Source organism: Diabrotica virgifera, chromosome 4, assembly GCF_917563875.1.
Source record: "Diabrotica virgifera virgifera chromosome 4, PGI_DIABVI_V3a".
Taxonomy (NCBI): domain Eukaryota; kingdom Metazoa; phylum Arthropoda; class Insecta; order Coleoptera; family Chrysomelidae; genus Diabrotica; species Diabrotica virgifera.
In genome coordinates this window covers 128,480,379-128,552,467 of record NC_065446.1, presented here as the reverse complement: position 1 = coordinate 128,552,467, position 72,089 = coordinate 128,480,379, and the positions used below count along the sequence as shown (strand labels likewise).

Sequence of the window (72,089 nt, the reverse complement as noted above, 5' to 3'; positions counted from 1 at the left end):
AATAAAATACAACAAAAATTTTGACAGTTTTGTGGTTTGAAAGAAATTAGAATTTTTAAATGTCAAAGTTCTAAAAATTGTAGAATAGAAATGAATTCCAGTGACGAAGAGTTACAGTTTTTTTATTTGTTTATCGTAGATAAAATATTGTATGAAACTGTGCGTGCTCGCTCGTGTTCTAAACATTCCGTGCTTTTGCAAAAAGCATACTTCACGAACTGTTTCATAAATAACCATTTTACAATAAATAATGCAATTGCAAAAAACGGCCATTTTTGATTTTTCGCAGGCTGTTTTGCAACAACAAATTAACGAAATTAAACTTGTGATAGCTCAAATTATAGGTTTTTTAATTTACTACAATTTTCTATTTAAAAGTTTTTCTCTAAAATGAATCTTCTAAGCTGCAAAATTAAAAATATGTAAAAATTGCAAATTTAAAAAATGAAAAACGTCATCATAAATAAAAAAGCTCCTAAAATTTTTGGTTACATTTTAGTAGGAGTTATTCCTGGCATCGTTCTGTACAGCATTTGATAGGTTTCAAAAATTCCTGAATTATATCCTGAAATCGACCTATTTTTCACACACAGCTTGGACTACAGTGGTAGTTGCCAAACTCGTGCGATACGTCTAAAGGTGAGAAACAATCAATATAATCTAAGTTTATATATTAATATCGCTAAATTTTCTAGCTCGACTAGTTTCATTTCTTTTTATCTCACTGTTAGGCTGCCCACGCAACCTTTGTTCCGAAATGAATGAAACTGCTGACTAGTGGACTGTATTATATATTTTTATTACAATACTAAGACATGTGAACTCTTTGAAGACAATAAACGGACTGACGAGTGACGAGTGACGACTGACGACTAGTGACGAGTGACGACTGACTAAAAAATGAACCTGTCGCTAATAAGTAGTGTGACCAACTAGTCCGAGAAATCCAGGACAAGGCCCGAAATACAGTCGTGTCCCGGTGTCCCGGATAAGTCTTCCGGGCCATCCGAATTTTCATCGTTTTGGTAAAATCCTATTTTGAAATTTTGAATACGTTATTCTTCCAAAAATTCACATCTAATTGAATTGGTGGAACGAAAAAAAGTCGATAATTTCTATAGTGTAATACTAATACCACATCCAAAACGCATGCAATTTATATCGTGGTATAGTTCTACAAAAATTAAACCGTGGACTTTTTTTCGTTTTTGTATTTTAATTTAATTTTAATTTTTATCGAACGACGAAAAGCTAGACCTAGAAATTGCAAATAGGAGAAAGAAAACTACGAGAATATATTATTCGATTAATAATACGATACAATGTGATAAAATATATAATACAATCGAGAGATGGGTTACAAATAAAAGACATGAAATGCAGCAGAAATGAAGCAGCTGAGAAAAATAGCTGGACAGGAAAGAAAACTGAATTGATTTGGACATATAACTAGAATGAACAAGGACAGACTAGTAAAGAAGGTGAAAGATGATAAAAGACATGGGAGAAGAAGAAGAGGCAGACCTAGAAAGGGGTGGATGGAACAAATCCAGGAAATCGGGACCAAGAGAGGGAAAAAAGTGCTACAGATGAAGGAAATGGCAGGAGACCGGAAGGCGTGGAAGAAATGGTAAAAGATAGATAAGTGATAGCAAAGTCCGACGCTCTTATTGGGCATAAGGACAACGAGAAGAAGTATTTTAATTATCGTCTCCTGAAAAAAAAAACAATGGCCCGATTTTCATTGAAAAGTCCCGGATTTCAGATATTTTTTTCAGCCTTGTCCCGGATTCGATTGAATTGGAGTTGGTCACACTACTAATAAGCCATATTTACTCGCAGGCAGGGCCGTCTCAGGACATTTCATTAGATATTGCAGCGAACACTCACAAGTTAATACGTTTTCCATCTTTTGTGTTATTTTGCCGGTTATTAGAGCGCTCATCACTGAGTAGGTAGAGCAGTTTATGAAGCATAACTTTGTTTCGTAAAATTAATAAAAAAAATGGTTAGTTATCATAATTGAAATAAAATGATGATGGGTATCCGCAATTTGAGAAAAAATTTATTTTTTTTTTTCAATTAGAAGGATATAGTTGTATTTTAAAATATAGTTTTGAATTCCGAACAACTTTTTATAATAACAATTTTTGATATTCTGGAACGTAAAGCTGGACCTCCGAGGTATACTACACTATGTCATTTCGAGCAACTTTGTTTATCCTGTGTTTTCAACAAAGTTTAGAGCACTTATGATGTTAATAAAAATCTGATATATCCCATAATTGGTTGACAGACAATATTTTAATGATAATATATTACTAATTTGTATAATCCAACTAATAAAATAAGTGGATGATTAAAGGAACTTGTTCAAAATAACACCATTTCGACATAGTGCAGTTTATCTCCGAGGTCCAGAAAGGTACTTTACTCTTTAACGAAATTAATATTTTTGACATACCTCTAATAAAATTGATAAAATTTGATATCTGCTGATTGGGTTATAGATTTTAGACTATGCAGAGCATTTTATGAAGAATAATTTTTTTTCGTAAAATTGATAATAAAAAAGTTTCACATATGGGTCCTAGCTACGCAGACATACTGTATCAGAGCTTATGTATAAGAATTTTCAAATTGTAATGCCATATTCGGATTCAGCGTTATCAAAAACAAAATAGAAACATATTTGACCAAAGTAAAATGATGAATTCAACGATATTTTTAAAATTACTTATACCAAACAATTATTATTATTGGGAGGGGAGCAAAGTATGCTAAATTTGCAGTCACTCGAGCGTTATGGGGACCTCTTGGGTTGTGATTATTAGGTCCTAAAACCAAAAAAAGTTAAGTAAAATATTCCATTTTAGTGGAGATTTTCCATTCTTGAATATAATTTTCCATTTCCAACAACCGTTTTTTCCAATTATAGTAATTCGAAAAAATATCTCTAATAAAAGTTGCTTATTTTTACGTAAAGAATCCAAGGCTGCAATAAAAATTTGGGAGTCCCATTTAAGATTTTAAAGTAACTCCCACCCAACTCCGTGGGGGGTCGTGTTTAGTACCATTCAATAGATTTTTGAAAAATATTAAAGACGTATTTTTTAGTTTTTAGATCTGACGTTCATTTCGCGAAAGTTTCGCTTTTTTGTCTCTTTTTGACTCACCCATTTCCTTAGGACCCGCTCAAATCGCCAGTTTTTTTAAATATACACTGTTTTGCATATGTACTTAACTCACCTTATCTTACTCTGACAATTTCGAGTATTTTTAAGGATAGATTTTTTTTCGAGCCCCCCTTAACGAACTTCCCTCTATTAAGAGCCAATATATTATGGTAGAGATATATACATCTGCAGGGTACCAGGTTTCTTCACATATGATAATTTGATGCGCCCGAGTAACTGCAAAAATTCCCGCTCGGTCTCCCCTACCATATTGTTTAAACAATTAATAAACAAAGGCAAAGTTTTCAACCTAATATAAACATTATTGAAAAATATTAAAAATATTACGAAAAGATTTTTAATTGACAACTTATTGGTTATTAATAAGCGGCAAAATCTGCGAGTAGAACTTTTTACTTTAACATGTATATAAAAACATTTAAAAAGTTTGAATTTGTTTGTTTTTAATCATGTTTGAATTTTTCGGAATAAATGCATATTTTCGTTCTATTCACATATTGGCTCCCCTATACCACACCTATACCGTAGAATGTTAAATATACCGTTGACAGGGGCGCATATGAAATGCCTCCCAAAAAAGGGTTTCTTACCTGTCGCTAAAATGGTCACATACGAATTGCCTCCCAACCTCTAAATAAATTACATGCTTCTAATCTTTATGTGAAGGTGAGACGTTGCCACATCTTCGTCTCTTTGTAAATTTTTGTTAAAATTGGTATTTTGTTATTTAATTTATTTTATTTTCAACCTTTATGTATTAAACATTACCCACATAACAATTTCATGTTCTTAGTAGATTCATAGAACATACTTTTCAGAAAAAGTATATACTTAGAATATGCGTAATTACCATTGCGAATGTGCAGAGCATATACTGAGTATATACTACATTACAGTACTTAAACGTTCTATGTATATACTTAGAATGTACTACCGCACTTCTTTTCAGTATATACCAAGAACATACTTTTTAGAAGATTCTAAGGAGGTGCTATAAACCTTCTATTTATATACTTAGAATGTACTATCGCACATATTTTAGTATATGGGAAGAATATTCCAAGGAAGTGCTATATACCTTCTAGTTATATAGGTACTTAGAATGTACTATCGCACATATTTTTATTATATGGGAAGAATATTCCAAGGAAGTGCTATATACCTTCTATGTATATACTTAGAATGTACTATCGCACATATTTTTAGTATATGGGAAGAATATTCCAAGGATGTGCTGTATTTCTCAGAAGTATGTTTTCAACATCACCCAATCTCATCCTATAGGTTCTACCAAAGAATACTAACACACCCACAGGGTGTGTTAGTATTCTTTGGTTCTACTAATATATTATATTTACATATTCTAATTGCATATGAGAATGTAGTTATTACATTCTACAATATTACGTAAAAAGTAAGTATAAAATATATAAACTTTAGTTAGTTATATAGGTACCTATGTATAATAAATATTATATGGGTAAGTAGCCTATATATAAAATATAAGTAATATATTTAGTTATTATGTGCACATCAAAATAAAAATGCTGCTTATATAATTATATAATAGCCAAATATATTATAATATGTATGTAAATTACTAAAATTTATAGGTATCTATATACATTATACATACTTTTACTTACTAGGTATTTAGGAAATATTGAAGTACCAATATGAATTTATTATTTTCAAACTGCTTTTTATGTTCTTAAAAATGTTTTAGTCCTTGTAGCTAGAAATACTTGGTCCTACCTAACAGCGTAGACATAAATGCATAACTGTACTGGAAACTATTTTCATATTTTGCTCTTTTGTTACCTACCCCCTTCCCTTGTGCAGGTATAAAATGCAATGCAAGGGTCAGAATGACAATGAATGGCCGTTTCCGGATTCCCGAAAATTATTTTACTTATGGTATAAACTCAAATCAAAATGGTATATTCATTTCAACTGAAAACGAAACGAGAATTTCTCATTTTTCTTCACAATAGAATTAAGTTTTAAACTTTTTACCATACAATTAAAACGGTTTAAAAAAATGAATTAGATAGTTCAGTAGTACCTACTAAAATACATAAATTTTATTAATTATTCTTAACACGAAGTTGATAATCTATAGGCTCACATTATTCTTCTTCCTATAGGTACGTATTTACGTACATACAGTATATTATTTTTTAGATATTTTAAAAGTATATACAAGTAGGTATGTGTTAAGTATATACTTTTGCATATACTTACGCATATACTAAGAATATTCGATTAAGGTATATTCTAAGAATAAACTTTTACGAACATTCCGAGATACTACGTACCCGAATGTGCTCAGTATATTCGGTGCAAGAATATTCTTTGAGGCACATGCAAAGAACATGAAATTTAGAATGTTTTTTATGGTACATGCTATGCTTGTACTACGCATATACTAAAAAGGATATACTTCGACGAATGTTGGTAGGATATGCTTAGAACATGATGCGAACATCATTGTTATGTGGGTATTGACACTAGGCAGTATTTAAAAATTTTTAACTAACTTATACATATAAGTATAATTAGTTTTATAACCATTATAATATAATAATCATTATTTTTTGTTATTAATAATTTGACAAAAAATATGAAAAGTATTTTCTAGATTTATTAAAAATAACACCATAAAAAGATCCCTTCAGAATTCATCATGAAATAATCCCTTAAAAATACATTTTTTCGGAAATGGTAATTATCCTGTATTCAGATGTTTACCTTAACCACATTAAATAAAAATGGTCTTTTCAGAGAACTCGAACCCTGTGTCTTCTGTTAGGAAAGACCAGGAATAAAAAAATCCTGGTTTTTCGTCGTGATTTACTATGGAATCACTAACACGAGAATTGTACCGTCACCATTGTGTGTGGTTGTCTTTTTAAAGATGGATCACATGCTATGATTTTTTGTGACGGATATTCTTAAGTTAAAGTTGATTTCATGTAATCGAATGAAATATCTTTCAATAAAGTCGTCCCAGGAACGCAACTCATAAATATTCCCAATATCATTTTGAAGTCTTCTACTTTCTTCTTCTTTCTCATAATCCTTAGTGCCCTTCAGGGCGTCGGATGTCGGGTTCCGCCTTGATGTGGCCAGGTTCTTCATATCCCTCATACTGATGTGTCTTCTTTCACCTATATCCTGGATCTGGTCCGTCGATGTCTTCCTCGGCCTTCCCTTTTTTCTTTTGTTTCCCCATTTTGGCTTCATGTACCTTCTTTGTAAGTCTATTTTGCTCCATTCGTTGTATGTGTCCAAACCAGCTTAATTGTTTGTTTTCGATCTTCCTCATTATCGGTTCTTGTTCCAGCTCTCTTCTTATATCTTCATTTCTGAATCTATCAAACTTCGTAACTCCGGCTATTCTTCTCATGTATTTCATCTCGGTCGCGTTTACCATTGATTCATGTTTCTTTTGGACAATCCATGTTTCCGCCCCATATGTCATTATCGGATTTACTATGCTGTTATATACTCTGAGTTTAGTTTTGTTGCCTATTTCTGACTTTCCAAAAATTGTATTATTTAAAGAGTAATACACGCTAGTTGCATTCTTAAGTTTATTACGTCTTCTACTTAAAAATGTATAATATAAGTTGCCGATATGAATGAGTCAGATTAAATTAACTTATTATAGTCTGGGCTGATTATCGGAGAATAGGCCATTTTTGGGAAAAGTTATTTACCAGCAATTTTATTGCTGGAATCGAATCTTATGATGGTATGTATTAATAATATAGGTATGCAAAGTCCGCAGATAGTGTGCTACTTTTTTATAAACAAAATGGCGCCCGAAAATCGTGTTTTTTTCAATTTTTGCTTTATAACTCCAAAGATTTTAATTTTACACCAAAAACACCCAAATAAAAATTCACCGCAATTAAATTCTGCATAGAGATGTGTTTCTCCCGATTCACTTCGACGAAAACTTTCCCCGGAAAAAGCGGGTTTTTCCAACAAAATCTTTAATTTTCAACTAAAATTTTAGATAAGTAATTGTTAATCAATAATTAAATAACTTGGTAATGTAAAAGCCCTTTTTATATAGATTATAATTCCAGAAGCCGATGGAAATTAAGTGAACCGTTTAGCAACAATTGAATTGTTAATTAAAAATTTACGGTCACTATAATAACGACAATAATTATGGTGCATAAGAATAACTATGATTTTTTCATAAAAAGGCACTATACCTATCTAATGTACTTTACAGAATTGAAATTGGACTATTTAAGCGGCCTCAGGAATATTTTAAAATTATAAAGAATTTTTTGGCTTATAAACAAATAGAATATCTCGGGAAATATTAAACTAAATTAAATTGTAAAAACGGTATTCGAAAAACAGCGGCAGGTTGCTTCTTTTAAAAGAAAAAACGTTTAATTATGATGAGTAGTTCCTGAGATACAACCGGTCAAAGTTAACCAGAATTTACGACAAAGATATAAACAATAGGACGATAATTTTTAAACCATCACCTTTTTATTTTTGTCCTCTTTCTCCACACCAATTTTCATATTCTTAAAATACTTATAACATACATTATTATAATAAAAACTATCGATAATACCTGTGAAAATTGCCAAAAATAGCAAAATTTTAATCAAAAATTAGGTTGGAGAAAATGTAACACTCAAAGTTCAAAATCGGTATACGTTAAAAAAATGCATTTTCTCGGCTTCCCATGGAGCAATTTCCTTCATTCTTTTTTTTGTTCCCAAGTAACTCGAGTAGAGCCATCGAACTAACGCATTATTAAATGTCAAACTTGCTTTTGTTTTGTTATAATAAATTAATTTATTTATTATAACACAAAATTTTAATTTGTTTAAATAAAAATTGTTTAAATAATTACACAGCTTTCAAATGAGAATATTTATGTTTTTAACTTTAAAAGGTACACTTGTAGTAAGTTTATCTAAAAAAAGCCTACAACTGGAAAAAAATATGTAGTTTTCTGTTCTTATAAATAAATTAATCTATTATAACAAAACAAAAGCAAGTTTGACATTTAATAATACGTTAGTTCGATGGCTCTACTCGAGTTATTAGGGAACAAAAAAAGAATGAAGGAAATTGCTCCATGAAGAGCCAAGAAAATGCATTTTTTTAACGTATACCGATTTTGAACTTTGAGGGTTACATTTTCTCCAACCTAATTTTTGATTGGAATTTTGCTATTTTTGTCAATTTTCACACGTATTGTCGATAGTTTTTATTGTAATAATATATGTTATAAGTATTTTAAAGATATGAAAATTGGTGTGGAGAAAGAGGACAAAAATAAAAAGGTGATGGTTTGAAAATTATGATCCTATTGTTTATATCTTTGCCGTAAATTCCGGTCAATTTTGACCGGTTGTGTCTCAGGAACCACTTGTAATAATTAAACGTTTTTTCTTTTAAAAGAAGCGTCCTGCTGCTGATTTTCGAATACCGTTTGCATAATTTAATTTAGTTTAATATTTCCCGAGATATTCTATTTGTTTATAAGCCAAAAAATTGTTTATAATTTTAAATTATTCCTGAGGCCGCTTAAATATTCCAATTTTCCAATTTTAATTCTGTAAAGTACATTAGATATGTATAGTGTATTTTTATGAAAAAATCATAGTTATTCTTATGCACCATAATTATTGTCGTTATTATAGCGACCGTAAATTTTTAATTTACAATTCAATTGTTACTAATCGGTTCATTTAATTTCCATCGGCTTCTGGAATTACAATCTATACGAAAAGGGCTTTTACATTACCAAGTTATTTAATTATTGATTTACAATTACTTATCTAAAATTTTAGTTGAAAATTAAAGATTTTGTTGGAAAAACCCGCTTTTTCCGGGGAATGTTTTCGTGGAAATGAATCGGAAAAAACACGTCTCTATGCAGAATTTAATTGCGGTGAATTTTTATTTGGGGGTTTTTGGTGTAAAATTAAAATCTTTGGAGTTATAGAGCAAAAATTGAAAAAAACACGATTTTCGGGCGCCATTTTGTTTATAAAAAAAGTAGCACACTATCTGCGGACTTTGCATACCTATATTATTAATACATACAATAATAAGATTCGATTCCAGCAATAAAATTGCTGGTAAATAACTTTTCCTTGTATTTTGCTAATTAGCCCAGAGTATTAGAATTTTTTTACTAAGCAACAACATTTTTGTTTAATTTATTAATATTTTGTATTTTGACAACGACGTCCGAAGTGGAAGTCGAAACGTTAATAAAATCATTTTTTAAAGTTAAATTGTGGCTTATCTCCCAATTAGAATAGTGATTTAAAATAAATGGTACTCCGTTCAAAGGTAAAACTTTTTATTGGGGCTGTTTTAGTCGGGGCTGTCTTGATCGGGGCTATTTTGTGTGCGATCTATTTTGTCGGGGCTATTTTGTCGAGGCTATTTTGTATCCGGGCTATTTTGACGGGGCTTTTTTGACTGGGCTGTTTTGATCGGGCCATTTTGACGGGTCACGATTTATTTCACATTCTTTTAATTCTAAAATTTTTTCATTTAGAAAATTTATTTTTGCTGTTCTTATCGCAACAATTTTTTTTTGGTGTCGAGACAGAATTCATTTTAATGTAGGTATTTATTTGCAATTGTAAAATTATTTCAATAAAATTATTAATGTTAGGTTTACGGCACTAGAAAGAAGAATTATACTTGGAATGAAAACTTTCGCATGGGTTTGTGGTTCTTTGTAAGGATAAAGAGTGCTCAGCCCAAAGATGTGGAGGAAATGTCGAATTTTCAGATATGTAATTATCAACAAGATAATCACAAACCTGGGTGACTCTTTCATCGACTGGTATAATTTCTGCCAAATCTATAGCAAAAAAATCGCTCACATCTTCAGGATGTAAGAATGAAAGACAAAAAATATAAATAAAAAAATTCGCAATTTCAGTTAAGTCACCTTTTTTTTGGTATTCTGGAGGTAAGCCCAGTGCTTGAACCTTTCTATACCATGCCTGACCCAAATGAAAACGACATCCACGAAGATCTGCTTCAGGATATGCCATACGGATACTATTATGAATGGAAATTTCAAAGTCTGAAGATATTACTTTAGGTGATACAGGACAATTAATTTTAAAACATTCTTCTATGATATATTTAAAAGCGAGATATATGACTTTTTATCTTGAAGTAAACAAAAGACAAGAGGAATATAATGTTCATTTTTTATAAATTATAAATCAAAATACATAGATTTAGTTTAGATAGTACCTATTTAAATTATGATTTGGCAACATTTTCTCATTATACAGAGATTAAATAGACAAAATATCAGCCTAAATGATTAACGAAACGGAGGCATTTCGATAACGCCGGTTGACAGCACGTCGCACAAAAAATTGAATAATAGGAAAACATAACAACTTGACTTTACTTCATCACAATTATCAACCTAAATATATGAACTTATTTCGGACATGTAACTAGAAGAAGAAAGTTATAACAAGGTATCAGATAAAAAATAAAAATATCGAACAAGTGGATAAAATGAAATACTTAGAAGTCTGGATTACGAAGGATAAAATCCGAAATCAGAAATTCGATCAAGAATTGAGCAATCAAGAGCAGTCTTTTTGAAGATGAGAAAATTTCTGAGTAACCAAAGACTCAGTGTGAAAATTCGATATCGGATGGTGAAATGTTATATGTATGAAGATGAAAAGATAAAGAACTTTTGACCAACATTAAAAGGAGAAAGACGTCATAATTGGGGTACATAATTAGACATGATAAGTGCGAGTTGTTGCAGCTAATTGTGAAAAAAAAAAACGAAAAAAAGGGGTCCAGCAGTGGGAGCACGCAAAATAGAATTCTATTTTAGTGACGTCACGTTACCTAGCAAACGTCGATTCTCCCATTATGAAATTCTATTTTGTGACGTCAGCAAAATAGAATTCTATTTTGCGTGCTCTGGGCTTTGGTAGACGACAAATATCGTGGCTGAAAAACAATCGCAACTTGACCGAATTAAACATACAGACGCTTTGAAGAAAAGCAGAAGATAGAGACGAATTTGCAATGGTTACAGCCAACCTTCATTCGTAAAAGAAGAAGAGAAAGTCGGTTATAGCCAACCTTCATTACTAGAAGAAAAATAAAAACTAGAAGATAAGAAAATATTGAACAAATAATAGTTGAAGACAATGTAGCGGGCAAAAGATCAAGAGGAAAATCTCCAGCACGACGGTCTGGACCTACAGAACTTTTTAGAGCAGGTCAATAAAGTTAGAATAGTCACAATGGTAGTCAACGTATGTAACGAATAGGCATTACAAAAAGAAAAAAATTAGAAAAATAAAAATGTATACCATCTTTATTCAGTTGCAATGCGAAGGCAAAACTGTCTTAATATTCACTTAGTTCAGAGAGCGCAAACCAGCACTCTAAATCGATGATTTTCGCCTCTTATTAGAGGCATCATCAGAGAGGCATAGGTTTGCTATCTCTACCCCAAGTGACGATCTCCGAGAGCTAGTACTCGCACTGCAACTGACGTTATGGAGTAGGTGCCTAGCGACATCTGCTAAAAAAAGTCAAAGTTTTTCAACCTAACAAAAATTGACATTACATTACATAGTTTCCCACCTTTAGACGTCTGTAACAGGAGTATTTTATAAAAATCTCCTGTCACAGTGACAATTATCATACTCCTCCGATACGTCTAAAGATGGGAAACTTTATACGTCTATATCGATAATTTCACATCTAATAGTTTCATCTCTTTTTACTTCACAATGTATTGTGTTTCCCATCTTTTGCGTTTTTTGCCGATTATTAGCGCGCTCATCACTGTATTGGGACCATGCAAGTTCGGAAGAGCGACACCTAGTGTCATAAATCAGCAACATGTTTAGCATTTTTAATTATATTGGCCAATTATATTTGTTCTGGTTAAAAGAACGAAAGAAGAAAGTAGTCAGTTAAAAAGGGGTCTGAGTTAACCAACGGTTTAGAAGTTTTCTAAGCGTAAGTAACATGGATATAGTTAGTTATTTAGCTTATTTATAGGACGTTTTATAGCATTTTAACCATTGTTTTTGTCTCTCAGATAATAACTTATTTAGTTGTTTTATGTTTTTGTCTCTCAGACGATAATTTATTTAGTTGTTTTACGCTTAAAATATAGTACTGATGGTAACCGATAAAACTAAACTTTATCATACATCAAAAATGAATAACCATTTTCAATTTCGTTGCAAGACAAAACTACAGCCGCATTATATTCTAGTCCAATCAGAGAGTGCAGCAAGTACCTCTACCGGTTTCGAAACTTATTAGTCTCTCATTAGAAAGCACATATGCTGCTCTCTCTGACCCAACCAGAACAAACACCGGTTTGCAGAATCATGGATTACAACGAACTAAATGACAGGGATTCCCTAGCGGCAACTGCTAGCAAATGACAAAGTTTTCGATCTAATAGCACATAAAACAACTTTAAAAATATTACTCTACATCCCACCAGATTGAAAACCTTCACTGGTTACACCTGCGAGGCTTCTAAAATTTGTTTTTTTTTAATGTTGTTTTATGTCCTATTAGATTGAAAACTTAGTATTTTGCTAGCAGTTGCCGCTAGGGCATCCCTGCCATTTCGTTCGTTGCAATATGTGCCTCCTGATGAGAGACTACGTTTCGAAACCGGTAGAGGTGCTTGTTGCACTCTCTGATTGGACTAGAATATAATGCAGCTGTAGTTTCGTGTTGCAACGAAATTGAAAATGGTTATTCATTTTTGATTTACATGTTTACTCTGATTGGAGTACGAAGGGGAATTCTCGTCAAACTTTGCCACGCCGAGCAGATGGGACGTGAATTATAAATTGTAAAATTCCCTCATCTTCTTTAGTCTCAGCATCCGTTATGGCTTGCAAATTTTAGAAGCCTCGGAGCTGTAACCAGAGAAGGTTCCCATTGTTTTCAATCTGGTGGGATGTAGAGAAATAATTTTAATGTTGTTTTATGTGCTATTAGATTGAAAACTGCCTTTTATCATAAATACTTCGTATTTTACACTTCAAAACACAAAAGAAATGAGGAATATTATCTTTCCAGATTAATTCTCTTAGCAAGAATGTTAAATTAATCCTTGGACAAAACAATATTAAAGAGAAACGCAACTAAAATGATCTAAAACACATTAATAACTGATAGAATAACATTTATGTTTGCCTCCCCGCTGTCAGATTGATCTAATTTTGACAGAATATTGGAATGGTATATTTAAGAAATATGCTAAGAAAGCTACAAGATTTCTCCGCTACCCGCGCATGATCGTGTCTCGTATCCCCTCCAAGTACTTGCACACAGCGAATAAGAAATATAAAGGTATTTTATGTATCCACACGTTGGTGGTCCGTGCTCCACATAGTGGATACGTTGGTGCTCGCCGCTCGGGGCTCACCCTCTTCGATTCAACCGGTTTGCGGTTTGTCCCAAGTTGATATTGTGGGAAACACAATCACCAATGTAAAGGAGACTTTCAACAAATTGGAGGTAGAGCCAAAGAAAACTGGTTTAAGGGAAAATGAACAGGAAACCAAATACATGTGCATCAACAGACAAAAGAGACGAGATAGAATCATAGAATAGGGTAAATGTTATAATAGACCCATATTAATTTGAAAGAGTGGAGAGTTTTAAATACCTCGAAGTAACAATCACTAAGATAACGATATTACTGAAGAGATTAAAGGGAGAATTCAGGCAGCAAACAGATGTATGTATAGCCTCCACAATACTATTCGATCTAAGGGCTTAATACGAGCATCAAAGATCAGAATAAATATATAAAACTGTGATTAGACCGGTGTTCATGTATGAGTGTGAGATGTGGACTCTGACCAAAGCAATTGAAAGAAAACTTAGATGTTTTGAGAGAAAAATCCTCAGAGGAACCTTTGGACTTTATCACGACCCTAATAGGAACCAATACCAAAAGAGAACAAATGCTGAGGTCATGCAGATGTATAGTCAAAGAAATTAAGTCTCGGCGTCTAAGATGGGCTGTCCATGTCCATAGACTCCCTAATAACCCCGTGTTGTAGTGCTACCAGAAGAACAAGAAGAATACATTGGGATACAATAATTTTTATTAAGTTCTATTCATTTTATTGCGAAATTTTGTTTTTTTAATATTTTTATTTGTTGTTTGTTTTTTTTTTGACTTGCAATGTAATTTATTAACATGTCGCAATGCTGCTTACAAAGTAATGATATTAGATTTTACATGGAAGTAGAATTCAAGAAATGATTTCGCAGATCCAGTCATGGGCAAGATACACGTTCTAAATAAAAACAATAGCGAAAATCTTTTACCAGTAATGTCAAAATTCCCCGAATTTTTTTTCCTCAAGATCTACAAACGATGCAAAATATCGATGATATTTGATACCTTGTTTACTATGAATTTTGACGTTTAGGATTTTCACTGACAGTGATATTAGCGCATTTGTTGTAGGTATTTACTGGTTTATTTGCACTGTTATTAGACAAGGCGGAAACGGCGGGTTCGTTGGGAAAAATATTCCCATGAGATATTTTTGTATAATCACATTCGTGAGACATCCCAGAATAAGATTCAAGAAGTCGCCCACGAGAAAAGTGGGCCAATTTTTTTTAACAATTTTTTTTTAATCAAATTGCAAAAATCAATATTTTGGCCCAGGCTATTTTTTTTTAGGTTTTTTGGACCATTCTGGACAAAAAAGGTCTCTTATAATTTGTCTCTAAAGTTGATCTTTTTCGAGTTATAAGCAAGTTAAAATTTGAAAAACGCGAAAATGGCCATTTTTAAGGCTTAATAACTCGGTCAAGAATTATTATTTTGAAAGTCAGAAAGTGACTAAATCAAAGTTTAAAGTCGCCGTTACATGATCCTGAAGAAATCTGTGTCATTAATTTACTACTAAGCTGTTATTTTTAATTAATAACAATGAGTGGTTGTATCGTATTGACCCTGCTGTAAATGTGAGTGCGAGTAAGATGCAAAATTGGACTGCTGGAATAGCTTCTCTCTCGCACTCAGCATTTACAGCCCCGCACACGTGCATGGCGCTTATTATTATTACTTAAAAATAACAGCTTAGTAATAAAATAATGACAAAAATTTCTTCAGGATCTTGTAGGGGAGGCTTTAAACTTTGATTTAGTCACTTTCTGACTTTCATAATAATAACTTTTAAACGAGTAATTAAGCCTTGAAAATCGCCATTTTTCGTTTTTTTCAATTTTAAATTGCTTATAAGTCGAAAACGATCAACTTTAGAGAAAAATTATAAGAGACCTTTTTTGTCCAGAATGGTCCAAAAAATTAAATAAAAAATTGTTCGGGCCAAAAATATTGATTCTTGCAATTTGATTAAAAAAAATTGTTAAAAAAAAATTGGCCCACTTTTCACTTGGGCGACTTCTTGAACCTTATTCTGGGATGTCTCACTAATGTGATTATGCAAAAAATCTCATGGGAATATTTTTCCCTTCGAACCCGCCGTTTTCGCCTTGTCTATATTGTTTATTTGCTTTTTCATATAATTTATACTTTAGTCATTGTAAATGTCATTGTAATTCTTATTTTCAAGCATAATTTTTAGAACGACTAACTGTTGCTCTCTTAATTTAATTACTTCTGAAATCTGATCCATCTGAAATTTATGCAAAATTTGAGATGTATCGGTCGAGTAGTTTTTGAGTTACGATGTCCACCGCCTTTTAGACAAGGTGAAAACGGCGGGTTCGAAGGGAAAAATATTCCAATGAGATTTTTTTGCATAATCACATTCGTGAGACATCCCAGAATAAGGTTCAAGAAGTCGCCCACGTGAAAAGTGGGCCAATTTTTTTTTAACAATTTTTTTTAATCAAATTGCAAGAATCACTATTTTTGGGCCGAACAATTTTTTCTTTAATTTTTTGGACCATTCTGAACAAAAAAGATCTCTTATAATTTTTCTCTAAAGTTGATCGTTTTCGACTTATAAGCAATTTAATATTGAAAAAAACGAAAAATGACGATTTTCAAGGCTTAATAACTCGGTTAAAAGTTATTATTATGAAAGTCAATATAATATGACTAAATCAAAGTTTAAAGCCCCCCCTACAAGATCCTGAAGAAATGTTTGTCATTATTTATTACTAAGCTGTTATTTTTAAATAAAAATAATAAGTGCCATGCATGTGTGCGGCCACTGTAAATGCTGAGTGCGAGAGAGAAGCCATTCCAGCAGTCCAATTGTGCATCTTGCTCGCACTCACATTTACAACCGCGTCAATACGATCTAACCGCTCATTGTTTTTAATTAAAAATAACAGCTTAGTAGTAAATTAATGACACAGATTTCTTCAGGATCATGTAGCGGAGACTTTAAACTTTGATTTAGTCGCTTTCTGACTTTCATAATAATAATTTTTAACCCGTGTTGAGCTGGCCCCCCCCACTTGCAAAAATTAAAAAACAAATAGCCTTGATTTATGAGCTATTTATGAGCTCTCATATTCCGCAAACTAAAAATTTTGAGCTCGTTCCACTGAGCAGGAATTTAATACCCTAGTGGGGGGGGCTGAGTCAGCCCCCCCCACTACTTAAAAATAGGAATATTGAATCGGTTTTTGCGGCAGAATTACGAGCTATTTATGAGCTCTTGAAATTATATAGTTTCGATTTTTGAGCTCATCCCCTTCACCCCCAAACAACCCTTTAATTGATTTAACTTAAGAGAAAGATGCTGAGAAAACTTAAAATATATCGTATTGCGGATATAATTCCTATAGCTTATATACTCTAAGAATAAACTATTAAATCAAGGGCATTTCGATTATTGAGCTGCAACCCCTTCGCAAGAAAACCACCCTATCTTCCCGGCTTAAGAGAAAGTTGTATTTAAAATGCGTTAAACTAATTATTTGGCGACTACATATCATTTAATAATTTATAAGCTTCCAAATTACGCGCATTTAGATCAGTAAATTGCAATTTATTTTGTATAGTGCAGTCACTGAAGGTAAAAATCAACGATTACCTTCAAGTTCGGTGAACCTTCATCGATTTTCACGAAAATTGGTCAGTGGTTAGAGGATACGTCAAGAAACAAAGGTGACATGGTACCACCTTGCGCCTTTACCCTGAGGGTGGATACCGCCCCTCCTCGGGGGTGAAAATTATTTTATAAAAAATAACTGCACAAATCAATAAATGAACAAATTAAAAGCAAAATTTATTATATAAAGTTAATAAAATAAGTCAATACTTTTTAAGTTATTAAAGATCAAAGATTTTAATTATTTGTGAAAAAAATGCATGTTTTGAAGAGGTTTTTTGTAAATCACTGAAAAACTGTAAGTTTTTACAAAAAAGTTAATAGTAGTTTAATTCGCATAGCTTATATTCTAAGAATAAACTCTTAAATCACGCACCTTTCGATTACATAGCTACAACCCCTTCGCAAGAAAACGACCCCATTTTCCCGGCTTAAGAGAGAGTTGTTCTTAAAATAATTTAAATTGATTATTTGGCGACTACATATCGTTTAATAATTTATTAGCTTGCAAAATATACGCATCTCAATTATTGAATTGCCATTTTCTTTCTATAGTGCAGTCACTGAAGGTAAAAATCAACTATTACCTTCGATTTCGGTAAATCTCCATTTATTTTCACGAATTGACAATAACAACTTGGGGTTTTAGCCTGGGGTATATGTCACCCCTTCTCGGGAGTGAAAATTACTTTATTAAAAATAACCCCACAAATCGAGAGAGGGACAAATTGTAAGCAAAATTTGTTATATAATGTGATTAAAATAAATCAATACTTTTTGAGTTATTAAAGATCAAATATTTTAATTTTTGGAAAGAAAATGCATGCTTTAGAGCGATTTTTCATAAATGACTCAAAAACTGTAAGTTTTTACAAAAAAGTTTTCATCACTAAAATTGAAGCTACTAAAGAATATAATAAATTGCTTACTTGAAAAACCTTTAATGTTAATTTAAAGTAAGTTATTGGTAATTAAATGTATATTTTTTTCCGCGACTGTTCAAATCTAAGGATTCAAGCTTAAATAATGGGAAAAAGATGCATTTTATAACACTTAGGTACTAAATACTTGTCAAAGTACTTAGAAATACCCATCAAAAATAAGATCCAGAAAAAGTTGATAGTATCAAAATCCGCTCACCAATTTTCGTGAAAATGAATGGAGATTTACCGAAATCGAAGGTAATAGTTGATTTTTACCTTCAGTGACTGCACTATAGAAAGAAAATGGCAATTCAATAATTGAGATGCGTATATTTTGCGAGCTCATAAATTATTAAACAATATATAGTCGACAAATAATTAATTTAAATTATTTTAAGTACAACCCTCTCTTAAGCCGGGAATAAGGGATGGTTTTCTTGCGAAGGGGTTGTAGTTCAATAATCGAAAGGCGCGTGATTTTAGAGTTTATTCTTAGAATATAAGCTATACGAATTAAACTACTATTAACTTTTTTGTAAAAACTTACAGTTTTTCAGTGATTTACAAAAAACCTCTTCAAAACATGCATTTTTTTCACAAATAATTAAAATCTTTGATCTTTCTTCTTCTTAAGGTGCCTATCCGTTCCGGATGTTGGCGACCAGCATGGCTATCCTAACTTTGCTTGCTGCTATTCTGAATAGTCCGGTTGTCGATGTATTAAACCACTTTCTCAGGTTTTGAAGCCAAGATATTCTTCTTCTCCCTGGTCCTCTCTTTCCAAATACCTTGCCTTGAAGAATGAGTTGCAACAAGCCATATCTCTGTTCATTCCTCATAACATGGCCAAGATATTCTAGTTTGCGCTCTTTGATTATGTTAATAATCTCGCATTCCTTGCCTATTCTACGTAGAACCTCAATATTAGTCACACGATCCACCCACGAAATTCTCAAAATGCGCCTGTAACACCACATCTCAAATGCCTCGAGTTTTCTCAAAGAAGCCTCGGAAAGTGTCCAGGCCTCTACTCCGTATAATAACGTAGAAAATACATAGCATCTGATGATAGAGATTTTGGTAGCAAGAGGTAAATCGTGGCTTCTGAAAAGAGACTTCATCATTATGAACGCTGATCTCGCTTTTCCTATGCGTTGTTTTATTTCACTTGAGTGGTCCCACTGGCTGTTTATGTTGGTACCAAGGTATGCGTAGCTGTCGACCCTGTCAATTAGTTGTTGGTTAACCAAAAGCTGTGTATTTAATATTTCGCGCTTACTGACTACCATCTTTGATCTTTAATAACTTAAAAAGTATTGACTTATTTTATTAACTTTGTATAATAAATTTTGCTTTTAATTTGTTCTTTTATTGATTTGTGCAGTTATTTTTTATAAAATAATTTTCACCCCCGAGAAGGGGCGGTATCCACCCTCAGGGTAAAGGCGCAAGGTGGTACCATGTCACCTTTGTTTCTTGACGTATCCTCTAACGACTGACCAATTTTCGTGAAAATCGATGAAGGTTCACCGAAATTGAAGGTAATCGTTGATTTTTACCTTCAGTGACTGCACTATACAAAACAAATTGCAATTTACTGATCTAAATGCGCGTAATTTGGAAGCTTATAAATTATTAAATGATATGTAGTCGCCAAATAATTAGTTTAACGCATTTTAAGTACAACTTTCTCTTAAGCCGGGAAGATAGGGTGGTTTTCTTGCGAAGGGGTTGTAGCTCAATAATCGAAATGCCCTTGATTTAATAGTTTATTCTTAGAGTATATAAGCTATAGGAATTATATCCGCAATACGATATATTTTAAGTTTTCTCAGCATCTTTCTCTTAAGTTAAATCAATTAAAGGGTTGTTTGGGGGTGAAGGGGATGAGCTCAAAAATCGAAACTATATAATTTCAAGAGCTCATAAATAGCTCGTAATTCTGCCGCAAAAACCGATTCAATATTCCTATTTTTAAGTAGTGGGGGGGGCTGACTCAGCCCCCCCCACTAGGGTATTAAATTCCTGCTCAGTGGAACGAGCTCAAAATTTTTAGTTTGCGGAATATGAGAGCTCATAAATAGCTCATAAATCAGGGGTATTTGTTTTTTAATTTTTGCAAGTGGGGGGGGCCAGCTCAACACGGGTTAATTTTTAACCGAGTTATTAAGTCTTAGAAATGACCATTTTCGCGTTTTTCAAATTTTAAATTGCTTATAACTCGAAAAAGATCAACTTTAGAGAAAAATTATAAGAGACCTTCTTTGTCCAGAATGACCCAAAAAACCTAAAAAAAATTAGTGCGGGCCAAAAATATAGATTTTTGCAATTTGATTAAAAAAAATTTTTAAAAAAAAATTGGCCCACTTTTCACGTGGGCGACTTCTCGAACCTTATTCTGGGACGTCTCACGAATGTGATTATGCAAAAATATCTCATGGGAATATTTTTCCCAACGAACCCGCCGTTTCCGCCCTGTCTATTTGAAAAATCAGTTTTGAGAAAAACGCGTTTAAAATTTTGACAACTTCATCTTCTTCTTCTTATTTGTCTGTCAAATCGTAAAGTGATGGACATCGGAATATGTTTTTAGAATCGAGGAGTAATTTATTAAAGAGAAGGCAAACAGTTGTTCAACGTTTCTCACTACGCTCATAGACCTGGATCCTGCGTACCAAAAAAAAGTTGATTAATAGCAACAAAAACTAACAGAATTATTTAAAAAACAGAGATATAGACAGACGAGATTTAAGAATTATCATCAATCTGTATTGGAATTAAAGTGCCAATATAAAGATAGAAGAACAAGAGTATGAGAATATTGATATAAAGAGAGGAGTAAGACAGGGTTGTGTTCTGTCGCCGCTAATGTTTAATGTGTAGAGTGAAGCCATATTTCAGGAAGCGATAGCGGAGGAAGAATAGTAAATAACATAATATTCGCTGATGACACCGTTATAACGGCACCCTGGAATCTCTACAAGAATTGTTAAATAGAATTTTGCGGTTACGTGGAAGAGCGCTTCTTAGCTGGTGTTTCTAGGAACATCATCTACGAGCGAACGTCGCCTTTTGCTTTATTATAATTATTACTGTTTGTCTAGTTTGTATTTTTTTTTGAAAAAAAAGCAATAAAGTCATTATTATTATTATTATCCAGATTTAGCCATACGGCTCACACTCCCTCTAAGGGGAAAATTGACTCATCCCAGATATCTACGGTATCAAAAGGATTGAGCTCTGGTGGGACTCTTTCCGTGTTATCGAGCCCTAGGTGACTTGGAATGCAGGTGTATCTCCTAGAAATTTTCGTACGCATCTGGCCGTCGCGAGTAGTACAGCTTTCTGCATGGTCTTATAAAGATGTTATTGATGTATTATTATTATTATTTTCCCAGATTTAGCCATACGGCTCACACTCCCTCTAAGGGGAAAATTGACTCATCCCAGATACCTACGGTATCAAAAGGATTGAGCTCTGGTGGGACTCTTTCCGTGTTATCGAGCCCTAGGTGACTTGGAATGCAGGTGTATCTCCCAGAAATTTTCGTACGCATCTGGCCGTCGCGAGCAGTACAGCTTTCTGCATGGTCTTATAAAGATGTTCATTCAGACCCAGCTTTTTTATGCTTTCGAGGAGGGTCTTCGGAATGACTCCAGTAGTAGACATAATAATCGGTATCATCTGGGTACTTTCCATTCTCCATTGCCTTCGTATTTGAATTTCTAGATCTCTGTACTTGGCGATCTTTTCAGTAAATTTACTACGTAGATTATTGTTGTTAGGTATCACCACATCAATTAGTGTTGTTTGTCTTGTTAATTTATTAACTAGTACGAGATCTGGTCTATTATGTGCCACTGTTTGGTCTGTGAGCACAGTGCGGTCCCAGTATAGCTTGTAGTTGCCATTCTCAAGCATACTCTCAGGGACGTATTGATAATACGGGAGATGGTCTGTTCGGAGAAGTCCCAGCTTGATAGCTATCTCTTGATGAAGGATTTTTCCCACTGCGTCATGCCGTTCCTTGTATTCAGTTGCAGCAAATGCCTGGCAGCCCCCTGTAAGATGTTGGATGGTTTCTTGGGCTTGACATCCATATCGGCATCTGTCGTTTTGAACCTGAGGGTCTTTGATGATATATTTCAGGTAATTTCTTGTTGGTATAACCTGATCCTGAATGGCCAGTAATGAATCCTCCGTCTCAGGGAACATCTTTCCTGATGTCAACCAGTAGTTCGACGCTATATTGTCGACATAATCTTGGCTGACCTCATTGGGATGTCGCCCGTGCAGAGGTTTACCCATCCAGGCGCGCACTTTTTCGTCCTTAGTAAGGTGGTTTATGCGTATTTCTGGTTCCCTCAGTTTGATCGGTGTTGTGTCATCTACTGCGCAGATAGCGCGATGTAGAGTAGATGTCTCAGCCTGCATCTGAAAATAAGTTCTTAAATTAGCAATTTGTTTATCTAATTGCTCACCTATATCCATAAGTCCTCTTCCTCCTAGATTCCGTGGTAATGTTGTTCTTTCTACTGCACTTTTCGGATGGTGTTTTTGTGCCTTTGTGAGGTGTGTTCGTACTTTTCGCTGAAGAGCTTCTATATCTGTTTTTGTCCACTTAACAATACCAAATGAGTAGCTAAGCGCGGAACATGCGTAGGTGTTTAGTGCCTTAAACAAATGTCTACTGTTAAGGTGTGAGCGAAGCAGCTGTTTTACCCTTCGTATAAACTCAGTAGTTATCTCTGTTTTCATTTGTTTATGGTCAATTTTCCGCGCTTGCTTTACTCCAAGATATTTATACATATCGTTTTCACCCATGGCGTCGATGTTCTGGCCATTTTGCATATCGAATCCTCCGGGCTGTACTTTTCCTCTGACTATATTTAAAATACGGCACTTATCTAGTCCGAAGTGCATACTAATATCATTAGAAAAAGTTTCTACAGTTTTTAGCATCTCGTCGAGTTGGTTTCGAGTGGAAGCCATTAATTTCAAATCATCCATGTACAATAAATGATTAAGCTTCGCCACCACATTGTTGTTATTTTTGATGCTAAAACCTGCATCTGTGGAGTTCAATAGCTGAGATAGTGGGTTCATAGCTAGACAGAACCACAGAGGACTCAACGAATCTCCTTGAAACAGGCCCCGGCTGATTACGATATTTTCAGTTTCGATGTTATTTTCACCAGGTATTTGAAGATGAATTCTAGTTTTCCACTCTGTCATTATATGTTGTAAAAAGGTCACTATATTATCATCGACTTTATATATTCTCAGTATATCTATAAGCCATTCATGCGGGACTGAATCAAAGGCCTTCTTGTAATCAATAAAAGCAGTAAATAGATTCCTCTTTTTGGAATATGCTTGATTAGAAATGACTGAGTCGATGATAAGTTGTTCTTTGCAACCCATGGAACCCTTAGCGCATCCTTTCTGTTGAGGCTTTATGATATTGTTCAGAGCACAGTGTTGGTAGATACGCCGGGCTACACAGGATGTGACCAATTTATACAAAGTTGGAAGACAAGTAATTGGGCGGTATTTTGCTGGATCTTGGGTGTTATTTTGATCCTTCGGTATTAAATAAGTGGTTCCCTGAGTTAGGAATGATGGTATATCCTGCGGATTAGGAATAACATGATTAATTAGTGTTGATAAGCATTCATGAGCACTCCAAAACTTCTTGAGCCAAAAGTTTTGAACTCCGTCTGGTCCAGGACTTATTATTATTATCCAGATTTAGCCATACGGCTCACACTCCCTCTAAGGGGAAAATTGACTCATCCCAGATACCTACGGTATCAAAAGGATTGAGCTCTGGTGGGACTCTTTCCGTGTTTTCGAGCCCTAGGTGACTTGGTATGCAGGTGTATCTCCCAAAAATTTTCGTACACATCTGGCCGTTGCGAGTAGTACAGCTTTCTGCATGGTCTTGTAAAGATGTTCATTTAGACCCAGCCTTTTTATGCTTTCGAGGAGGTTCTTCGGAATGACTCCAGTAGTAGATATAACAATAGGTATCGTCTGGGTACTTTGCATTCTCCATTGCCTTCGTATTTGAATTTCTAGATCTCTGTACTTGGCGATCTTTTCAGTAAATTTACTACGTAGATTATTGTTGTTAGGTATCACCACATCAATTAGTGTTGTTTGTCTTGTTAATTTATTAACTAGTACGAGATCTGGTCTATTATGTGCCACTGTTTGGTCTGTGAGCACAGTGCGGTCCCAGTATAGCTTGTAGTTGCCATTCTCAAGCATACTCTCAGGGACGTATTGATAATACGGGAGATGGTCTGTTCGGAGAAGTCCCAGCTTGATAGCTATCTCTTGATGAAGGATTTTTCCCACTGCGTCATGCCGTTCCTTGTATTCAGTTGCAGCAAATGCCTGGCAGCCCCCTGTAAGATGTTGGATGGTTTCTTGGGCTTGACATCCATATCGGCATCTGTCGTTTTGAACCTGAGGGTCTTTGATGATATATTTCAGGTAATTTCTTGTTGGTATAACCTGATCCTGAATGGCCAGTAATGAATCCTCCGTCTCAGGGAACATCTTTCCTGATGTCAACCAGTAGTTCGACGCTATATTGTCGACATAATCTTGGCTGACCTCATTGGGATGTCGCCCGTGCAGAGGTTTACCCATCCAGGCGCGCACTTTTTCGTCCTTAGTAAGGTGGTTTATGCGTATTTCTGGTTCCCTCAGTTTGATCGGTGTTGTGTCATCTACTGCGCAGATAGCGCGATGTAGAGTAGATGTCTCAGCCTGCATCTGAAAATAAGTTCTTAAATTAGCAATTTGTTTATCTAATTGCTCACCTATATCCATAAGTCCTCTTCCTCCTAGATTCCGTGGTAATGTTGTTCTTTCTACTGCACTTTTCGGATGGTGTTTTTGTGCCTTTGTGAGGTGTGTTCGTACTTTTCGCTGAAGAGCTTCTATATCTGTTTTTGTCCACTTAACAATACCAAATGAGTAGCTAAGCGCGGAACATGCGTAGGTGTTTAGTGCCTTAAACAAATGTCTACTGTTAAGGTGTGAGCGAAGCAGCTGTTTTACCCTTCGTATAAACTCAGTAGTTATCTCTGTTTTCATTTGTTTATGGTCAATTTTCCGCGCTTGCTTTACTCCAAGATATTTATACATATCGTTTTCACCCATGGCGTCGATGTTCTGGCCATTTTGCATATCGAATCCTCCGGGCTGTACTTTTCCTCTGACTATATTTAAAATACGGCACTTATCTAGTCCGAAGTGCATACTAATATCATTAGAAAAAGTTTCTACAGTTTTTAGCATCTCGTCGAGTTGGTTTCGAGTGGAAGCCATTAATTTCAAATCATCCATGTACAATAAATGATTAAGCTTCGCCACCACATTGTTGTTATTTTTGATGCTAAAACCTGCATCTGTGGAGTTCAATAGCTGAGATAGTGGGTTCATAGCTAGACAGAACCACAGAGGACTCAACGAATCTCCTTGAAACAGGCCCCGGCTGATTACGATATTTTCAGTTTCGATGTTATTTTCACCAGGTATTTGAAGATGAATTCTAGTTTTCCACTCTGTCATTATATGTTGTAAAAAGGTCACTATATTATCATCGACTTTATATATTCTCAGTATATCTATAAGCCATTCATGCGGGACTGAATCAAAGGCCTTCTTGTAATCAATAAAAGCAGTAAATAGATTCCTCTTTTTGGAATATGCTTGATTAGAAATGACTGAGTCGATGATAAGTTGTTCTTTGCAACCCATGGAACCCTTAGCGCATCCTTTCTGTTGAGGCTTTATGATATTGTTCAGAGCACAGTGTTGGTAGATACGCCGGGCTACACAGGATGTGACCAATTTATACAAAGTTGGAAGACAAGTAATTGGGCGGTATTTTGCTGGATCTTGGGTGTTATTTTGATCCTTCGGTATTAAATAAGTGGTTCCCTGAGTTAGGAATGATGGTATATCCTGCGGATTAGGAATAACATGATTAATTAGTGTTGATAAGCATTCATGAGCACTCCAAAACTTCTTGAGCCAAAAGTTTTGAACTCCGTCTGGTCCAGGACTTATTATTATTATCCAGATTTAGCCATACGGCTCACACTCCCTCTAAGGGGAAAATTGACTCATCCCAGATACCTACGGTATCAAAAGGATTGAGCTCTGGTGGGACTCTTTCCGTGTTTTCGAGCCCTAGGTGACTTGGTATGCAGGTGTATCTCCCAAAAATTTTCGTACACATCTGGCCGTTGCGAGTAGTACAGCTTTCTGCATGGTCTTGTAAAGATGTTCATTTAGACCCAGCCTTTTTATGCTTTCGAGGAGGTTCTTCGGAATGACTCCAGTAGTAGATATAACAATAGGTATCGTCTGGGTACTTTGCATTCTCCATTGCCTTCGTATTTGAATTTCTAGATCTCTGTACTTGGCGATCTTTTCAGTGAATTTACTACGTAGATTATTGTTGTTAGGTATCGCCACATCCATTAGTGTTGTTTGTCTTGTTAATTTATTAACTAGTACGAGATCTGGTCTATTATGTGCCACTGTTTGATCTGTGAGCACAGTGCGGTCCCAGTATAGCTTGTAGTTGCCATCCTCAAGCATACTCTCAGGGACGTATTGATAATACGGGAGATGGTCCGTTTGGAGAAGTCCCAGCTTGATAGCTATCTCTTGATGAAGGATTTTTCCCACTGCGTCATGCCGTTCCTTGTATTCAGTTGCAGCAAATGCCTGGCAGCCCCCTGTAAGATGTTGGATGGTTTCTTGGGCTTGACATCCATATCGGCATCTGTCGTTTTGAACCTGAGGGTCTTTGATGATATATTTCAGGTAGTTTCTGGTTGGTATAACCTGATCCTGAATGGCCAGTAATGAACCCTCCGTTTCAGGGAACATCTTTCCTGATGTCAACCAGTAGTTCGACGCTATCTTGTCGACATAATCTTGGCTGACCTCATTGGGATGTCGCCCGTGCAAAGGTTTACCCATCCAGGCGCGCACTTTTTCGTCCTTAGTAAGGTAGTTTATGCGCAGTTCTGCTTCCCTCAGTTTGATCGGTGTTGTGTCATCTACTGCGCAGATAGCGCGATGTAGAGTAGATGTCTCAGCCTGCATCTGAAAATAAGTTCTTAAATTAGCAATTTGTTTATCTAATTGCTCACCTATATCCATAAGTCCTCTTCCTCCCAAATACCGGGGTAATGTCGTTCGTTCTACTGCACTTTTAGGGTGGTGTTTTTGTGCCTTTGTGAGGTGTGTTCGTACTTTTCGCTGAAGATTTTCTATATCCGTTTTTGTCCACTTAACAATACCAAATGAATAGCTAAGCGCGGAACAAGCGTAGGTGTTTAGTGCCTTAAACAAATTTTTACTGTTAAGCTGTGAACGAAGCAGCTGTTTTACCCTTCTTATAAACTCAGTAGTTATCTCAGTTTTCATTTGCTTATGGTCAATTTTCCGCGCCTGCTTTACTCCAAGATATTTGTACATATCGTTGTCGCCCATGGCCTCGATGTTCTGGCCATTTTGCATATCGAATCCACCGGGCTGTACCTTTCCTCTGACTATATTCAAAACACGGCACTTGTCTAGACCGAACTGCATACTAATATCATTAGAAAATGTTTCTACAGTTTTTAGCATCTCTTCTAGGTGTTCTCGAGTGGAAGCCATTAATTTCAAATCATCCATATACAACAGATGATTGAGCTTCGCTACCACAGTATTATTGCTTTTAATGCTAAAACCTGAGTCAGTGGAGTTTAATAGCTGGGAAAGGGGGTTCAAAGCTAAACAGAACCACAATGGACTTAAAGAGTCTCCTTGAAATAGGCCCCGGTTGATTGCGATATTTTCGGTTTCGATATTGTTTTCACCAGGTATTTGGAGGTGAATTTTAGTCTTCCAATCTCTCATTATATGCCTTAAAAAGGTCACTATGTTATCATCTACTTTGTATATTTTCAATATATCTATTAGCCATTCATGCGGTACTGAATCAAAGGCCTTTTTATAGTCAATAAATGCAGTAAAAAGGTTCCTTTTTTTAGTGAATGCCTGGTTAGAAATGACTGAGTCGATGATAAGCTGTTCTTTGCAACCCATGGAACCCTTAGCGCATCCTTTCTGTTGAGGCTCTATGATATTGTTTAGAGCACAGTGTTGGTAGATACGCCGGGTTACACAGGATGTGACCAATTTATACAAAGTTGGAAGACAAGTAATTGGGCGGTACTTGGATGGATCTTGGGTGTTATTTTGATCCTTGGGTATTAAATAAGTAGTTCCCTGAGTTAGAAATGATGGTAATTCCTGCGGATTAGAAATAACATGATTAATTAATGTTGATAAGCACTCATGAATACTCCAAAACTTTTTAAGCCAGAAGTTCTGAACTCCGTCTGGTCCAGGAGATTTCCAGTTATGAAGCTCTTTGATGACATTTGAGACTTCTTCAGTCGTGAATGGTTCGTAGTTAGGAGTGACGTAGTGGTGACAGTTGCGCGTCGTATCTTCTATCCAGCCAGCATTGTTGTTAAAAGCAGCTGGTGTGGAAAGTTGATTTCCCCAAAACTCATGAATTTCTTCTTGGCTTGGGTAAGACTTGTCGACACTTTCTATGGTGGAATTGAGTTTTCGGTAGAACGCCTTCTCAGAGTTCTCAAAAAGTGCATTGTCACATTTTCGGTTGTTACTAACTTTATACCTTCTTAATCGTCCTGAATAGACGGAGAGTTTTTGTTTTAATGTATCCAGACACTGTTGGGCTGTGTTATTTTCTGGATCATATCTCGAGTGTCTTGCAGTGCTCCGCATTATTTCTTCAGCTCTTTTAATGACTTTTCTACTTGTAACACCTCTTATATATTCTGTGACTTGACCAATATCCCTACGCAGTAATTCAATTTTTCCGAGAAGTCTTTTTTCCCAGGGTGCAATTCTGTTACCAGTCCTTCCGTTATTAGTACCCCGTCGTGTTCTGATCTTAACGCCCATTACATTGGAAATTGCTGTAGCTGCACAGTAGATTAGCATATGCAGATATTCCAATGTGTGGGCTTCTACGACATAATTGGGTAGGACTTCAGTATTCACAATTTGTAACAGGGCACCTAGTTTCTTACAAGAGTTTATTCGTGGTAGCGGTGGTCTGCTAAGTGGATTTGTTCCATTAAACTCTTGTACGGCACGAGCCATTTCGTTCTCTAGACTATCGCGCAACTCGTTGTTTTCCTGCTGTGCATTGTCAGGTTGAGTTTCTGGTATGGGAATCTCAGGAATCTGCTCATCAAGGATTTCATTAGGGACTTGATCTAAAACTAGCTCTTGGTTATTAATCTCCCGTTCGACTTCGCTTTTGATCGTATTGCGTCTAGTCTCTGGGATAAGGTTGTTTCTTACGATTACCCGGTATTGATCTGATACTCTTTGCTCCGATACTTGAATATCTGGGTACTCCCTGCAAAATTCGGCATACAGCTGTTGTCTGTAGCCGATCGTTTCTTGACCGAGGTTTGTCACCTTATAATAGAGGCGCAAAATGCTTTCGTTAATGGACACAGTCCATTTCATGCGCTGCCTCGGTCGTCCCGCTTGAGTGAGCGCCGGCTGATGTTCCGGCGCAGCACCTTCAGCGAGTGGAGCTCTTGCTGTTGTTTGGCTCGCTTGTGGTTGTTGTTGTTGTTGTTGGGCTGTAGCTGTTTGTGTGACAGGGGCCCGCCTCCTCAACACCCTGCCACCGACGTCCCGCATGCTGTCACGTCCAGCGTCGGCTCCAGACGTGCCCTGGCGATCCCCAGGCAGCGGCCCTAAACATAAACTATTAGTCTCCATTCTCATGGGTGTGCATTTTATACCTACTGCCAGGTGTCAGTTTTTGTTCCACGGCAAGTATTCCTGCTACTCTCTGGGTATTGGCGCTACGAATACCCAGAAAGCATCCCCCATTCGCAGGGGGCCGCGCCTGATAGAAGAACTGACGTAAAACTCCCACAGGCTTAAAACTCCCACAGGGAGTGGGAATATTACAGGAGTGGGAATACCACAGGGTATTATTATTATTATTATTATTATTATTATTAATTAACGATTATTGCATTAGATCTGGACTACAAATAAACAAGAAAAAAACTAAATTTATGATTGTCTCAAAAACACAACATGTAAATGAAAGGTTAATGATAGAGCAAACCCAAATAGAAAAAGTAAAGACATACAAATATCTGGGAACCTGGGTTGATTACAAAAATGACCAAAGCAAAGAAACTAAAGTCCGAATTGAAACTGCAAGGCAAGTATTTATAAAATGTTGCTTACACTTACTTAAAAAAGAAGACACTGCTTACAAACAAAGAACTTCAGTTGCCTCTCAGATTGAGGGCTCTAAGATGCTACATATGTTCTATACTATACAGGGTGTCCCGGAAAATAGTGCGTTCCTTTAAGGTTTGGAGAGAATACACAATTTGGAACAAGAAAGTCCTATACAATTTTTTTCTAACGTTAACCGTTTCCAAAAAAAAGTTAACATTGTTTTCCATATACCTGTATTTTAATGTTTGGAAATTTTAATAAACTGGCAACATCGTACGCACTACGGAATAATAACATAATAAGAACTCGTTTGTGATTGTGATTAATAGTATTTAAAATAATCCAACCTAATAGTAGGTAATACTTATGTATTTACTATTTGTTTACTAAAATTATTTTCTTTTGAAATGTATTGAAATACCTATTGCATAATTTTAAACGAATTACACATCTTTTAACATAAAAACACATCTTTTAACTGAACTAGTATTATGTATTTAGTAAGGTTTAAATGGGTTGAATGCTGAGTATTGCTGAGGGCTTTAACTGAATTACATAGTTTTAATAGTTTACAGTGGAACTTAAATACACCAGATAATGTCTCAGTAATTTGTTTACTTGTGAACTGAAATAACTAAGTTGTACTTACTTGAAAATAATTATTATACCGAATAGATGTTTCAAGTAACCTTTCACAAACACCATTCATAGGTAATAACATAATAGGTAATACACTCACTATTCGAAAACATTTTCGGCATTGACACTAAACAGAATTCTTTAAAACTATCTGTTTACTATCTATCTTCTATCTATTTATTTACATGGGACTGTCTATGCTTAAATTTGCGTACCGCACATAGTTGTCAGATTTAAATTTGCCTACCAAAATACATTTTAAATTTTTGGTCAAACGGTTGCATTTAGAAAAAAATGTTATAAGAGTTTTTTGTTCTACATGGTGCCTTCTACCTATACCTTTAAGGAACGCACTATTTTCCGGGACACCCTGTATATACTATACGGAGTGGAAACTTGTACATTGAAGAGACAACACATGAGAAAAATATATATATAATCTTTAGACCTTCTACCCTCTCGGGTGTAGGTATTAACGTGTGCTCTGTTAACAGTGCACAAATCTCTTCCATTGTTTCCTGTCCTGTGTCATCGCCTTTGCTTCGTTCCATGCTATTCCTTTTTTGTCCAGAATCCTTGCCATCACTTCGTTCCATGTCTCTCTCGGTCTTCCTCTACTTCTTTTTCCCTGCACCTTCGTTTCCCGTATCTTTTTAACTGGTACTTCTTTCTGTAGTCGTTGTAGATGCCCCCACCAACTTAATTGTCTTTTTTCAACATACTCCATCATTGTCTCGATTTTCAGTTCTTCTCTTATGTAGTTATTTCTTACCCTATCCCTTCTAGTGACTCCTTGAACTCTGCGTAGATACCTCATTTCTGCTGCCTGTATCTTACTTTTCTGTTGTCTATTTAGTACCCAGGATTCACATCCGTATGTATACCCTATTCCACGAACATACGCCTGTTTTGGATTACTTTGACAACGAATACTTTACTGTGTAAAATAAGAAGAACGAAAGTAAATTGTAAATTACATTGTTGTTTATTGGAATAATTATTAGCGCCATTTACTTTCGTACTTCTTATGTTGCATAGTAAAATATTCGTTGTCGAAGTAATCCAAAACAGGCGTATGTTCGTGGAATGGCCCATAAGTACTGGTCTGTATATAGCCTTAAATACCTTGATTTTCGTATGTTTCGATACTTCTTTCTTGTTAATAATTGTTTTCCTATTGCGTGGTACAGTCTATTCACTTTATCAATTCTTTTGTTGATCTCAGCTCCCTGTCTACCTGTTTCTTCAATGGTTACTCCCAAGTACTCGAATGATTGTACCTGTCTAATCTCTGTATCATCTACCTGGACATGCACATCCTCTCTTTTTTTAGCTATTACCATTACCTTCGATTTCTCTTTGTTCATAGTCATACCATACTTTTTAAAACTGTGTTCCATGTTTTTACGCTTCTTTGTAGCTCGTCTTCAGTCGCTGCTAAAATTACTACATCGTCGGCAAATGTACAATCTGCTATCTCCGTGCTTTTCAGATTTCTATACCCTATGTGTAATGGTCTGACTTTTGTTTTTGTTTCTTTTATTATTTCGTCCATAAAAGTAATAAATAGTAACGGGCTCAAGCTTCCCCCTTGTCTTACACCTTCAGTTGTTCTGAACTGGTCAGATATCATATTTTTACTTATCACACGGTTTCTAGTGTCTCTGTATATTGATTTAGTTACCCGTATAAGTTTCTCTGGTATGTTTCTGTTCTTCAGACTTTTCCATACTTTTGATCTAGGTACTTTGTCGAATGCTATCTCCATATCGAGGAAACTGAGGTACGTTTTTTTCTTCATAGATAATCTTTTATTTATTATATCGTTTAACGTAAAAATCTGATCTTGTGTACATCTACCAGGTCTAAAACCACTTTGCGATTCTTCTAAAGTTGGTTCTATTATTTTTCTCAGTCTACTCTCTACTATTAGCTCATAAACTTTCATCACTGTACTTAGCAGAGTTATTCCTCTATAGTTGTTGCAATTCTTGTTGTCTCCCTTTTTATGTATAGGTACAATCAGACCAATCTCCCAGTCTATAGGTATTTGTTCGTCTCTCCAAATCATTTGAAATAGTTCTAATAACTTTTGTAGTCCAATATCACCCATGTTTTTGATCATTTCTGCCGTAATTTGGTCATGACCTGGTGCCTTTCCATTTTTTATCTTCCTAATCGCGTCAGTTAATTCATCCATTGTAATGTTTGGTATAGATTCAACTTCTTGTTCGCCAGTTCTTTCTTCATCTTCTTCATTTGTGTTGTGAGGTTCGTGTTGTAGTAGTTTCTGAAAATATTCTTTCCACCTTTCCATAATGCTAACTTCATCAGTCAGTAGATCTCCATTCTGATCTTTTATTGATGTTACTTCTTTATGTTTATTACCTCTTATTCCTTTTATGACCTTATAAAATAATTTCTGATTGCTTCTACTATCGCGTTCTAATTTGTCTCCAAAATCTTTCCAGGACTTTTGTTTTGCTGCTACTACTATATGTTTAACTCTTTTCCGCTGCTCTCTATACTGTTTATAATTTTCTTCTGTTCGGTTACCTAGATATTTTCTCCACATCTCCTTTTTCTTGCGCGTGTGTCTTCTGATTTCCTCTGTCCACCATGCTGTTAATTTCTGTTTACTGTTGCTTTTGTGTATTCCTCAAACTCTCTCTGCTGTTTTAATAATTTGTCTTTGAATGTTTGCCACATTTGTTCCACTTGTAAGTTTGCCCAATTTTTCCTTCCTAATTCTTCGTTCAAAACATTTACATATTTGTTCGCTAAAGTTTTGTGTCTTAATCTGTATGACTTGATTGTTCTAAATTCTTTTGTTACTGCTCTTTGGTTGTGATCCTCTGTTACTTCGTCTTTTATTGTTGCCACGAGTAAATAATGATCACTACCTATCTCTGGACCGCGTCTTACTCTTACATCAGTGATTTTCCTTCTGTTTTCTTTTTCTATGAGCACATAGTCTATTATGGATTTTTCACCTCTGCTAGGTTCTTCCCTTGTATACTTATGAATATCTTTGTGTTCATAGAAGGTATTTGTGACGATTAAATTTGTATTTGACAGAAGTCGAGTAGTCTCTTGCTATTATTATTTCTCTTTTTTCCTTATGTATTCCAATTACTGCTTTGTACTCATGATCTCTCTGTCCTACTCTCCCATTAAAATCTCCCGCTACTAATATGGATCCTTCACTTCCTTCGGTCGTTATTGATAGTTCTTCCCAGAAAACATCTTTTCGTTCTGCTCTTTCGTCTTCATTCGGCCCATACGCCACTATTATACTTTTGTTTTGTTCATTGCATTTAAATTCAATTACCATTATTCTGTCGGATATGGCCTCCCACTTTTTTACGAACTTTATGTTTCTGGAGTGTATTATACATCCTACTCCTGATGCAGCTCTTTCAATTGTGTCGACCCCACTGTATAATAACAAATGTCCATTTTCTAGCTCTATTTCTCCTTTACCTTTCTTCTTAGTTTCTGTCAATGCAAGAAAATCTAAATTTGCCTTTTCAAATTCCATTTCTAGTTCCTTCTCTTTGTTATACAAAGTTTTGATGTTCCAGGTTCCTAGTTTAATAGCTTTTGTCACTCTTGTCTTGTTCTTCTCTCTATAATTTTCCTTGTTATTGGTTGACCTCTTTATTTGTTCCTTCGTAGTATTGGATGTTCCATGTCCTTGCTTGGTCGTCATCAACGTCTCTCCGTCCGATTTGCCAGTTAGTTTTTTGTATGGATTGTTCTTGGGTATTTGTTGCGTATCTCAGGAGACATTTCCGTTTTTCCCATCTCAGGAGACCTTTCGCTGTATGTTCTTCCTGCTTTTGATCTTGCATTATACTCCTTATCGCCATCTGTTACGACTTGTTGCTCCTCTTGCTCACAACCTAAGCTCTCTGTTGTATAAATTTCATCATTTATGTACAATTTGTTGTATACTATATTTGCCTTATAACCTTTTTCTCTCGCTTCTTTCATCTGCTTTCGTAATATTCCTCTCTGAATCTGAATTTCTTTGGGGTAGTCTTCATCTATGAATATGTTAGTTCCCTTTAATTTATGAGTTGCCTTGATTATCTCCCTTTTTTTATTCCAATCTGTTAGCTCTATTAGCATCGGTCTTGTTTTATTTGCCGTTTTCTTTCCAATTCTTCTAATTTCACTTATATCCTTGTTTTCATCAAATTCGATATCCAGTTTTTCAATAACTTTCTGGCTTTCATTTTTCATAATGGATGTATCCTCATTTTCTGTTTCCCCAATCCCGAAGATTACTATTTTCTTTTTTCTTATTTCTCTTTCTAGGTCATTTATCCTGCTTTCTTGCATTTTCAGTTCTTTCTTTAGTTCTCTATTTTCTTCTTTGATTACCCGGTATTCTTTCTTAATATTTTCTACTTCCGACTGTAGCTATCTATTTTCTTTTCCATCCTGATGTCTCTGTCTTCCATGCTTTCCAGTTTTTTCATTATTTCCTCCATCATTTTCTCCATTTTCCTTGTTATTTCACGAACTAGTTTTTCTTTAAAAAGAAAAAAAAAACTTTAAGGTAAAACCCACACAGCCAGTTACAAATTTTGTAGAAAAAGGGCAAGGATTGACACAAGGATTACACTCTTCTCGCCCAGGGGCCGATCAGGGCATTTTATAATAAACGATCAAAGGTAGGCCTCGGATAGATAAGGTATATTATACATTAAGGAAAGACATAAGGTAGCGGCAAAATGGTATTATTAAATTTTTATTTTTGTTATTTTGACGAAATATAACAGACGATAAATAAATTAAAGAATACAATAACAATACAATAACAATAAGTAAATTTCTTTTCTGAACTTATTTTAAACCAGCGAATAGAGTGTTCATCCGAATTCGCGTAATGCGATAATAACTTTCGTCCAGTTCAACCCTTCAGAGGCCCAGTTCTTCTCAGTACCAATTATTATCTACGTAATTTGCGGCAGAATTGCCGAATACAATATAACACCAAGAGTTATTTTGGAACGCTTCGTGGATACGTTTGTCCACCTCTATATTGTCTACTAAATTTAAATAATACCGAAAGTTGTTTTGAACTTTTTGAGGACAGGTTCCTCCACCTCTATATTAACTAGTTAATGACTTACTGTTTACTATTTTTTTTTCTTTGATATCCGAAAAGTTTGTACGGATTATTAAATATTATTATATATTTTGTACTTACAGTTTTCAAAAACTATATTTATTCTTCTCACCAGTTTCTATACCTTTAAGCACATTCACCATTAATTTATTAACGTTTAAAACACTCGTATTACCCAAGGATTGAGTTAAAACTACGGAGCGATTTAAACACACCTTGTCACTTCTACTAGAGATGGACGGATGCATGAGAAAAATAGAAGCGTTTGAAATGTGGTGTTATAGAAGAATATTGAAAATTCAGTGGGTTCAAAGGATTACCAATGTTGAAATGCTACGACGTTTAAATAATGAGTTAGAAATTATGAACAGTATAAAAACAAGAAAACTGGAATATTTGGGTCACATTACCAGAGGAGACAAATATTAGTTGCTGAGAATTATTATGCAAGGAAGGATCCAAGAAAGAAGAAGCATAGGAAGAAGACGGATCTCCTGGCTGAGGAACCTTAGAGAATGGTTTAACTGTAGTTCATTACAACTGTTTAGAGCAGCAGCCATCAAAGTGACTGTTGCGGTTGCAACTTATGGTGCAACTGACACTCGCCTTTTCCTTTCAACCGACATAATAATTTGGATAGGTGTAAAAAAGCAGGTTTCCTTGCATGCCTCAAAATGCCTCGGGTCTGAAACCGAGTTTTTTGTGTAATCGCTTGGGAGTGTGGTTCTCTCCCGCCTTTTTTAACATTCGTGTGCCTACACTCAACGAAGCAACATGCATCGTAAATTTAGATCGCTAGATGCGAAGTAGTTTTGTAAAAGTTAATAAGTAGTGAGTTTTAGTTTGTTTTTTGTGAAAATGATTCTCCAAATAAAGAAGGTAAATTCGTTTATATCAGCTTAATCCCTGCAGAGTTTTAATTTTACCCGAACCACCACATCGAAGGTAGCCGCCCTAAACAGGCGATTTGTACGAGGTAGAGGGGACAATTCAACCCCCCAATCCGTCCATTGGTCAATCGAGCCGGAAGTTGATCCTATTCACCCCGGAAGTAGTCCTGTTTTCCTGTAAAAGCCGGAAGTTGGAGATTCATTTCAAAAAGCACGACGACGATCATTTTTCGTTTATTCAAAGGCGGTTCCACGCAGTAACCTCAACATTTCACGCTACTCGTAAAAAACAGCCTTGTTTTTCTCTCATTTCTTCACAAAGAAAAAATATATTTGAATTTCTCACACACTCAATCAAATGTGGCGTTAAAGAATGCAGACAGAAGCAGTTTTTGTTATTCGAAGTTTTAACCCGTCCCGGAAGGTAGAAAAGCAGGTTTTATTGTTCGTCTCGAAGTTGGTCGTCGATACCTACCAGGTTCAAGTTTTCCCCCGCCTTTCAAAAGGTGAAATCGTTGCTAGAAGTTTTTATTACACGTGAAAGAGACAGGTTTTCAGTTTCGCGTCGTGTTGATTTAAAATGCGGTAGTGGTTTTTTATGCGGTTTGGTCACTTATTGTTAAACGTTTATTGAATTATTTTTGTATCGTTGTTGCATGTATTTTTTTATGATTGTTTATTGCTGTTTAAATAGATATTAGATTTATGGTACAAACTATTTCTCGTTGTATTTAAAAATTTGTATTATTTATTCACGTTTCCAAAATGACTGATGTTGAAACGACTGATGTTGCAAAAAATATAAAATTGAGGGGGCACACGAAAGCTTCCATTACTAGAATTCAGATATTTGTCTCACAAAATAAAAATGCAGTCTTAGAGTGTGGTCAATACATTGCACGAAAAAACGTATTAAACGAAACTTATCGCGAATATCTCGTCCTACAAAAGGAACTTGAATTAGAAGATTTCGAAAATACAATTCAGATAGGGATGTAGTTGAAGCGCAGTACTATAATTTAGATTCATATTTGCACGAGAGAATCATACAATTATCTGCGAAACCGTTTCAGACTCCACCCATTGTAACTAATGTAACACCGTCTGTCAGCACAAGTTAAAATGTAAAGCTTCCGGAGCTAAGAATCCCGCTTTTCTCCGGTGAAATATCCGAATGGACCAGTTTCTTCGAAGTTTTCACAAAATTAATAAAAGATGATAAACGACTATCCAACGCGCAAAAACTTATTTATCTCAAATCAGTGCTAAAAAATAAACCGCTAAAATTAATTGACAATCTTGAAATAATCGACTCCAATTTTGAAATCACAGTAAAAAACTTATGCGATAGATTCGAAAATAAATACTTAAGAGTAAATAGCCATTTGAATAGCTTATTAAGTGCTCCTCTCGTTACAAAACCAAATGCACACACTCTTAGGGATTTTTTAACTCAAATTAAAACTCATCTCGCTGCTTTAGCAAATCTAGACGTCTCAAGTCAACTCGCTGACTTAATCCTCATTAATCTCTTTACTCAAAAATTAGACTATAACACAAAAAGATCATTTGAAACCGAGCGTGATATCAAAAAACTCCCAAGTTTAACTGAGTTCCTAGAATTTATCGAAAGAAAATGTAAAGTTCTCAAAAATCTCGTTCCTGAGCGTCCTCACTCTCCTAAGCAAAAACAATCCTCTCGTTTTACTTCCCTCAACACAGTTAGCAATAATATGCAATATAGTAATAATAATCAGTACTTTAAATGTTTTTTATGTCAAAATAACTCGCACAAGATATACACTTGTCAGGAATTTGTAAATATGGCTGAAGATGAGCGTTATCAAACAGTCAAGGTAAAGAAAACGTGTCTCAACTACTTGGCTAGTGGTCACTCGGTAAGTACATGTACCTCTACGTCAAATTGCGCTAAATGTGGCAGAAGACATCACTCATTAATCCACTTCTCTAACGGTTCTACTCGCAACTCAAATAATTCTCGTTTCATCCCAAGAACAAGTCAAGAATCTCGTAGTCTATCGAACAGAAACACTGACTTTCAAAATACTCGTCACTCTCAAGATTCACAAGGAAATCATAACTCTCAAAATACTCGCCAGTCTCACAATGTTCATCCAAACTCTCGTACTCACGGTAATGCATCTCGTGATCCCGATACTCAAATCGAAACTCCAAGCTCTTCTGCAAACTCACGAAAGGCAAATAAATCTGACTCTAATGATGTCTACCAAGCATCATCTCTCTCTAAATTCTCAGGCAAAAAGGAGGTTCTAATCCAAACAGCATGTGTTACAATTTATGACTCTCATAATAATCCTGTTAAGGTACGCTGCCTCACAGACTCAGCTAGCCAGCTGTCGTTTATCACTGAAGAATTAGCAAGTCGCTTGAAGTGTATTCCTTACACAAAAAGTCTTCAAATTTCTGGTATATCCGAAATCTCTTCGACGTCGAATAAAATGGTGGATTTAAATATTTTCTCAAACGTTAATCCCACGAAACAATTTACACTCTCCTGTGCCATTCTCCCAACCGTCACGTATAAGCATCCTCAAATGACATTGGATTTTAATGCTCTCAAAATTCCACCAAACATTCATCTAGCTGATCCAGAATTTTGTGCTCCTGTCGAAGTTCAAATGTTGCTTGGAGCAGATATTTATTTCGACTTACTCACTTATGGTTTAATAAAGTTAGGCCCTAATCTTCCCACTTTAACAAATACTCACCTCGGATATCTTGTAGGTGGAATTGTACCTCATCCCTCTGGATCAATTGACTCATATTCCACACTCAACATCCAAGAAAATACTCAACCTCGAAATGAAGTATTTTTGTTCGTTCAAGCTTAAAATACCGATTCACTCGTACGGTCGTTTTGGGAAATTTAAGAAGTCTCGTCTCCTACTTGTACTTCAAAAATCCTAACTTCTTCTGAGCAACAGGCCGAAGACAATTTTAAATCGTCACTTAAAATATTATCATCTGGTAGATTCCAAGTAGATCTTCCTTTCAAATCTCCAAACGAGCATAAAAAATTGGGCGAATCACTTTTTATTGCAAAGAAGCGATTGCTAAATCTCGAAAAGAAGTTGATCAAGTCGGATCAATTGTACTCACAGTATAAACAATCAATTTATTCACGAATATATTGCACTTGGACATTGCAGATATGCTCCCCTCTCCACTCGAAATATTCACTCTGATTTAAAATATTTTATTCCTCACCATTATGCTTTGAAAGATAGCGTAACAAATAAGTTGCGTGTTGTCTTTGATGGTAGTATGAAGACTACTTCAAATATTAGTCTCAATGATATAATGCTTCCTGGTTATACAGTACAACGCGCACTGTTTGACATTTTGATAAATTTCAGATTGTTTAAATACTGTATTGTAGCAGATTTACGTCACATGTATAGACAAATTCGAGTGAATCCCGAACAGGTTTTTCTGTTGAATATATTATGGCGTGATTCCCCTCAAGAGGACTTGAAATGTCTTCAACGCGAAACTATCACTTATGGATTAAATAACTCTGGGTTTCTCAGCACTAGATGTCTTAAGGAGTTAGCTCAAAGAAATGCTGACCAATTCCTCCTGGCTAGTGATGCTCTTTTAAATTGAAGTTACATCGATGATGTGTTTTACGGCTGCAATGATTTCGAAACACTCTGAGCCAAGCCGCACACCAAAGAAACATGAAGCGAAAAACATGAAACGTGAAACGAAAAACATGTTTCATGAAAAGAAAACACTGCTAAATAAATCTCAAAGTCCGCCTACCAATGAAACGAGTGTGATTCATGCTCATGACATATTTTTATTTTCGGAGAGTTTAATAAATAGCCGGATATATATTTGTTTAGCAGTGGTTTATTTCCATGAAACGTAATTTACTTTCATGTTTCTTTGATGTGCGACCTGCCTTAGCCCGGCCGCACATCAAAGAAACATGAAACGTAAATTACGTTTCATGGAAATAAACCACTGCTAAACAAATATATATCCGGCCATTTATGAGACTCTCCGAAAATAAAAATGTGTCATGAGCATGAATCACACTCGTTTCATTAGTAGGCGGACTTTGAGATTTTTTTAGCAGTGTTTTCTTTTCATGAAACATGTTTTTCGTTTCATGTTTCATGTTTTTCGTGTCATGTTTCTTTGGTGTGCGGCTTGGCTTAGAGATTCATCGTCAATTAACCGAATGTTTAAAACTCGCCTGTTTCTCACTTCATAAATGGTGTGCAAACTCTCCTGAATTTCTCGCAAGTATTTCTCATATCTCTGATGAAGCTAGTTATGTAATTAATCCCGACAATCACACGAATAAAATTCTCGGTTTCTGTTGGAATTCTCACTCTGATCATTTTTCAGTTCTTGTGGCAAAGGTTACCGTCAAGGATACCTATACAAAAAGAGAAGTTCTCTCTTTAATCGCTTCAATTTACGACCCTATCGGATTGGTTAACCCCGTAGTGGTAACTGCCAAGTTAATTATGAGAAAGATTTGGTTGGAAAAATCGAATTGGGATGACTGTCTCAGTTCAAATTTGCTCTCAGAATGGAATTTATTTTTAGAAACACTTCCTTACCTCTCTAATTTCAAGATTCCCAGGTTGCTGCTAAATTCTAGCAATGTAATAAGTATTCAAATACATGGGTTTTCAGATGCAAGTCTTAACGCGCACGGTGCTTGCGTTTACTTGAGAACTTCAAACGAAAATGGCTTTATCTCTTGCCATCTAATCTGCTCAAAGAGTCGTGTTAGTCCTGTAAAGGTTGTTACTCTTCCTCGATTAGAACTTCTAGGAGCATTATTACTCTCTAATCTTGTTTCGAAGATTCTCTCTGTTTTGATTCCCTCACTCTCTCAAATAAATTCGGTCAATTTATGAACAGACTCAGAAGTCTTTCTCGCATGTATTAACTCACACCCTTCTCGTTTGTCTACCGTTGTAGCCAACAGAGTAACTCAAATACAAGAACTCACCTACAACCATACATGGAGACATGTACGATCGAAAGACAATCCTGCGGATATATTATCTCGCGGTGCTGCACCCTCGCAGTTGCTTGGTTGTGATTTTTGGTTTAATGGTCCTCAATTTTTGTCAGATCCACACGTTGATTTCAACACTTCTGTATCTAATGGTCCTTCGAGTATTAATGTTGATGAATTGCCTGAACTGAAAAAGGTTACTCATCTGATCAGAAAACCAGATTCGCAAATGTATGATACTCTCTGCAAATTCTCGTGCTTCACTCGACTTCAGAGAATTTTTGGATATTGTCTTCGTTTTATTCACAATGTAAAGGCTAAGTCTCATAGACGTATCGGTCCGCTTACTCTAAATGAACTCTCTAGTTCTGAGTTAATGATTATCAAATTGACCCAGTCTCATTTCTTCAGTTTGGAAATCCAACTTTTAATGGATAATCAATCGTCTGATGAATGATAAGTCCATTCGTAAACTGAATCCCTTTCTAGATTCCTCTCAAATGATACGAGTAGGTGGTCGTCTTCTTCTTTCGGATGTTCCTTATGATCAAAAATTCCCTCTGCTGTTACCTTCGAAATCACATATTTGTCAATTTATTGCTTACCCGAGAGCATCGAAGACTTCTACACTCCGGCCCTCAAAATACACTTTCTAATGTTAAATTGAAATTTTGGCCTCTGGATGGTCTTCGACAAATCAAACGTATAATACAAAATTGTCTCACTTATTATCGTTTTAACGCACAAGTCGTTTCTCAAATCATGGCTAATCTCTCAAAGGAAAGAGTTCAAGTTTCGCGCCCATTCATAAACGTTGGAGTCGGTTTTGGTGGTCCATTTCCAATTAAGACTTCTAAACTCAAAAAAGCTCCCCTTACTAAGGCCTATGTGGCAGTTTTTGTATGTTTACCTACTCGTGCTGTGCATGTGGAATTAATTTCCAGTCTCTCTACTGAAGCATTCTTATTAACTCTGAAAAGGTTTATCGCCCGAACGGGCAATCCTAGTGTAATTTTCAGCGATAATGGCACGAACTTTCTCGGTGCAAAAAACCAATTGAAGGAACTATATGAGTTGCTTCTCAAAGGTAATACCTCTAAATCTATTCGCTCGTTCGCTACTTCATGTCAAATTCAGTGGAAGTTTATCCCTCCTCGCTCTCCACACCACGGTGGTATATGGAAAGCTGCCATAAAGAGCTTCAAGTATCATCTTGTAAGAGTAATGGGTAACTCCAATTTTACCTTCGAAGAAATATCTACTGTACTTTCACAGATTGAAGCAGTACTTAATTCACGCCCTATTTGTGAGCTCTCAGATGACCCGTCCGATTTTTCTTTTCTCACTCCCGGACACTTCCTTATTGGATCTAACTTAACCTCATATTCTGAATCAGATTTCTCTCATATTCAAGAAAATAAGTTGTCCTTGTGGAATAAATGCTCCAGGATTCAGCAGCGTATGTGGAAGGTTTGGACACGCGATTATCTTAATAGGCTTCAAAATAGACCTAAATGGTTTACTCCTCAGGAAGGCATAAAGCCTGATGACCTCGTTTTGCTCAAGGATGAAAACTCGCCTCCTCTTAAATGGCCTATAGCTCGGGTAGTTGAGATATATCCGGGAAAAGATAAAAGAGTAAGAGTTGTAAATGTTAAAACTCCTGAAGGGTTATACGTTCGTTCTATTGCTAAACTGTGTCCTCTTCCTATGACTCACCTTCAAGAATTTTTATAACTTGTTATTTTAGTTATACCTTTTTTCGAATCATACTTAATTATTTTCTCTTTTTTGTTTTTTGATGCGTTCCCATCAAGGCGGGGACTATGTTGCGGTTACAACTTATGGTAAAACTGACACTTGCCTTTTCCTTTCAACCGACATAGTAATTTGGATAGGTGTAAAAAAGCAGGTTTCCTTGCATGCTTCAAAATGCGTCGGGTCTGAAACCGAGTTTTTTGTGTAATCGCTTGGGAGTGTGGTTCTCTCCAGCCTTTTTTAGCATTCGTGTGCCTACACTCAACGAAGCAACATGCATCGTAAATTTAGATCGCTAGATGCGAAGTAGTTTTGTAAAAGTTAATAAGTAGTGAGTTTTAGTTTGTTTTTTGTGAAAATGATTCTCCAAATAAAGAAGGTAAATTCGTTTATATTAGCTTAATCCCTGCAGAGTTTTAATTTTACCCGAACTACCACATCGAAGGTAGTCGCCCCAAACAGGCGTCTTGTACGAGGTAGAGGGGACAATTCAACCCCCCAATCCGTCCAGTGACCATAGTCATTATGATATCCAACCTCCGATAGGAGATGAAACTTTAAGAAGAAGAAGGGGACTTTCCATTTTTTAATTTAATTTTCCATTTCCAACAATCGTTTTTTCCGATTATAGCGCCATCTATCCATAACTCGAAAAAATGTTTCGAATACTAGTTACTTATTTTTACGCAAGGTATCCAAATCCGCAATAAAAAGGGGGGCTCCTATTTATGATTTTAAAGTAACCCCCTACCTTACCTCTATGGGAGGTCGTGTTTGGTGCCATTCGATAGATTTTTTAAAAATATTAAATACTTGTTTTTTTCAGTTTTTCGATCTGATGTTCATTTCGCGAAATATCGCGGGGTTCTTTTAAAAATTTTTTTACCCCCCCCCCCCTATCCATGGGGGTCGTGTTTGGTATGAAAAATATTAAAGACGTATTTTTTAGTTTTTCGATCTGTCGTTGATTTCGCGAAATATTCGCATTATTCTTGGGAAACTTTGTGACACCCATTTCTTTACGCCTCGCTCAAATCGTCAGATTTTTTAAATATATACTGTTTTGCATGTACTTAACTTACCTTATCTTAAGGGGATGGGTACGTATTTTCGGCTGCAATCCTATTCAAATGGGGATTTATTTTTTCGAATCCTGAGAAAACTAATTAGTATTTTTAAAAAATTTAAACGCAGAATGAAAGATTACGTTATTAGCGAGGGCGGAAAGTCTTTGAGAACTTCTATAATGTTTATTTTAATAAGTTACAGGGGTGAAAAACTAAGAGAAAATTTAGTGTGACTTTTAATTTCAAATATCTCATTCAAAATAAACTTTTTATTTATTCTAAGGGACTTTCGGCCCTCGGTTATAATTTAGTCTTTCATTCTGCGTTTAAATTTTTCAAAAATATTTATTGGTTTTTTCAGGTTTCGAAAAAAATGAACACAGTGTCCGTGGTAATATTTTCCAAATGTATCTTTGTCTTACAACGCACTCCATCGAATAGAATATTGTCAGAATATTGTCAATCAGAGAGTGACAACCAGTGACAATTTTAAATATTTGACATGGCATCGGAAATACTTTGAGTTGTTGATTAAATAATATTGATATATAGTGTATTTGATAAATAATTGATTTAAGACGTGAACTTAATAAAAAGTTATTTATTGTGTATTATTTGTGGAAGATCCAAGCAGAGAATACATCAGAATAATATATTCTGTGATCCAAGTATTTTGTTGTTAAAGATGTTCAAAATTGTAAGCGTTCCATAGTAAGAATATATATTATTAAAAAATCACTTTAACACTTTTCCTCTTTTCTCGATTGAGTATTAGGTTTTGTTGTACATATAAATTATTACAATCACTTAATTCATAGTTAGTGAAAAAATGATCACATTTATTAACTGAATTAATAATTTGCAATTATACAAATAACAGTTATCCAAGAACATTCACAAGCCATCTCTTTAAGTTAATGATGACATTTTTAAGTAGAATGACATTCTAGTAATGTTTACATATCCATACCAGTGTGAATTTTACTACATGTAATTTGTCGTGTAAAGACAGAAAAAGTAGAGATAGCCGTAAAATATTTGCGAATTATGTACCGATGGCCTCAATCTGGCGATTTCGAGTTTCTCTAATGATATATTTTTTTTCGACCCCCCTTAATGATATCCCCTGTATTAAGATCCAATATATGGTAGGGGTACATTTACAGGGTGCAAGGATTCTCCCCATGTGATAATCTGACGCGTTCGAGTAACTGCAAAAATCCCCGCTTGGGGTCCCCTACCATATAGGATGCAGGTTAAAGTGACACAACATATTGTTTGATAATGAAACAATCTGATTACTAAAATCGTGAATTTAAATTGGTTAGGGATTTGCGCAATTTTCATGTTATTATTTAGTTGTATGCAAGTTTTTTTTGGCATGGGCTGTCGCCACTCAGTCAGTCACAATAAGTATTATATATTTTATATTTTATTATATATTTTAAAATCTTCAAAAATATAAAACAAAACAAAAATAAGAAAGATAAGGAAACGGTATGGTAGGGGAGCAAAGTATGCTAAATGTGCAGTCACTCGAGCGTTATGGGGACCTATTAGGTTGTGAAGAGTAGGTCCTAAAACCAAAAAAAGTTAAGTAAAGTTTTCCATTTTAGTGGGCGCTTGCCATTTTTTAATTTAATTTTCCATTTCCAACAATCGTTTTTTCCGATTATAACGCCATCTATCCATAATTCGAAAAAATGTTTCGAATAAAAGTTAATTATTTTTACGTAACGAATCCAAATCTGCAATAAAAAATGGTGGCTCCTATTTAAGATTTTAAAGTAACCCCCACCCCACCTCCGTGGGGGATCGTGTTTGGTGCCATTCGATAGATTTTTCAAAAATATTGAATAAGTGTATTTTACACTTTTTCGATCTGATGTTCATTTCGCGAAATATCGCGGAATTAGTATTTAAAATATTAAATTTACCCCCCACTCCTCTCCGTGGAAAGTCTTGTTTGGTATCATTCGATAGATTTTTTAAAAATATTGAGCACATATTTTTTAGTTTTTCGATCTGTCATTAATTTCGCGAAATATTCGCTTTTTTCTTATAAAACTTTGGGACTCACCCATTTCCTTACGCCCGGCTAAAATCGGCAGATTTTTTAAATATACACTCTTTTGCATGTACTTAACTTACCTTATCTTAATCTGACAATTTCGAGTTTTTTTAAGGATAGATTTTTTTTTTCGGGCCCCTCTTAACGAACTCCCCTGTGTTAAGAGCCAATAAATGGTATAGGTACATCTGCAGGGTACCAGGTTTCTACCATATGATAATCTGACGCGCTCGAGTAACTGCAAAAATCCCTGCTTGGGCTCCCCTACCATTGCCGTAAAGGTGGTTGTTAATATTGCAATTATTGTATTCAGAAGTTAAGGTAGGAATAAGACAGGGTCACTTGCTTCTTCTCGTCTAGGGACCCTTCAAGACATTTCGTTTAGACATAACTAGACTATGTCGCGGATAGGAGGTAAAAACATATGGGATAAAACAAAGGTAAATAATCATTTGTGGATAATGCTTAAAGGTTGATTTTACTTTTACAAATAAATTCCATTAAACAGTCATATATTTTTTCCTATTTAGAGAAAGTAGGTAACGTAAATTATAAGGTGGAAATATATTATTTCCACCTACCTCTACCGAAAGTATACTTTTCCGGACCTGATTGTAGGGAGCAAAGTTGTACTTTTCCTCCCTAGGGAGGAAAATATTTTTCCTCCCTAGGGAGGAAAAGTAAAAGTGACATCATGGTATTTCATTCATGAAATGTAACTTATTGACGCCCTGTACAATATCTATTTTCTATTACGTAAGTTTCTATACATTTTAACGTTTATTTATAAAACATTCTGTATTTTGCAGAATATTAAAAAACAGTAAATTGTTATTTTGATTTAACAATGTTTACATTATTAATTTGACTTATATTTGACAGTTGACAGTTATATTGTACGTACTTGTTAGTTTTAGTTCTAATAAATTTTGTTGGTTAGTTACATAAATGAATTAAGTAAAAACGGAAAAATGACTTGTTATTTGAGGAAGGTGGAAAAACCATATGTATAACATGGGAGTAAAGTGCCTTTTCCTCCCTTGAATGGTTACTGCCCTCCGCTACGCGTCGGGCAGTAAACTTCATTCTCGGGAGGAAAAGAAGCACTTTCCTCCCTTGTTATACAAATAGCTATATTTTAATAAAATTTCAATTAGTTTATTGGTGTGTTGAGTATACTTTGAGCACTCAAAAAATATATGATTTGAGTCTCCCTCTTTTTGACAGTCTGGACACAGATTTGAAGACAAAAAATGTTAATTATCGCCAAATGAAAAGAATTACAGGCGTGCCCAAATTTTATTCTAATAATGGAAGTTATATATCTGCGGGGAACGGAATAATTTTTAAACCAGTACTCAGTAGGCACTTTAGGTTGAATCATCGCATATTGAGAGGAACTATGTTTGCTAGATTCGTTCCATGCTCATCTCCATTTTTTGTTAACTTCATTTTTAACAATTGCACATAATATATCTGGATTAGAAGGTTTATGTTCGGTTAACGATCCATGTGTGATGGCTTTTTTTTGCTAATAAATCAACATGTTCATTACAGGTGATACCTATGTGTGCTTCAACCCATAGAAAATGCGCTGCTCTTCATTTTTATAGATTTCATAAAGTATTTTTTAATTTGGAAGATATAGTTGTTTAAATTATGACTTGGAAATATTATTGTCTGAATAGCTGTCAGTACGGAAAGTGAGTCAGAAACAATTACTGTAGACTTATTTTCTGTATTCATAAAATATAATAAAGCTTCATAAATTGCAATTGCTTCAGCGCTGAATATTGAGAGAGCATTATTTATTTTATACATTTTTTCTGTATTGTTTGATGGGACATAAAACATAAAAGGCACATCCAGTGCCAAACGTTGACTTTGACGCATCTGTGTAGATAATTATATACTCCGAAAAAACGTCCAAGATACTTCTTAAGATGTTATGACTGATAGCTCCATTTTCGTGATAACTTGGCATAATTACTTTTACCAAATGTAATAAAGAAGAAAAATCTTCAAAGTCTAAGATTTCGTCTGGATTTGAACTAACATCAAAGTTTGAGACACTGCGAAAAGCTTCACAAAGTGGAGGTGAATTCTTGTGTTTCCAATATTTATTCGTCAAATCAGCTTCATTCAATTTGCTTATTTTTATATGAAGGGAAGGATCTTTATATTGTAATTTCATAATAAATTTTTTTTTAGATATTCTCTTTTATATTTCAGTGGCATTTCTAAAGCTTCTACATAGCACCTAAACAAATCCTCAGAACTGTATTTTGTATTACGTAGATTCTGCTTAGGACCCGATCAGATGCAGAGCCATAGAGTATACAACCATAATCTATGATTTATCGTATATAAGCTTTGTAGAAAAGTAATGATGTTTCAACATCTGCTCCCCACCACGTTTTTGAAATTGCTTTTAAAAAATTTATTCCTTGATTACATTTGTTTAGCATAAACTCAATATGTGATTTCCATGTTAGTTTTCGGTCAAGTATCATCCTCAAATATTTGATAGAAGTTTGGAAACTATAATCATGATTGCTTAATTGTAATTTATCAATATTTGGTAAGTTGTGTTGTGTGAAAATGAAAACATTTGATTTGTTTGTGGAAATTTCAAATCCATTTTGTTGGAACCAATTGTTTGACAAGTTGTGCATTTTACCTAATATTTGTATACAATTATCATATTTTTTTGTAAAAGAGTATACAAGGAAATCGTCAGCATATTGTATAATCTTTAAAGTGCAGTTTTCAATTTGGCTATTATGTAGATTAGCAGTGTACAGATTAAATAACAAAGGGCTCAATACTGATCCTTGGGGCAGCCCCAAGTTATTGTATCGTGGACCTATGAGACTACTGTTATGTGCTCTGAGATATATCTTTCTACATGAGTAAAAATTATATATTGTTTCTGCTAGTTGGGCTGGTATTTGGAAATTTTTGACTAATTTTTCAACTAAAATATCTAGACAGACTCTATCATATGCACCCTCTATGTCCATACATATTGCAGGTAAATAATTGTTGTCTGTAAATGTGTTTTGTATATCTACCACTAATGTTAAAAGGGCGTCTAAAGTACTTCTTCCTTTTCTGTACAAATTGAAGATTGGGAAGTAATTTCTTTTTTTTCTAACCACCATTCCAATCTCTGTTTTATCATTTGTTCGACTGTTTTAAGAAGGCATGACATAAGAGATATATGTCTATATGATTGTGCCAAGTTGCGATTTTTACTTTGTTTCAATATTGGTATAATAATGACATCTTGAAATTGAGGAACTAAACTCCCATTTTTGACCATCTCATTGAATATTTCCAATAGCAAGAGTTTAGCTATTTTTGGAAGGTGTTGTATCATGGGATATTTAATATTATCGCAACCTGGACTTGTGTTACTCCGATTTTTAAGAGCATATTCTAATTCTGTAATGTTGAACGGTTCTAGTAAAAAATGGTTTTGTTCATTTGAAGCATAGCTGTAGCTTTTTAGTAATTTTACTGATGGAGAAGCAACTTGATCAAAAATTTCGTCGACTAATGTATCATTAAGACATGTTGGATTAGTGATTGGTTTTCTATTGATCTTTTTAGCTTGATTCCATAATGCTGAGGAAGGAGTGTTTCTGTTTAAGTTTGAGACACAGCTTTTCCAACTTTCTTTAGCTATTGCCTATTTTAAGTAATTTTCAAAGTTACGGTTTTGCTTATAATTTGAAAGTGCTTCTTTTCTTTCCGTGATAATGTTATCACAATTTGTATTCCACCACGGCGGAGAATTTCTGATTTTGTTTTTATAAGCTTTATATTGTGAAATTGATAGTTGAGCTGCATAATTTATACAATCAATTAAAAAATTATATTTGTCCGACGTATTTTCCATTTGGTAATAGTTATTGAAAAATTGCTCTGCTGAAATTTCGTACATGGACCAATTAGCCTTTCTTGTATTCCATTTAATTTTAGGAATAATTTCTTCAGGTAAATGAATGTCGGTAATTTCCATATAGATCATAAAATGATTTGAGCCCAAGGTGTCTGTATGTATAGACCAATTAATTTTATTGACTAGATCAGCTGTAACGAAAGTAACATCAATAGCTGATTTATTTTGATCTGGTTTAGTTAAAATGGTAGGTTCTCCATTATTAATTACTGTAAAATTTAAGTCATCTGCAGTTTTAATAAGTTGTATTCCAGTTGCATCATTATAATTAGATCCACAAATCGTATGATGCGCATTGAAATCTCCACCTATAGGGGAGACCGGGGTTGGTTGTTACAGATTTGGCTAAAAGAATAATATAACAAAAACTATTTTTAAGGAATGTATTTTAAATAAATTAAACAAAAGCTTAACACTTCTTTTACTTATTAAAGAACTGAAATAAAACATAAACACTATTGAGTTAGCCAAAAAGTGTAAAATATATGCTGACGACAAACGTAACAACCAACCCCGTTATGGGGCTGGTTGTTACAACCAACCCCAAAAGCATGGTTTGTAAAAAATGCTGAATAACTTTAACAAAACTATATTTATTGAGCAACGATATAATAAAAAAGAAACATAATATACTGATGCATTTACACGCCACAAGAATATTTAATATCATTATGTATTACCAAGATATTAATACTTACTTCGGCACATTAAATTTTATTCGAAGGCATGAAAACACATAACCACACTCTACGGGATTATACGATGGACTGCCGCTGTGTCGTTTGGATATATTATAGGATCAGACATGCGCGAAATTCTTCAGACTTGTTATGGAGTCAACGACTATTCGTAAGTAATAAAAACGTCTGTAACAACCTGTCCCTGTAACAACCAACCCCGGTCTGCCCTAACTACTGAACCACTGACCTGTGAAAATGTATTTGCCCTATCACATACTGTATTTTTACATTTAGGAGGTTTGTATATAGATAATATATTAAGTTCAATATTTTTAAAGTTTGTTTTGATGCCAAAAACTTCTATATCAGAATTAAAGTTATAATTTAGTTTTAGTTCACTGAAGATTACTGTGTTAAGGATAAGAATCGCAACGCCACCAAACCGGTCTTCCTTCCTATCTCTTCTTATTAGGTTATAACCACTAAAACTGTAATGAGAATCTTTTTTAAACCATGTTTCGCTAATGAGCAGAATATCAATTTTTTAGTGTTTACGTATTGCATGAAACTGTTTTTGTTTGACATAATAGATCTAGCATTCCATTGACCAATTTTTAAAATATTTTGTACAGCCCTTAGAAGATATTATTGTTTACAGTATTTAAAACCTGTTCTAACATTATTAATTATAGTCTTATCGTCTAACGTTTTTATATCTTCAATTGAACGAATATGTTCTAAGAGGTTCATTATAAAATTTGTTACAGTTTTTGTCAACTGATTTTTATTTTCAACTTTGTTATAATTGGGTTTATGTGGATTAGCCGGTAAAGGCTGGGCAGGTCCAAATGTAAAGGGAAAGATAGGTTTATAAATAGGATATTGTATGATAGGAGAGTTTGGTTTCCTTTTCTTTCCTACAGATGCATGTGAATTATTGTTCAATTGAGAAGATATTATAGAGCGCGATTTATTGGTCTGTGGACCCAGCTGAGTGGAGACAGAATTTTTATTAATTTTTGGATGCGAAAAAAATTCTTGTTCATTATTTTTAAGCAAAGAAAAATAATTTTGATTTATAACACCACAAAAAGATTGTTCACACAAATATTTTGCCCCTAAAAAAGTAGTCTTTTGTTCGAACATTATACTTTTAATCTTTTTTTGTTTTTCATAAAAGGGACACTTTTTTGATCTTGTAACATGCTCATTACTTTTACAATGTATACAATACAATAGCTTTATCGCAAGTATGATTAGTAGTTTTAGTTTGCCCACATTGAATACAAAATTCCTAGGAACTTTTACATTGTTTTGACACATGACCGAATTTCAAACATTTATAGCATTGAACGACCCTACCAATAAATTATTGTTCTACCGGAAAATAAACTCTATTAAAACTTATATAGTTGGGTAGACCTCAAAGGTGACAACTATAGTTTTTTATCTACGTATTCAATTTTTCCCATTTTTGGATTCTACGCTTTGTTCTATAAATATTTAAAACTTTTGACGTAGATTCAATGTTTTCCATAAGATAATTAATGTCAAATTGGGTGTCTACATCCCTTACAAACCCTTTAACTTCCAATAAGTGATTTGGAATGTAAGCTCTTAAATTTTGAGCGTTTAATAATTTATTTTTGACAAGATTATTAGCTTCTAAACGTGATGACAGCAAAACTTTTATACGATTACGGCCAATGCTTTTTATCTCTTTAATATGTGTAAGTTTCAGGGTTTTGAATAACAGGTGACCTATCGCCATAGGATGCAATCTAGACAAACCACGTTCATTCCCAATTTTTTCAATATAAACCCAAATATTATCTAAATTGTACTTATCTGAGACCAAGTTGAATTATTTAATATCCTCTTGGTTTTATATCGGCAAAGTAGCACTAGGTTAAAAACTATTATTTTCCATTACACTATCTTCATTATTCACTGTCTTTCGTCTGAGAGGACGTCCCTAATGAACTTTGTTCCCCCATAATTGGGGAACCAATTTAATTTGTTTATTTAAAAATTCACAGGACTATAGAATGTTATTTTTAACGAGTATTAAATTTTTAACGAGTTTTTAATAATTTAACAAAAATTGATAAATCCGGTTCTCTCTTTAAACTATAGCCTGCGATCGATTCAAAGGTACGAATTAGACTGTTGTATGTAAGTTAAGTTATAGTTTTTTGTCGCTCCTCTAAAATCAGTTGGACTTATGTATTTTTCACATTAGGCCGACGAAATGAATCGTGCCGTTTTTGCAAAGATGTAATGGAAAAACTATATCGAACTACCAATATGATATTCGTAATCTACATAAACAACACATTGAATTGATCATATGCCTTAGTAGAAAATTTGATTGTTCAACTTTGAGGTCGGTTATCTAGCTAGAAGATAATTCGAGATACCTAAATACCGTTTTCATATTTGGATTCCGGAGACAAAACTACATGAGAATGCATCGGTGGACCGACTTTAAGTATTGCAGGGCGACAATGCACATAAAAAACGAACGAACGAACAGACTTTGCAAATTTATAAACAAAAGTAAAGTTTTCGTTGAAAAAGTACATTTAATTACACCACAACTTTTTTACATTGTGGTCTATTACATACATCTATTCCAGGGTTTTTTGCACATTTTTGTATACTAGGTATCCCATTCATACAATAAACGTATTTTGAGCAATCGCAGTAATGTTCTTTCTCGAAAACCGCGGTAGGGGGGTCGCACCAATCATTTGGGAGGGATCCGTTGGCTGGCCAGTCACACTCTGAGGTAATGCAATTGAAAATTAAACCCGCCGGACACTCCATGAAAACATCGGTCGCGCCTTGACACATTATGAATTGTGAACAGTTGGCAGGGTTTGGGTATATCTTCCGATGATCCGCATGTGTCCTACAGTATTCACCTGCAAAAAGTAAACAGATAAAAATTAGAAAAAAATTACATTTTGATGTAATATCATAGTCTAAGTACCCTGTCAGACTGGGACACTGGTGTCTGACATCGGTGTCCGCCACCGTGCAGAAAAGCTTTGTTTTAAATGAACGACTACAGACGAGTCACTTTTGAGTGCTTGGTTGATTTTAGTGGCTCATGCTTTGCTGCAATTGAACACCGGTTGCTGGACACCGGTGTCGGACACCGGTTTCTTGGTCTGAATAGGCAGTAAGATCCCGGTGCAGAAACACTAAGAATAGCATAATACAATGATAGCAGGTTATCAATCAAAAAGTGGCCGCAAATAGTTTTTGGAATTTTGCGACCATCATTTGCCACTAAACAACAGAAGATTGCGAAGATTATGGCCCATAGATCTTCGCTGAAACTGAGGTGAAACCTGGGTGATGTACCTCATAACGCCATTTTAGTGTACAATACTATAGTTGATATAAGTTATTGTACTTGTTATCAAATTAACTCATAGAATATGTAATTCTGATTGTTAATAAATGCTTACAAACAAATAGTTTTAATTAAATTAATAATTATTCATGTTTGAAAAAAAAATCCACACCATAGCAATGCATGTAATGAATTTGAAAATTCATGGGTGCAGTTGTACACTCGGCCTCAACAGCTTGGCAACCAGGTGCAAACAGGTAATAGACCGGGAGATTTAGCACTTAAAACATAGGAATAAATCGATTTTTAAATACAGCACCTAGACACTTGAAACTTTTTGTATTGCGTTCAGTATGATGTCAGGAAAAAGTCTACTATAGAAAAATGGGTGGAAATGCATAATTGTATTTTAATGTGCATAGAATGCATCCTAAAGTGAATAAACATGGCAAAATAAGCATATTAAGAAACATATTTTGTTATTGTTGTTCTGAAGCTATATCCTTGTGGCATTTTTATGATTAACTATTTATATGGGAAATAAGCCACAATTAAATTGAAAATATAATTTTATTAACGTTTCGACGCTATATAAATAAATATAAATGAGTCAGATTAAATAAATTATTAGAAGGATTTTTTACTTAGTAACATTTTTGTTTAATTTAGTAGTATCTTGTATTTTGACAACGACACCCGATTTGGCCGTCGAAACGTTAATAAAATTATTTTTTTCAATTTAATTGTGGCTTATTTGCCATATAAATAGTTAATCATATTCTGTTACTCGAGGGGTTTTTGAGGTCATGTGCATAATCATGTAAAAATAAGCATATTAAGGGCCAGATTTTGTTACTTGGGGGTTATTGGGGTCGCTGAACACGATTACGCCAACAAAACCGACCTCCGGATCACCTGGTGCCCAGAGTCACTGCTAAGGCACGTCATCTGGAGGCTCGAGGATTATAGGCACTAAATTGATGCAAACAAGCTACTTGGACGTTTTTGGAGTCACTTAACACGAATACTCCACCAGAACCGACCTTCGAAGCACCTGGCGCCCGGTGTCACTGCTACATAAGGTACGTCATCTTCTGAAGTTTCGAGGATTTTTTGCATTAAATTGATGCAAATAGATTACTCGGGCGGCTTTTGGGTGATGCTGAAAACGAATTCGAAAGCATAACCGACACCTGGAGCACCTGGTGTCTAGGGTCACGTCATCTTCTAAAGTTTCGAGGGATTTCGGCACTACATTGATGCAATCCGATTATACGAGGTGTTTTTGGGGTTACTAAATACGAATACGGCATCAGAACTGACCCTGGAGCACCTGGTGTCCACGACCACTGCTAAGGCACGTCATCTTCTATAGTTTCGAAGGTTTTCGGCCTTGAATTCATGAAATAGATCACTAGGCAGTTTTTGGGGCCGCTGAATACGAATACGCCATCAGAACCGACCCCCGCACCGCCTAGTACCCAAGGTCGCTGCTAAGACATGTTATCTTCTGTAGTCTGGAGGGTTTTTGGGCACCCGGTGCATTGGGGGTCGGTTCTGATGGTGTATTCTTGTTCAGCGACCCCAAAAACCCCCAAGTCATCTGTTTGCATCAATTTCATTTTTGCATCAATGCAAGGGGTTTCCTATTGCAAAAAATGTGTTTTTAAAAAATAATTTTTGTAATTCTTTGCTTTTAAAAATTTATGTACATCAATTTTCATGGCCAAAAACACTTTGATTTTGTTAAGATTTTTTGGATCAAAATTTAACCTAGGAAAATATTTTAGTTTTTCAAAAATTTTTAGGTTATATAGAAAATTTTTGACAAATTTCTAAATCATTATTTTTCGTGTTTGATTTTTCTTTCTTTCTTTTAATGAAGGAGTTAGATTTTAAATTTGCCCTATGGGACATCTTCAGAATTCGAAAAAACCCATTTTTTTTGTATTTTCCTTCATGTTTTTAGCATATAAACATGCTAATAGTTAAAGATTTCTGATAAATTTTTTTTGTCATTCCTAACAGCGGAATCGAGTTTGCCATTTTCAAACCAGAACATGCTGAAAATTTGTGCTCAACTGCACGTGAATTAAGAACGATTTTTGATCTATTTTTTTTTCGTCTTTTTCAAGTCAGTAATTAACTCCGTAACTAGAGATACCTCCAAGTGAAGTGTCTTCATACAGACCGATATCATTACTTCCTGTCGTATGAAACGTATTCAAAACTCTTCAGCTCAAAATATACAAACAGTTATTGAAACAAAAAATTTGACTCCGAAATATCAATTGGTTCTTTTATTGATTTTAAACAGGCTTTCGATCGAGTCAAAAGAAGGGAATTATGCACAGTATTGCAAGATATGGATCTTTGTCCAAAGCTTATTAGAATGAATATTAACTTACTCTCCAAAGGTCAGTGAATAAAGTCAAAATAAATCATAGCATAATAGTACAGGAACCACAGCTTTTCACCTCGCAATTTTTACAGAATGGATCAATTTGCTTGAAAATTTGAGAATAAGTAGTGGATAGTCAATGGATCAAAATCTATATGATGCCGACAGGCGCTTTTACCATGGGAGTGGTTGCCAACCCAACTCGGGGTGGATATTTTTTATTATATTTTGACCGCAAAAGGTAATAAATACATTCATTCTAAGCAAAAAATGTTCTTTACATTTTTTTGATGAAATTAATAGTTTTTCATTCAAAACAATCGTTATTCGCTTTAAACTTAAGTTTTTTAAAAACTAATCATTCTAAGCCAGTAAAACTTCTAGAATCTATTATCCATACATAAATAAGGCCAATGACTAAAAACACCGCTAACTTACATTATTATGCATCCAATTGGATTTCTCCTTTTTACTTTCAAAAAAATATATTGATTTTTTAACCGTAACTTTTTTATTTTTTATCTTAGAATGTTCGTTAAAAAAGAATTTTCTAGGTTTTACAAGATCTATAAGGAAATTAATATTAAATCTTTGTAAAGTTCTCAGTCACAAAAAGAGGTGGCATTGAAAGGGTTGGTAAAGGTGGTTTTTGCATGATATTACTATTAATAGTTTTTTGCATGATATTAATAGTTTTAATTGTCAATAGCTCACTAAATTTTTTTGCAAACCAGGTTCTTGTGAATTAAATAATCTACAATTTTATATTGAAATATTTTTTCGTATCTCTGATGCTAATCTTTCTATTCTGAAGAAAAGGGCATTTTTACCAAACTACAAAAACTCGTTATTCGATTTTGACTAAATTTTTTTAAAAACTAATCATTTTAATCCGATCAAACTTCTAGAACCTATTAACAATACATAAATCAAGAAAAACAAATCAGGTCAATGACAAATTTTAATTAGGGTGGTGATTAGGGGGTTATTTACGATCACTTTTTTGCTGAAAAAATAGGGACTGACATTCTGTTCATTATAAGTCACTTAATTTTTTTGCTAGAGATTTTTTTTTATTTCTGGAGATACATATTTTTAAATACTTTAAATTAGTTTCAACAACTTATCCTCGAAAAATGAATAGTTTTCCCGTCCTTTGACTTTGAAACTACAATATTTGAGCATTTGACGAAGAATAGTCAAGTACAAGAAGCAAACATTAATGTGGTCTGATCTACCACAGAAAACATCAGTGCTTATCATTTGCGGACGATTTGTTAATCTTGGCTAGAAGCAAAATAGAACTGATGACACAGTCATGAAACTCGAAGATAGGACAGCAACCAAAGGATTGTATATAAATGAACAAAAATGAAGTCTATGTAATGGACAAATGAGCAATTGGTTTGGGGACAATACATAACAATGACAGCAGCAAAGGGAACACAAAATATAAATTTGAATGGGGTTGAAAGATTTGAGTACTTATAAACGGTATTCATGAGAGAACCTAACTGTGAAGAGGAAATACAGAAAAGAATTATGTTGGTCAACCGCGTTATATAAACTCTCAATTGGTTGTTAAGAAGCAAACATTTGTCTTAAACAACAAAACTAAGAACCTACAAGAACCAATAAGGCCGATAGTGACGTATGTTTCTGAAACATGGAACATTACAATTAAAATCACCAAGAGTTTTTATTAGTTTGGGAGCGCAAAATCTTTGATGAGAAAAATCGAAATGGACAATGGATATGGAGAATAAATAACGAGTTTACTGAGCTCTATCAAGACTTACTGGTAGTAGAAGGTACTGTTTAGTATATTGGCAAGAAAAAGGCGAAGAGGAAGACCGAAGTTGAAGCAACGGAGTTAAAGAAAATGTGAGAAGACTTAACGTAACGATATGGGAAAGAAAAGCAACTGACAAAAAGGAGTGGAAAAGAATAGTACATCAAGCCAAGTGCCTACTAGGCTCGTAGTGCTTACATATTATTATTATTATTATTATTATTATTATATCAATTGGGATTCAGAAATAAATCTTAACGTAGAGATTTATTAAGACACTGAATGCTATAATATCCTACCTGCGCTTGTAAAATTAATGTACACCAAAGCAAAAATCACCAGGCGAACCAGAAACATTTTGTTGAATAGAAAATAACACCTTGGTTACTATTTTAGTTTGACTTTCGTTTTGTTTATCAATTTATAAACCGATAAACTAATTATCAACCGATGAAATGACCCAATGAAAACTTTCATTTAAAAAAAATATTATACAATTATTGATGTTTATCTTGAAAGCGAAATTTATTATTAAAATCCTCGAAATAAATTGTGCGAAAAGTATAAAACATAATCTGTTTAATAAATTTTAAATTGACATGGATTAGCTAAGCGGCTATGCAAGTTAAATAGATTAAAATACCATTTTTTTTGTCTACGGTATTTTTTCTGTAACTATATAGATATAGCACGAGAGCTCTTACACATTCTTGGGTAGATATTTGAGGCAATCTAAAAATTTTCCAGTTAACTCTTTCATAATACAAAAATGCAGGTCTGGCTGGAGGTTAGCGGTCACGTTTATTTACTTTATAAATTAACCCCATCAGTTAAAAAACGTGTAAAATTTTTTATTACAAAAATATTTTTGATGCAACTAAAATTTGTTTTAAAGTAAATTTAAAACATATTTAAAGTGTCCAAAATAATTCGTTTTGAATTAAATTATGTGACTTTGAATTGACTCAAACGAAAGCGAATGTTATTTTTACTTAACTGAGATTTACCGCACCACATTTCGCTTGAGCAATCCCAATAATGTGTTCCACATATCTGGGCCTACATACAGTGAGGACGTTTGAGTTGGAATAAATTCATTATCTCGGAAATTGGATAATATAGAGAGAAATCATGAGATATCTTGATTTTTATTTTTAAACTATGACCATTTGGCATATATATCATACCTGTGACGTCATTCATCTGGGCGTGATGACGTAATTTATTATTTTTTTTAAATCAGAATAGGGGTTGTGTGATAGCTCGTTTGAAAGGATATTTAATTCTGAATTCAGTAGTGTAAATATTAACATAATTATTTATACAGGGTGTACAAAAAATTTTTTTTAATAAATTAATTTACACAAGAAGAAGAATGTAAGCAATTTACTTAATTTAAAATATATTATACTGCTGTCAGAAAAACAGGAATTCTTGTTCTCATGATCATTTTTCAGTGCGTCATTAATTATGACGTCATATACTGTATTGGGTGTGTCGAGACTTATTTCATGTAATTATTGACGAATCTGACAGATGCAAGAATCGTACTTAGCCATAGGTGAAAAGCTTGTGGAATTAAACTAATTAGTAATTTAGTAGATTTGATTTTTACACAGTAGGGGAGCAAAGTATGCTAAATGTGCAGTCACTCGAGCGCTTTGGGGACCTATTGGGTTGTGAAGAGTAGGTCCTAAAACCAAAAAAAGTTAAGTAAAGTTTTCCATTTTAGTGGGCGCTTGCCATTTTTTAATTTAATTTTCCATTTCCAACAATCGTTTTTTCCGATTATAACACCATCTATCCATATTTCGAAAAAATGTTTCGAATAAAAATTACTTATTTTTACGTAAGGAATTAAAATCTGCAATAAAAAATGAGGGCTCCTATTTAAGATTTTAAAGTAACCCCCCACCCCACATCCATGGGGGGTCGTGTTTAGTACCATTCGATAGATTTTTCAAAAATATTGAATAAGTGTATTTTACAGTTTTTCGATCTGATGTTCATTTCGCGAAATATCGCGGGATTCGTATTTAAAATATTAAATTTACCCCCCACCCCTCTCCGTGGGAAGTCGTGTTTGGTATCATTCGATAGATTTTTAAAAAATATTGGGCACGTATTTTTTAGTTTTTCGATCTGTCATTCATTTCGCGAAATATTCGCTTTTTTCTTATGAAATTTTGGGACTCACCCATTTCCTTACGCCCGGCTCAAATCGTCAGATTTTTGAAATATACACTCTTTTGCATGTACTTAACTTACCTTATCTTAATCTGACAATTTCGAGTTTTTTTAAGGATAGATTTTTTTTTTCGGGCCCCCCTTAACGAACTCCCCTGTGTTAAGAGCCAATATATGGTAGAGGTACATCTGCAGGTTACCAGGTTTCTCCCATATGCTAATCTGACGCGCTCGAGTAACTGCAAAAATCCCCGCTTGGGCTCCCCTACCATAACATGTAGGTATTTTTTATAAAGGGGAATAAAATTAAAAAGTAAACAATATTGTTGATTAAATTTATAAATATGGAAACATTAAAAAATGACACAAAACTATCCATAAACTGTGTTTTTATCTTCTTCTCTAGGTGCTGTCTCCGCTTCAAAAGTTGGCAATCATCAGAGCGATCTTTATTTTTGAAACCGCGGCTCTAAATATTTCATTGTTATTACATCCAAACCAGTTCCTAAGGTTCTTCAGCCATGAGTTACGTCTCCTTACTTTGGATCTTTTTCTTGCATAATGACCTGGAGTATTAGAATATATTTATTCTAACGAACTAAATTCTAAACCAAAATACAAAACCAACTTTTAACGAACTAAATTCTAAACCAAAACACAAAATAATGCACAAAAACGTTGTGAAACACAAGGGAAGTCGAATTCGAAATTTCAAAATGACAGGTACACAAAATACTGACCTGAATAATAACCGTCACTTGACTCTTTGACACTTCTAAAAAATGGCCAAAATGGACGAAGTTTTCGTCAAATGTTCGTAATACGTGTATTTGATTGGCTAGAAAAAACGCGCATTCTAAATATCAACGAATCAAACGTAGGTTAGGAATAGACATCTTATGTATATAACCATTGTAATGTTGCATTATTTTTGTGTTTAATCACGGACCTACCGCTTTTTCCGTCTCATCTAACTTAATGCATTAGAGAGAAATCGAAAAACTGTGACGCACTGAAAAATGATCATGAGAACAAGAATAATAATGTTTATTTCACAAATAAACATTACTTCTCGCTTAAATTCAATGTTCAAACTGCTAAGTGACAGTTGGGTGGCAGTTTTAACATGGAAGTTAAGCGAAAAACAATGTTTATTTGTGAAATAAACATTTCTTTCTGTTTTCTGACAGCACTCTAATGTATTTTGAAATAAATGAATTACATACATTCTTCTTTTTGTCTCAATTAATTTAATTAAAAAATATTTTTGGACACCCTGTATAAATAATTATATTAACGTTTATATTACTGAATAGAGAATTAAAAACCTTTTAAATGAGCTATCACACCACTCCTACTCTTATTTAAAAAAAATCATCGATTACGTCATCACGCCCAGATGAATGATATCACAGGTATGATATATATGCCAAAAAGTCATAATTTAAAAATAAAAATCGATCTGGCTCAGGATTTATCTCTAAATTCGCCCCTTTTCGAGATACCTAATGAATTTATTCCAACTCAAACATCCTCACTGTATGTTTGTATGCTTGAGATCTCGTTCCATTTTCATATTAATAAATTAAAACATTTATACAAGAAAGTTAAAATCTAAAATACAACATTTAAAATTTTACATATATGTCAAAAAATTCTAATTTAAAAATAAAAAAATCGATCTGTTTCGGGATTTGTTTCCGAAATCGCTCATTCACAAAAAAATAATGAATGTATTTCATCATTTGGCTTTTACACATTGTATGTTTGTATGTAGATAGTAAACACATTATGCATTAACTTTCGGATAACCAAGGGGGTAAATTTTGACCCCAATGTATGTTTTATTTAATAAATTCAGAAATATTTTCAATTTTAAACTCATTATTTGACTTAAATATCATTCTAGATACCCTCATGTTTTGTAATAAAAAAAATTCAATATACCTATTTTTCGAAAAAAATTTTTTTCTGAATGTAGGATCAAAGACGAACTCCCTTGGCCTTCCATGTTCCAATTTTATATAAAGTAAATACCGTCTATTATGTGGAATTGTTTGTAAGAAGCATTCCAGTATTGAAAAAAATTGTTTGTTAAACCTATGGCGATGTAATTTTTTTTTCTCTGATTCTGGCCTTGGTTAACTAGAACCTTTAGCCACGTAATTGTAGAACTTATCACTAAGTCAGGTGTAATGTGTAGTGTGTGTGTTGAGTAAGTGTCTTGTTACTTTGCAAAGTCGACGTCATTGTCTTTGCAAAGAGACGCTAATTGTAACCGAACTCACTACCATTCGGAACTTTCGATCCAAAGGTTAGGCGCTCTTACCACTGAGCCACAGAGGGGGTACGATGTAAATTAGTCTATATTTTAAAATTTCTTTAGTTTTATGTTCAGAATGATGATTCCTGTTTTTGTTTAGTTGTAATTAAAATATGTTTTACTAATGTTTATTTATCATTTATTGATACAATACTTCTTCTTCTACGGCACTACAACCCAAATTGAGCCTTGGCCTCCTTTATTTTTGCCTCCAATCTTGCTTGTCTGTGGCTGCTCTTCTCCATACACGGACTCCTAAAAGGGCTTGTGCGTCGCTCTTTACAGTGTCTTCCCAGCGCTTTCTTGGCTTTCCAACCGGTCTCTTTCCCTGCATTCTAGCATTCAGTGTTCTTTTTGGTAGCCTATCCTCTCCCATTCTTATCACATGTCCAGCCCATTGCAATCTTTTTATTCTAATGAAGTCTGACAGGGGTGCTTCCTTATAAAGTTGATAAAGTTCGTTATTGTATCGACTTCTGAAGATTCCATTTTCCCTCACAGGTCCTAGTATTCTCCTCAGTACTTTCCTTTCGAATGTGTCGAGTTTGTTTTTGGATGTTTCTTTCAGGACCCAGGCTTCACTGCCATAGCATTTTATTGGTCGAATTAAAGTTTTATAGATTCTCATCTTTTTATTTCGGTGGACACTTTTAGACCGAAATCTATGGGAGATGGCAAAATACGCTCTGTTTGCCTGCGTTATTCTCTTCCGTATTTCTCCATCTTCTGATCCGTCGGCATATATTTCTACTCCCAGGTATGTAAACTTTCCAACCGTTTCAATGTCATCTTCATTCATGTATAATGTTTTGTGGGACTATATTTCTTCTCGTCTGAGTCATTATTTTTGTTTTTTTCTGTGTTAATTTCCGGACCTAGCATTTTTGTTTGTGTTTTTAACTCTGCGTATGTTTCCTGTAAAGGCCTGTTTCCTGCCGTAAAGATAAAGCTGATTACATCTCTCAAATATGCAGAGAGATAGAGGAACGTGGCTGTCGAAATGAACCGAGGGACTTATTCCAGAAGATAAAACTCCTTACCAGAGAATATAAACCTCAAACGTGGTCCGTAATAGATAAGGAAGGTAATTTAAAGACCGATATTGATGAAATATTGGAAACATGGCGAAACTACTATGGCGAGCTATATAAAAATAACGAGGTATCAGCAGAAAATCAGTGGCCTTCTGACTACCCTAGAGAACCTACTGTTTTACTAGCTTAAGTCAAAGATGCAATTAAATCACTAAAGAGAAATAAATCCCCAGGCATTGATTCAATACCATGTGAAATACTACAGTTACTAGGTGACAAAGGATTACATATCATCCATTCCATCTGTGTCGCTGTTTGGAATTCAGGAAAATGGCCATCTGATTGGTGTACCTCAATTTATATCCCACTATACAAAAAAGGAACTACTACCAGATGTGAAAACTACCGCACACTGTCACTAATAACACATGCTAGTAAAATATTGTTGCACATCATCAAAAACAGATTAAAAACCTATCTACATTACCAAATACCTCAGGAACAAGCGGGGTTTGTAAAGGGAAAAGGTACAAGGGAACAAATCCTGAACCTGAGACAACTCATTAAAAAGTCTAGAGAATTTCAAGTACCTATGATTATATGCTTCGTTGACTACCAAAAGGCATTTGATTGTGTAAGCTGGATAAATCTGTGGTCAATTTTAATAGAAATGGGCGCACCAATGCACCTGGTGACACTTATTAAAAATCTATACCAGTCTAATATAGCGACAGTACGACTAGATCAAAAGTTCTCAAACCAATTCAAGACCGAGAGAGGTGTTAGACAAGGATGCGTGTTGTCACCTGATTTATTTAACATTTATGGTGAACATGTCATGAGGATGGTTTTAGAAGGATGGGCCGGTGGAGTAACAGTAGCTGGTAGGAAAATCTCCAATTTAAGATTTGCTGATGACACTACACTTATAGTAGCAAATGAGCGAGAAATGTTTGATCTTCTGCGAAGAGTTGAATACGAAAGCAATAAAGTTGGTCTGAAAATCAATAAAGCTAAGACAAAAATAATGGTGGTTGACAGATTCGACATAATCAACTGACTAACATGTTACAGGACTACCAGGTAGTAAACACCTTTATCTATCTCGGGTCTAGTATAACTAACGATGGTAACTGTGAAGCAGAAGTTCGGAGACGTATTGGTATGGCAAAAAATGCGATGAGTCGCCTAACTAAAGTTTGAAAAGACAGATCTATCTCTCAAAATATCAAGATCAGACTGGTGAATGCCCTTGTATTTTCAATATTTCTATACGGAGCAGAGACTTGGATTCTTCGCGCATGCGAGCGCCAAAAAATTGATGTTTTTGAGATGTGGTGCTGGAGAAGAATGCTGCGCATACCTTGGACTGCTCATAGGACAAACGTTTCCATTCTAAACCAACTCGATATTAAAAAAAAGGCTGTCCACAATATGTCTGCAACGAATTCTGCAATTCTTTGGTCACGTGGTTCGCAGAGGCGACGACAGTTTGGAGAGATTAATTGTTTCTGGAAACGTTCCGTGGAGAAGCTCAAGAGGATGATCACCAACTAGATGGTCTGACCAAATAAAGCATTCAGCTGGAAACTCATTCTGCGAAGCTCTTAGAGCAGCTGAAGATAGAGACCAATGGAGAAACATTGTTGAGAATATTGGAAGAAATCACGATCCTCAGTAATGGGGAAACGACAAGAGAGAGAGAGAGAGAGAGAGAGAGAGAGAGAGAGAGAGAGATGTTTCCTGTGCTTCTGCTGATGTTCTACTTATAATATTAATATCATCGGCATAGGCGGCCAGTTGAACCGTTCGGTTGGTCAGTAGGTTTCCTCGTCCAGTTTGCATTTGCCTAACCGCATACTCCAGTGCCAGGTTAAATTTCTTTCCTCTATTGCTTGTCTGCACTCGTCATCAAACCATGCTTCTCTTCTCTCCGTTTTCTTGTTTCCCAGGGTGGACGCTGCTACTGTCAGTACTGTTCTTTTGATATTACTCCATTTGCCCTCTATGGAGTGCAGTTATAGCGTCCTTAACTCATTTATGACTTCTTGTTCGAACTTCTCTTTATATTTCTGGATCGTCAGTTTTTGCAGGTCCAGTTTGTTTGTTCTTTGTTGTCTTTAGTTTCTTTTCCTGTTAACTCTGCATCTAAATTAGGTTTGTAGTAAAAGATGGTCTGATCCACACCATGCTCTTCATCGTGTTCTCACATCGAAGATACTACTGGCTGCCCTTTTGTCTATCAGCACATGGTCAATTTGATTGGTTGTGATTCTATCTGGTGAAATGCATGTCATTTTATGTATGTCTTTATGTGGGAAGTATGTGGAGCTTATAATCATGTTTTTACTGGTGGCAAAATTTATCAAAGACTCCATTCTCGCTTGTTTCATTGTGCAGTGAGTGTTTTCCTATTGTGCCATAGAACTGCGGCTTCCTGTATATTTTAGCATTCATATCACCTATTATAATCTTGATGTCATTTTTTGGCGAATTGTCATATACTATCTCCAGCTGTTGGTAGCAGCTTTCCTTTGTATGTTACTCTTGTTCTTCTTGTCCTTCTGTTGGGCAGTGAATGTTTATCATTGTTAGATTGAAGAAGTGGGTGCAAATTCTCAATTTGCATATCCTTTCACTGACTGCCTGGAAGTATATTATGATTTTTGACTTAAAATCATTATCCACCACAAATGCAACTCCACATTCTTTGCTTACTTGTTACTTCCCACTATATAGAATTGTGTGAGTTTTAGTGTCCCTGACACCTTTTCCCAGCCATATTGTCCCTGAAGAGCAGTAATCATAAGATTATACCTTTTTAGTTCTTGGAGAAGTGCGGTTTGAGCTTCTGGTCTATTTGGCGTCCTCACATTCCAGTTTCCAAATGCATAGTCCATATTTCGTAGCTTGAGTCGTTTCAGAAAGTTTTGTCCTGTATTCCGGGGCAAATGTTCAGATTTCGTAACAGTGTGTTTTTTCCGGGAGTGGGTTGTCAGCCCACTGCCCAACCTTCTTCCTTGATCCGGACTGAGTACCGGCAGTGGTGACTCCTGAGCTACTCGATCCACCCATTTGTCACCACAGGCGGAGTTGAAAAATGCATGATTGATACAATACTAACATTAAAACTACGAATACATTATTTTTTTCTTAAAACAACTTAATTTTTTTAGTTGGTCAAGTTTTAGTTAAGTTGGTCATCCGTGTAACAAAAAAAGGTTGGTCATCGGAAGGTTAAGACCGAAGTCAATATGGAGCAATGCAGTTAAACAAGATATGAAACGACTTAACGTAATGAAATTGGAAAGAAAAGCAACTGACAAAAGGAAATGGAAAAAATAGTACATCAAGTCATGCGCCTACTAGACTAGTAGTGCTTACATATTATTATTATATCAATTGAGCTTCATAAATACCTCTTCACGTAGAAATTTGCTAAGACAAGCATACCTATTCTGTAACTCATTTCGATGATAGAAGTCAGTAAAATCGAATAGAAGTGACCAAGTCGAATAGAAATAGTCCAAATCCGTATTCCATAACTACTTCGGAATCTCTACAATCGTAATGTGAATAGAAATCACTTCGACAGCATTTACCCTGTCGAGATGAGATTCCGATTATCGGAATTGTGGTTGACGCAAGCGCATTTTGTTTTGTTTTGACGTTTATATTTTATATATAAAAATAATTAATTACATACTACTTATTTATAATTATTTATAGTATTTGTACCTTTTTTTAGCTGCTTAATTTTTAGTCTGTGGTGTTATTTGTTTAGAGAACTATATATATTTCATTTAGACATGTTGTACGAGTATGAATAATTGGACCTAACCTTATTTATTTGCTACTTGGCGTCTGAATGTTTCCCATTCACATTGTTGCCATATTTTGTTCGTATATTTCTTGTACAATTGCAATCAATGGTATAATGCACAAGAATAGCTTGATAAATAAATATTATACCAGTATACTTGTATATTTATCAGTCAACGCTCATAGCCTGAACAAATTATAGAAAAGATGCCATTTTTGGGAAAAGTTGTTTAGCAGTTATTTCAACTGAAATCGAATCTTAAAGATTGCATATTATTAGTAATATCAATTTTAAATAATTTATTAATAATAATGAATTAATAACATCAATTTAAATATCTTTGATTTAAAAGCATTTATACTTCTTATCTTCACTTATCTTTTTTATTTATCAGTTTATCTTCTTTTTTATATCAATTTTAATTAACTTTAATTTAAAACCATTTATCCTCTTTTAAGCTTTTTGCATCCAGTATTTACACGAATATTTTATTTACTTCTCAAAACTTTGAGGATAGTATGAAGAAAGTATGAAAACATTGAGGAAATGGCAACGGTGTCATATCTCAAGTAAGTCACAGAACACAATTTCGCTGGTTACTGCGCGGCTGCCACCTCCTCAGAACCGCGTGAAATAGAAGTCAGAGATTCCGATTACGATATGAGTTACAGAATACCGATCCAAACACAAAAATGACGCGATAGATATCAAACATTCCGATTTTGGGTAATTACGATTCGACTTGGTCATTTCTATTCGATTTGTTAAAAGTTACAGAATAGGGCTGATTACATGCTATGATATCTACCTGCGCTTGTAAAATTAATGTACATCAAAACAAAAATCACCAGGCGAACCAATAACATTCTTTTGAATAGAAAATAACACTTGGGTTTTTTTGTTTGACTTCTGTTTTGTTTGTCAATTTATAAACCTAGAAACCAATAATTATCAACCGACGAAATGACCCGATGAAAACTTTTATTTAAAAAAATATACAATTATTGATGAAAAATATATTACCTTGAAAGCGAAATTTATTATTAAAATCCTCGAAATAAATTGTGCGAAAAGTATAAAAATAGTCCAGGAACCGAAGCTTTTCACCTCGCAATTTTTACAGAATGGATCGATTTGCTTAAAAATTTGAGAATAAGTAGTGTATAGTCCAAGGATAAAAATCTACATGATGCCAAAAGGCGCTTTTACCTTGGGGTGGTTGCCACCCCTTCTCGGGGGTTGAAATTTATTATTATATTTTGACCGCAAAAGTTGATAAAAACATTAATTTTAAGTAAAAAATCTTCTATACATTTTTTTGATAAAATTAATAGTTTTCGATTTATTCGCTATCGAAAGTGTTAGTTTTATATCGAAAAAATCAATGTTTTTTTATATTATACCATTTACGATTCACTCAATTTTTGTCGTAGAAAAAATTTTTTCAAACCAAGTTCTTGGGAATTAAATAACCTACAATTTCATATTTAGACATTTTTTCGTATCTCCGATGCTAATCTTTCTATTTTGAAGAAAATGGCATTTTTTACGAAACTACAAAAAATCGTTATTCGTTTTTAACTCCAGTTTTTTTTAAAACTAATCATTCTAAGACAGTCAAGCTTCTGGAATCTATTAATAATGCGTAAATAAAGAAAAATAAGTAAGGCCACTGACTAGAAATACCGCTAACTTACATTGTTATGCTTCCAATTGGATTTCTACTTTTTTTTTCAAAAAAATATATTTATTTTTTATCCGTAATTTTTTTTATTTCTTATCCTAGAAAGTTTGTTAAAAACAATTTTGTAGGATATTATAAGATCTATAAGGCTATTAATATTAAATTGTTTTAAAATCCTCAGTCACAAAAAGAGGTGACTTTGAAAGGGTTGGTAAAGGTGGCTTTTGCATGTTATTACAAGTTTTAATTGTCAAAAGCTCACTCAATTTTTACCGTAAAATTTTTTTTAAACCATGTTCTTGGAAATTAAATAACCTACAATTTTATATTTAAATATTTTTTCATATCTCTGAAACTAATCTTTCTATTATAAAGAAAAGGGCATTTTTACCAAACTACTACTAATTTGTTATTCGCTTTTAACTCCATTTTTTTAAACTAATCATTATAAGCCGGTCAAACCTCTAGACTCTAGAACCTATTAATAATACATAAGTAAAGAAGACTTAATAAGGTCAATCACTAATATTAATTAGGGTGGTGAGTAGGGGAAATTTCCAATTACTTTCTCGCTGAAAAAAATAGGAGCAGACATTCTTTTTATTATTAGTCACTTAATTTTTGAGCTAGAAACTACTTTTTTATTTCAGGGATAGATATTTTTAAATACTTTAAATTAGTTGGAACCAGTTATCCTCGAAAAAGGCATAGTTTTCCCGTCTTTTTACTTTGAAACTACAATATTTAGCATTTGACGAAGAAGAGCTAACATATAGTAAAGTATAGCTCGATTACCTACTGTTGGTCTTAAAGAAAAGTAAAAAACGGTTTTGTTTATTTTTTAAAAGGTACATTTGTGTTAAGAAAATTTCTTTTAATAAAACGAAAACTTTTTGAGTTATTATCAGACAACTGATTAAAAACATTGATTTTTTCGATATAAAACTAAGACTTTCGATAGCGAATAAATCGAAAACTATTAATTTTATCAAAAAAATGTATAGAACATTTTTTGCTTAGAATGAATGGTTTTACCAACTTTTGCGGTTAAAATAAAATAAAAAATTTCCACCCCCGACATGGGGTGGCAACCACCCACATGGTAAAAGTGCCTTTCGGCCTCATATAGATTTTGATCCTTGGACTATCCACTAGTTATTCTCAAATTTTCAAGCAAATCGATCGATTCTGTAAAAATTGCAAGGCTTTGTCCTATTTTAAGCTTCATTACTTGGACTAAAAACATAATCTGTTAAATAAATTTCAAATTGACATGGATTAGCTAAGCGGGTATGCAAGTTAAATAGATTAAAATACCATTTTTTTGTCTACGGTATTTTTCCTGTAACTATATTACTCTGGGCAAATTAGCAAAATACACGGAAAAGTTATTTAATACCATCAACTTTATTGCTGGAATCGAAACTTATGATCCTATATATTAATAATATAGGTATGCAAAGTCGGCAGGTAGTGTGCTATTTTTTTATAAACAAAATGGCGCCCCCAAATCGTGGGGTCGCCATTCAATTATTGCTCTATAACTTCAAAGATTTTAACGGTACACCAAAAACACTTAAGTAAAAAATCACAGCAATTAAATTCTGAATAGAGACATATTTCTCTCGATTTACTTCGACGAAAATTTTCCTCGGAAAATGTGGGTTTTTCCAACAAAATCTTTGATTTT

At 34.5% G+C, this 72,089-nt stretch overlaps 1 protein-coding gene across 2 annotated transcripts; it reads right to left on the bottom strand.

The window, feature by feature from the left end:
* Positions 1-54,356: 54,356 nt before the first annotated feature.
* LOC114329325 (peritrophin-1) lies at positions 54,357-69,687 on the bottom strand. Of its 2 annotated transcripts, none has more exons than XM_028278380.2 (2): positions 69,524-69,687; positions 54,357-54,718 (listed from the first exon to the last, which is right to left on the bottom strand). In XM_028278380.2, exons 1-2 carry the CDS (start codon positions 69,579-69,581, stop codon positions 54,381-54,383), a joined length of 396 nt encoding a protein of 131 aa, XP_028134181.1. In that variant the 5' UTR covers positions 69,582-69,687; the 3' UTR covers positions 54,357-54,380. The 2 variants fall into 2 exon arrangements, with proteins under 2 accessions (XP_028134181.1, XP_028134180.1); XM_028278379.2 differs by lacking the exon at positions 69,524-69,687 and adding an exon at positions 59,648-59,891.
* Between the last annotated feature and the right edge of the window lie 2,402 nt (positions 69,688-72,089).

Coding starts and splice junctions, on each gene's coding strand:
- LOC114329325 (XM_028278380.2), bottom strand. CDS start 69,581: ATGTTATTGGTTCGCCTGGTGATTTTTGTTTTGATGTACATTAATTTT. Junction 54,719..69,523: donor CATTAATTTTACAAGCGCAG/GTAGATATCATA, acceptor TACTTTTTGCAG/GTGAATACTGTAGGACACAT.